The sequence below is a fragment of the Megalops cyprinoides genome, chromosome 2 (genome assembly GCF_013368585.1).
Source record: "Megalops cyprinoides isolate fMegCyp1 chromosome 2, fMegCyp1.pri, whole genome shotgun sequence".
NCBI classification, from domain to species: domain Eukaryota; kingdom Metazoa; phylum Chordata; class Actinopteri; order Elopiformes; family Megalopidae; genus Megalops; species Megalops cyprinoides.
This window is the reverse complement of record NC_050584.1, coordinates 8,707,503-8,770,313: the sequence shown is the minus strand read 5'-3', so window position 1 is coordinate 8,770,313 and position 62,811 is coordinate 8,707,503. Positions and strand designations below refer to the sequence as shown.

The window sequence follows — 62,811 nt, the reverse complement described above, 5'->3', positions numbered from 1 at the left end:
GTATTTCTCTTAAAACACTCACTGTATATCATTATTTAGTTTAATTCTACATAACAGTGTTGGACTTTGGAGCTGATGATTCTTTGTCATTTCATCAAGCTTTATAATTATGAAAGCAACAGCCAATGAGTCAATTTCTAAATCACTTTCAATTATGAATGAAAATCAATGCACTTCTTTGATATATTCTTGAAATGCTGAAGGAGAAGACTATGACTACAGGAATAAAGAATAAAGGTTGGAGTAAGGCCTTCCACAAAGGAATGAATGAATATTGCCTTACATATTACAACGCAAGATTATTCCTGTCCTAAAATTACATCAATGCATGAGGAACACTGTGGATATTTTTAGAAAGAGTGATCAGTTTTTCCAAAGACAAAATGAACTATTGCCACTGGCTGCTGTGTCTCTCAGTGCAGTGAGGCTGTGCTCTGCTCTAAGACCACAAGGCAGCAATGTCGCTCTGTTAGTGAAAGTGCAGCCACTCCCAAAGGGCTGGTATACATTGTAGAGCCTGCCCACTAACCCCAACTCCACTTCCTGATTGCCATCTGCCTCTGCCAATGGTAGACAGTAGATTCAACAAGTTCAGAAGAAGAAAAAAAATACAGCTGCCACAGTGCTCAGCTAGAGGCCTTTTTCCAACTTGGACCCGGCTCAAAAGCAGCCAATCACAAATATGCAACACTTAAAGGTACAGGCCAAAGCAAATGCAAAGAAGAAAATGAAAATAAAAGTACCTATATAAAACCTTTTGGTTTCGCTCCACAACCAGGTTACTGCCATCTTGCTTTTGTGATTGTTATCACACTTTACACACATAGTTGGGTTACTCTTTATACAATTATATCATTATTACTATCATAAGGTGCTTAAGCCATATTCTTTCAAAACTACGAAAACATATTACAGCTTATTACAGATATAAAAGCTTCTCCACAACTTCGCATGTCTTTCATTAATATCCACCAACACACAAAACAACACATTTTTCTTTCATGGGGATGTAAACAAGGGATTATGATCATAAGACAACAGGCTTGGTATTTTAGTTGTATTAACTCTCCAGATATTTTTATATATCTATTACTGAAAATACTGATACTGATTCATTTCTAATTCATTTCTGTATGTGTTGAATTTGAGTATCAAGTGCACATCAAGTCAAAAATAATCATGAAATTGCACTTTCCGGGGGCATTCTTCCCCAAAACACAAATAATTACTGGTCCTTAACCTTAGCCTTTGAAATATAGAACATATTTTTCATAGTTTGAAGAATATTTTTTTTCCTTTGAGGGCTGACGCTTTTTGTGACTAGTATTCTGATACAATTACATTCTAAATAACCAACATGGCCATTCTCTGCTGCTGTTAAAAAAAGACAAAAAAAAAACCAAACCTGGTATCTTAAATACAATGATGCCAGGACTATACTGAATATTTATGACATGGCTTATCACTTTGTTGAGGCCTGCTGTCAAATATACAGTTAAGTAGTTTCTCAGGTTTGTTTGAAGTCTATACTTCCTCTCACAAAATATACAAGTTTAACTGATATCGTCAAATTGTCAAATGTTGGATTAGATGTCAACAAGACAGATGTTAACAAAACTAAATGAAAATGTAAGGGACATAGATTCATAGATTCATACATGTTCATAATCCACCTTAAATTTGATGTTCGGTTAACCAATGAACATAGTATTTCATTGGTCATTACCATCTGGTTGGAAAGTCTCCAGAATATACCATATCACAATACATGTCACATGAATATCAGACATTCAAAAATATTTTTTGCACCATTATTGGGAACTGTACTGGAAAATGAAAATGACTAATTAACTTAGCTAAATTGCTAAATTGTATGTTGCAATTTTTTTTCTTAACTCTGTGAAGTTTATCCTTTCTAGTGTATGGCCAGGATATCTACTTCCTCTGAAATAGAGAACTGCTTCAAAAGATTGTGCTGTTCTACAGAACAGTCAAGTGCTTTTTTGTGTCATGCAGACAATCCTAAAGACTCCTGGATGGCAGCCAGAGATAGACTTTGAGACGTTTTTAGTGACATATATTAATTTTAAACATTAATCACATTCAGTTAAAATATTCAGATTAAAGATGGAACAAAATATAAGATTTGACCAAATGAGGGAAAAATATCCATCCATAACTCCTGCCATCAAGCATCAAATAGTTCTAAATGGCAAGACAGTGGCTTTAAAACAAATGTTTTTCAGTTAGGATCTTCCACAGAGAACGACCAGACTAATCTGAAATTGCCATGTAAAAACAACTAAATTGCTTAATATAAGCAAAAAAAAAAAAAAAACAGACTGGCTGGGCATGAGTGCACTAGCCCCGAAGCCTTGGGAATCAAAATGTTTGGTTAAATAAATGCAAAACTGAATGACCCAAAGGTCACATGACACTAGAGCCCAGACACATCTTCTGCTACATAGAACCATGCTCTTCATTAACCTGGGCACTGCACAGTGTTCTTAACTTTACTTTTCATAACCCTTAATATGGCATCACATGCCTAATCATACACAAGAACCATTGCAACAAAAATGAAGACACAATTAGACTACATCATAAATATCACTGGAGGAGAGTGAAAGCTGCAGAGCTGATTATAAATGCTGTATAACACTGACCTAGTGAGTGAGCTTATGGTTATTGCAATACCATACAAATGCATTCTAAGAAAAATTAGCATTTGGTTATCGCTGGATCGTTAAAAAAAAAAAAATCACAAAAACAGAACGACTTTGCTACATTTCCAATTGGCCAAAAGAATAAGAACAAACAGTTTGCCTCTTCTCATGGCTGTTAGCTTGCGTGAAAATGTGCACTTCTTTTTGTCTTGCTTGGAGAACCTCTGTGGCTCCATCAACCACAATATTGAGAAGTCACTCAACCCTTTGCTTTCACTGCACAAACCCACAGTGACTATTTCATGACTGCTGTGCAACAGCGCTTTTCCACCGCCACAAAAATCCCCAGTAGTCCTTTCAGGAACATTGGGATGGTGAACATGGAAACAAAAGCTGGCAAAGGGTTCAGGTTCGCTGGGACAATCGCACCTCCATAGACCTTGCTCAGGTAGAAAACCTCATCCATGGGAGCAAAAACACATGACATGAAATTCTCCAACAGGTATGGCCATTCATGCCATATTGCTCAGACCTTTTAGAGACAACATTCTGTCTTCTGAAGAGCTAAATTCATGAGCTTATTCCATACCTTTTCCTTAGGTAACAGGCTAGCAAAAAGTGAAGTGTACATCCAAAGGAGAACTCTGTGTATTGCCCTTGAAGACGAGATTAAAAAACAAGGGAAAAACTATAATATGAAAAAATGACCAGTACTATACTTTTTTCAGGGTTTTCTATACAGATAGAGAGGGTTAGTATTTCAATATATAATAAAAATCTATCCAAATATGCTCTGTATATGTTTTCATCTCTCACAAGAATCCTCTGAAACAACGGTGTACTGAGTAAAAACACGGCTATGGATGGCCTGTACTTTCGTACTTCAGGACTGTCCTCCTGGGTGGGGTGGACTTCAACATGGAAGCTCTAAATGCTTACTAATTACTAATTGTTGTTGGAGTTAATCCTTCCGGCTGGGAAAAGTGGTGGAGGTGGGGGCAGCTGAGGGGGTGGGGGAAGCCCTCCCATTGAGTGGAACAGGGGGAGGGAGAGGGGGGTGCCAGAGTGCGAGTGGGGGCCAGGCATGCCTTCAGCTGTCGTTGCCCCTGTCGCAACCACTAGCCCCGCTACTGCCTGATTGGTTGTTGAGTCATCAACCGGGGAGGCGGGATTGAGGCCTAGCGGGTTGACCTCGGAGATCATGGGGTTGCTGACGCGGAAGCACTTCTCCTTGTGGGCCTTGAGCATGTTGGAGAAGCGGAAGCGCTGGCCGCAGACGTCACAGGGGTAGGGCTTCTCGCCCGTGTGGGTACGGCGGTGACGCTTCATGTTGGGCCGGCTGGTGAAGCTCTTCCCACAGATCTCACAGATGTACGGCTTCTCTCCTGTATGGCGAGAACACTGCGGTGAGACAATGCCACCATATTCATGATAATCCTCTCACAGAAAATGATTTATCTCACATTAAATTGTATTTAATCATTGATAAAATGCTCTTACCCAGAGTGACTAGCATTTGTCATGGTTTAACAAAGGGCTATAATCAACATACTGTTATGCTCTAGTGTCGTAGTGAAGGGGATGACATGAAATAGGCCAAATATAGAAGTATCTATAGCAGTGGCGGCTGGTGAGCTGGAAACAGGGGAGGCTGAAATATTACCTTTAAATCTATCATTACTTTCAATCTGTTCCCCTTTGTCTTCCTTGATTAACAATAAAACAAATAATTAACAGAATAATTGACACCAATCGCGTAAATGGAGTAAATGATTATGCTCACGAAACAGCGCAGATTGTAGTTTGTGTGCTTGCGAAAGCTACAACGTGAGATTGTTTAATTAACAAGGCATGTATCGATATAAATTACCTTAAATGCTCATGACACATCGCAGCTTTTGTGAGGTCTGTGTTCTAAACGTTATTGTTCTGCACTCAACCTAACCTAAAAGTTTATTCTCAGTAATTTAAATCGATCTAACTAAATTTAGCTCTATTTTGTGATTTGAATTTTGTAACACAAGAAAGCTATAACGTGAAACATTTAAGAGAAAGCTTTGGGATTACTTGCCACTTAATTGTTCAAGTTGCCATCCTTGTTGATTAAAAAACCTCATGCTGTAGCTTTCACAATAGCGCACAAACTACAGACAATCTGCGCTGTTTTGCGAGCGTAATCATTTACTCTGTTTACACACAATTATTCTGTGAATTTGTTCTATTGTTAATCAAGGAGGATAAAGGGGAACAGGTTGAGAGTAATGATAGATGTAAAGGTAATGTTTCAGCCTCCCCTATTTCCAGCTCACCAGCCGCCACTGATCTATAGCTACAATATCAATCACAAGGTGCACCAGCATCCAAGAATCTGTGTTAGCACTAGCTAAGAGGACGGTCTGGGTCACCTTCTCTTGTAAATGGTATCAATATGGATAATTAGCGTTGTCACTCAGCAAGGAAATGGAACCCCACAAGGGTCCACACAAGGTAAATAAGGAAGGTCAACCTGTTTTCATGTTCACACAACCAAGCAATTAGTCATGGCATCTCTTCAGATGTTAATCTTTCATTTACATGTACCTTTACATATTTTATTTCTGTACAGACAGCATTATATTGTTTGCCATGGTTACAACAGAAGCAAACTTCCTCACTATAAATTGAACTGAAGATTTGCAAACGAGCAAATAAATTTACATGACACATTATCACACCTTCTGAGATAGAGGAAGGGAAGGCCAGTGGTAATAAATCTAGGAGCTACAAAATCTCAAAAAATATCAATGGCTGGAGTAAGACCAACAGAACACTACACCACAGCACCCATGAAGCAAAGCAAAGACTGTAGCCTTGAAATCAGACACATTTTTAGTTGTGCTGTTAATGCACAGGTTGACAGTAACATACATAAAATTCCAAGATCTGATTAATAGTTATAAGCCTACTGGCACCAAATAATGTCAAATATAAGGATTTAAGTACTGTTCAGTTCTTTTTCGTATGTTGTTTCTTTGAGGACAAATGTTTAATGTATAATATGTTTTGCATATATAACTATGCAGATGCTTTTAATGAAGCCAATAAGGCACTTGAGGCCTTGGTATGTCATGGATATTGGCATAACTTTGGGGTTGCAGGTACAGTACATGGTTTCACTCTGTGATCAACAACACTCATAGCTATGCCAATATTCATGACATGTCACAGGCTCTTCTGCCATATCATTTTATTGAAAGCTCAGAAGAACCCACTTCAAAGTACATGAAAACACAACATAATCGTCAAGACTAGTGGTGCCCACTTGAGACCCTACACTAGATGCTTTTCAACCAGCAGCTGACTGACACCAGGAGTAACAGGTGGTTCAATTTTCCTTCCAAACAATGGATCCAAGTAAGTAAAACACTTTGAAAGAAAGTCATATGGATCACCAGTGGACGTCTATTCTCAGGACCTTAGACGCATGTGAGTGTGTTACTCTCAGTACAAGCTATTCTTCCTTTAAACATGAATATTCCTACCGGTGTGAGTCTTCATGTGCTCATCGAAGTACTGCTTCATGTTGAAGTCCTTTCCACACCACTGGCACATGAACTGCTTGTGTCCGATGTGGATGCTCATGTGGGAACGCAGCTGGTACTTATACTGGAACCTCTCACTGCAGTTCTGCAACAAAGCCATGTAGTTGGATTACAACACACTCTCCCATCTCACACATTACTGTCTTACTGCATCTCATTTCGGTCTCTATTGTTTGCTGACAGCTGAAGACATACCAGAAGCAAATGCAGTCAGTTAGGGGGCAATTGAGATGAGTTTTTTTTTGTGCCTCACTTATAGATTTCTCAGTTTGTGGGATTTTGACTTAATTTTCCTACCCCTGCATCTCTCAAAACTGGGTGTTACAAAGGTATACACTGGAAAACCATACCGTCCTGCCCAGAGCTTGGTGGCCAATAGATTTTTTTCACAGAGTTATTAGTCATCACATTATTCATAACATTAGATCAATAATAAGCTACAGCAAAAGCAAACCATGTTGAATTTTTATCTGAAATGGTTGATTTAAAATAAAGTGTGGAGGAATTTAATTAATTAATTAAATTAAAATTAAATTAAATAATTAATTAATTGCCCAAGGCATCTGCATTGATTAGGACCAGTTAAAATCCTTTAAACTGCATTTTACGTAAAAAAACATTTGAAATACTATTACTTCATCTTTCAATACATCATACTGTTCTGGAGTCAGTATCTCAGAGGTCAGTGTGATACAACACTGATTTATAAATAAGCTAATGCTTCTACGTAAACGGCTCTGGTAATGGCTGCTGCCATTGAGAAAAAGATGGAACAGAAGGCGTGACGCTAACCGCTGCTGTGCTTTCAGCCGACATGCTGGAGAATCCACACAGCCTGCCCTGCACAGCACATCAGCATCTCCCAGGAGTCACTGGCCCATCTCTCTCCAGTCACTCACATTTACATAATCACAAGCCTCTTTCAGTGTCACCCACCAGTGTGTTATCCCATGCCACGTGCTGTTTATAGAAGGAATGTAGATTAGGGGTGTTAGATGTCTGGCTCTCACAGGGGGGGGGGGGGGGGGGGGGTGAGGGGGTGCCAGCGCGTCGGTGTCCGGGGCGACCTGGGACAGCTGGCCTGACGTGGCTTACCTCACACTTGAAGGGCTTCTCCCCGGAGTGCTGCAGTGAGTGCACCTTCAGGGACATGCTGCGCTTGAATGACTTCCCGCACGTCTCACACGTGAATGGCATGTCCTTGGTGTGGGCTGGGAACACAAACATCACTATGCGTCAGGCACTGTGGCACGGTTCCAAATCTAGGACACCAAAGGTGGGTGAAAACACTTTAAGGCCTCAATCTGTAAATTTCTTACCAGCTGTCCACCGTCAATGCATTCTCTAATTTGAAATCATAATTTGGATCATAACAGTGCAGTACAGTATACCATTAAGTTGTATTAAAATATCTACATGAGTTAGAAAATGTTTAGGCTGACTCATTTTCAAATACACGTATGGACCACCAGGATGACATGACAAATAACTTCATTCAGTAAAAATTCTGCAGGAAAAAGACTGCAGGTACTTGGCTGTAAGAAAGAGAACAACAGATGTGTCCCAGGACACAAATCCATAGATCCAAAAAAATGTATTTTTTTCTCAGCGTATAACCAGGGTCTGATATTCTCAAACAGAATCAACGGACTACTGAAAAGAGCAAAGAATGAGAAACAAAGGTGTATCTATTTTTAAGGTTGCCCAAGGCATCTGCATTGATTAGGACCAGATCTGAACACATTTGATGTTGAATTCCAAATCCGTCCAAAGAAAAGATCAACACCATGCAAGACAAATCAGCACATTTTCACACAAGACAAATGTACAGTATTTTAAGTTAATTACATCACTCCATGCAAATTAAAATCCAGGGAAAGGTGGGTAGCGGTGTATAAGGGTATTACAGCATTACAAGAGAATGACTGTACTAAGAAACATTTTATTCCCAAAAACATGAATATCCTCACATCAGAAGAGAGTACAGACAATAGATTGGTTGGTGAGAAATAAACCCATTTGTGGCCAGCGGCAATTTCCTCTGTGCACAGCGAGAATCTTTAATCACCACATTAATGCCAAACTGTGGGCTGCTGAGGCTGGAAACAGAAATGGGTTATCAAGAGTGAGACGCCCTGTGAGACAGCCCATGAGACATAGGGCTCCGTGGCAGGAATCGGAAGCAGCCAGTTATCTAAAGCACTTCTCCCCGGCTGCCCACGCGCCGCTTTGTTATTAATGCCAATCGATGACTTGTTTTGCAGATAAGAAATCAGTTACTTGTTTCGCAGGCTCGAGCTATTGGACGAGTAATGTCTAGGTGTCAAAACCTCAGGAATCTACTTTCGCATGTAGGTTTTTACTGGTGCAATTCAAGTTATTTGTTCACTGTGTGGTTGGGTTGTGGGTCCACTGTGCTGCACACTACATCACAGTCTTGCCCTCTGATGTGAGCCTCTCTGCTGGGCCTAATGCATCTCTGAGTAACTGTGTGCTAGGCTGGGACAAGTCCATCCCAGAAGACCTGACTGAACGTGGGGAAAATACAGGGGCAGTGCTAAACGGATATGTCAAAAAGGAAACAGATGATTAAGAACCAATGTGAGAAGCATGGACACAGAAAACCTTTATGTTTATGAGCCACACTTTGTGGATCTAAATTAAGAATTCTGATTTCAAAAACACAGCAAACACTTAACTTTTCCCACCGGAGCCAAAACATTAACGGAACCAACTACACAATATGTTGCAATCCAGTGACTTTTCTTCAAGAGCGCAATTCTGGCATGAACTGATTCATTATCATATCAGTTCTGGTGGTGTGAGTGAACTGCAAATAGATGTGTATTCATCCTTCTGCCAACACAGCAGAAAATACAGGAAATGATGCAGTTGAAGTATAACTCATGGTGAACTTTTCCCTCCCAGTGGGAAAATGTACAGCTATGCACATCAACTGAAAACTCAGTAAGAACTGAAAATGTTCTTGCCCATTTTTCCAAGATGCTTCACAGGTAACTTCTCAGATCTATACTTGTATAATTCAGAAGATCTTCTGCAGGATTCAAACAAAGTTCCCCAAAGATGTTGACTTTCCCTATATTAACACTTACTTTCCTACCCTATTTCTAATATGTTCAATCTTTATACCTCCAGCCAGTCCCCACTAAAGGACAGATTTTCCATTGCTCTCTGGGTATTTCATCTCTGAGCCATCTCTGTTACAGAAGAGTTTGCAAACAGCGTGTCAGAGTCAACCCTCCTTTGATTTGAAATCAAGGGGGACATATTTTTGATGAAAACAGCTATTTGAATACAAAAGAGCATATAATAACAGCATATTGGAGATGTTCCTTCAAAGGATATCATGCTAGAGGCCATGACAATATTTGTCGCGACACATAAATTAAGAATACTTAAGGAATGGAAAACGTGCGCCAAACATTTTCTGCCAAAAGGTTTGTGACAACTCCTGTTCCTATAGCAATTTTTCCCCTAGTCATTTACTGCCAGATACAGTAAAAGTTGGAAACATCAGACATTTTCTGCTGTGCAACACATCATACTGACAAGCAACTCTCACTAAGGTTAAAGGTTCAGACTAATCTCAAAGGAGGTACTTAGGTAAGAATTCTGCAGCAACTGGACAATTTCCTCTCTGCTGTCAGGGGAGATTAACCACATCAGAGGTTGACTAGACGTCCCTCCCTCAGGCCCAGCTGATGTCGGGTCACTGTGGTGTTCAGACAGAGAGCACTGTAGAATCCCTAAGGTCAGTGTCTACAGCTCAGACCTACGGACGCTCTGTAGACAACGCTCTGTAGCTCATATCTCGTGCCCTGTGCATCTGTGCAGTACTCACCAACCATGTGCTTTCTGACATGGGCCATGGTGTAGAACTTTTTCTCACATATCTCGCAAGAGAACTTCTTCTCGGCGTAGCCGTGGACTATCTTGTTGTGTTCGTGTAGAGACCACAGCTTCTTAAAGCCCTTTCCACAAGTAACACACTGAAAGAGACAGGACAGTAATCAGACTGCAGTGCACTTTGATTTTGACTCAGATTTTAAGCATCAAATGTTATGTTACACTTTTAACTAACACAACACTTTAAACCAAGACAACCAACCTAGCATACACATAGCTAATTAATACAAATCTTAGTTGACAACAATTCTTTTCATATGAATCCAAGAAAGGACCCCAGCTAATCCCAGATCAAGATGGAAAGAGATCATGTTCAATGTCCAAAATAAACTACATTTACATTTCATCATATTAGAACATCTTGAAAATAAGTGTGTTGTTTCTAATCCCAATACTAACAGCCATCACATTAATTAGGTTTCATTGTACGCCTACAAAAGTGAATGCCAACCAGTAGAAAATGGAAATCATTTTCCTACTTGCAACTAACTTGACTTGTATTATGACATAAATTCCAATTGTCCTGTCCCCATAATCCTGCCAACATGATAAATCCATGTGTGTCATTCTAACCAAAGATGATTTTAGCACATACTATTCTCTGAGGTATTGGCATTGTTGGTGTATCCCAGTTACTTTAGTGCTATGTAATATAAATAGATACAAAAGAAATGTAGCATGACTTCTTTTCAAGCTAAAGGATGACTAATTATTATCACTGTTATTGTGATGCAGTCTAGCATATCATGTAAATTTGATATGCTGAAGTACAAAGTACAATAAATTGTATAATTATTTACAATTACATCCCTGTCCCCGTTCAGCCAAAGCAAATTTATACATCTCTGTACCAATTCTCCTTTCACATGAACTCCTGCATATTTGCATGTTATTGTACTTGTTAAAATCAGAGAGGCACGTCAGTTCTATATCAGAAGGGAAGTGCCTAGCCACCTCTCGCCGCTTGGTGCAATCTGAAATCAAAATGACAGAGGAGAGCCATATGGGGAGCACTATCCTTGAGTGCTTTGTAACTTGAAGCTGTATTTTTCTGCACGACTAATTAATACCTTTTTCCTAAATAACAGTCTGAATGCTGCGAAGGGGTGAAAGGGAAAGTATTTGGCAGGATTACTATATTGAAAATGTCCAGCTGTTCCTAAAATATGGCGCATTAATGCCACAGTGGACAGATTTTAACAGGTTTTAACCAACATTTTATGGTAAACGCAACTGGATCATGTACTTGAGGTAACCAGGTTGGGTTTGGCGAGCTGTTCTTAATAAAATGTGGACCACAAGGCTGTCATACTCGTTTGGAAGAAAATCCCAGAGTTAAGAATGCAAACAGAAAAGAAACCAGTTTAAGACTGTTGTCATGCCCCCAAACAGGCAAACCAAGCAGAAAAGCACAACTGTAAAAATTCACAGCAAGATGCAGAATATATAGAATATATTTGAGGGTAACACTTCCACAGTTCTTGAGCCAAAATGAGATGATACACTGAAAATAAACTAATAATAAAGGAGTGTACATTGCTTTTTACATTTTTAACAAAGTGAAGTAAAACTTTTTCCTTTGTTTACACATCATTTTTCATCCAGTGTATCTCTGAGATCATCAAGCTCCTAGGTTGCGCAAGTAACGAAAAAGACTTCGTAAACAAAATATGAGGGCAGTCTGCAAAGACCAAGGACTGAGTGGCCGTCTGAATAAATTATTGTCTTATGATATAAATAATATGATAAGGTGGACAAGTACTGAACAAGTATGTATGCATTTCCATAAAACAATATTTGCTGTACTGTGGAGTAAAAAACCATCCGTTATTATTAAATTAAAAATCTAGTAATTACTTTTAGCAGCTCAGAATTTTACATGGCAAAATATTAACAGTAGTGACAACTTGCAGTACCAGCATTGTAGTTTTGTTCAAGCTTGAGGGTCAATGTATAGACTGTCTGGCCTCTTATCTCTCATGATACATTCTTCAAAGAAATAATTATATAAAACCAAAATTCATTAGGCTACATAAAACCAAAATTCATTAGGCTATACATATTGAACAGAGTAACCTGCCACTTACATTAATAGTTATGTGATGTCTTATAGCATGAGACCTACCTGTATGGCCTTCTCACAGTCAGTTTGATGGTGTAGCAGTAGCTCACTCTCTAAGAGGAACCGTTTGCCACATTTGTCACAGATCTGCATGCGATTGTGTGTGACGTTCATGTGCTTCTCCAGGTACCAGCGGTTGTTGAAGACACGTGGGCACTTCTTACAGGGGAAGTGCTGTTTCTCCTCCAGCTTCACCTTCTGGCCCAGGCTCTCCTGGTCTTTCTTCCTCTTCCTCCCACGGCCCTTGCTGGCCCTGGTGGTAGCGCTCAGGGTCTGCCGTGTGGAGATGGTTGCTACGGCATTTGCTGAGACCCTGGTGCCCCGGCGGGGTCTCTCCAACCTCTCCTTCCGCTCTTCTATAATGTTGTGGATGTCTTCTTCCTCCCTTTCTTCTTCACCCTCTTCACTGGTGCCTTCCTCCTCTCTCTGATCCTCCTCCTCCTCTTCTCCTACTTCTGCATCTTCATCATCATCCTCGTTGTCTTCCTCTTCTTCTTCTTCATCTTCCTCCTCTTCTTCAGTTTCCTGATCCTCTCCGTGGCAGTGATCTAGCACTGCAGTGGTCTCTGTTGAGGAGGGCTTGCCCTCCATACCCTTGGATACATTCAGAGTTTGGTTGTTGAGGTTGACTTCCACAATGATCTGCTCTTGGTTGAAGGAGGCATGGCTGTCAGAGTCCTCAGACTCCTCCACGCTGCCTTCCATCTTGCACATGCCCCGCCCACCAGCCCCTGATCCACCACCTTCGCCCTCCTCCTTCTTGAAGTATTGCTTGCTCTGGATGCTGGCATGGTGCGACTTGCCCGAGCCGTCCTCCACGCGCACAGAGTAAGGGTTGTTGCCCTCCCGGGCATAGATCTTGGCATGGCTCATGTCCACCTCCTGCTTGATTTCCCGGTAGTACTGGGAAGGGATGGGGTTGCTGCGCCCTTCCGATTTGGCCATGTCCAGGTTGAGGCTGAGGGAGCGGCTGCTAATGAGCTCTTGGCAGGAGCTGGCGATGTCACTCATCTGGAGCACGGCGGCAGCGTTCAAGACGTCCTGCACGTTGCAGGCGTTGACCAGCAGCTTGGAGGTGTAGATGAAGTTGAGGATCTGCTGCAGGCCCTGTGAGGTGAGGGCTTCCAGCGACAGGTCTACCCTCTGGAGTTGCTTGTTCTGGGTGAAAAGCGAGTGGAAGAACTGACTGTAGGCTGCCAGCACCCCTTTGTGGGCCGGAAACGTGTTCTTTTGGCGTACCAGCACAATGTCTACATCACAGAGGCTGGGCTGAAACAGACGTTGCTCATTCAGTCTGTCCATCAAACAAGTGAAGTGAAGCGCAACATCTTCCACCAATGAGAACTCCGTGGAAGGGTAGTCAGTTGTCTTTTCCACTATCAGCTGCAGGGAAAGAAAATGGAAAACAGTTATAAACAGTTTCAGAAACAGCTGGAGAAGACATACAGTAGCACTCATGGTCATGACTAGCTTCAGAAAAAGCTGGAAAAGACTTACAGTAATGCTCATTGCCATAAACAGGTTCATAAACTGGAAAATACATACAGCAATGGTTATTATCATAAACACTTTCAGAAACATCTGTAAAAGACATGTAGTGATGGTCATGGTCATAAACCATTTCAGATATAGCTAAAAAGACAAGATAAATTAATGTGCATTCTCATAAACAGTTTTAGAAACAGACGGAAAAGACATACAGCACTGCAAGCCCTGACATTAAAATATGTTTGATATTCATAAAGATACAGTGGTCTTGGTCATTTGGAATAATGCTTAAGCAAGCCTGTAACATAAATGGGTAATACTATAATAGCTGTTTTATGTTTTGTAAGGTAGAGTTACGACAATACCGCTTGAGCCAGAACTCAAATTTTTGGTTGCAGGCAAATAAAAGCCACAATAAAAAAGCAAAACAGAGAACAAAATCCTGTGTGGAGAAAAAAATGCTGCACACATTTACAGATGTCTCAGTTCAGAATATAACCATGTTAGTTTATGCTACTGCTTAAATAATGGAGCAAGCCTCAGTTAAATATCTAAAATAACTGAAAATAAGCTAAACGTAATAAACAATTCAATGTAAAGTTATTTTGCCTTTTCTATACATAGTACATTTCAGCAGTTTCCAACTGACACTGCCTAATTGTTTTAGTTAGTTCTTAACTGCCAAGATGAATGCTCAGTATTGATGAATATATCGTTTCATTTTGTGTGCTGTTTGCCTTTTGACCTTGTGTGTGTAGTGAACCCAGGACATTTGCCGCTTCTTTGGACAGCTTTTAATGATGAAAGTTGCTTAATATCCAGGATGTAACCTGTAATCATGTGCTTGTCAATGCCAGAGGACAAGATTATGTAATATATAAAATGTGTAAGCACTAAAATAAAACAAAAAAGAGTAAAAAATATATGGAGCAATGTGGAATCACAGCAGCACGCTTAATTTGGTAAAAGGGACAACAAAGGCCTATTACACTTTGTCAACTAGATTTAAACACAAAGTACCAAGTACCAAACACCACTCAACATCACTCAAGCAGCATAACCACACAGACACCAGTTCAAAGGCCATGGACTAAACCATACGCGAACAACAAACAAATAAATGTAATTTGTTCGGACACCAAAGGTTTCAACGCATTTTAGTAAAGGGGACTGCAAAGTTTCAAATTTGAAGCTGTGTAGATAAAGAACAGTAAGAGATCTGGAATTTTCCTGACCATGCACCAACGTAACATGCAGAGAACATTAAATATAAATTAAACCAGCATGCCACTTTTAGCCTTAAAGCAATATGTTTTCATATAGCCAACACACAGTTTTCATCCAAACTGGATCCTTGTAGGCACATAACAACAATGGCTCTTTGACATTAATATTTGAACAGTGAATTGATATTCAGCTCCATCTCCACCTGTTAGCTCTCTCAAACCCATACCTGTCTCCAAGGATTGTATTGGTATGCAGAGAACAAAACACATCCTCAGAACTAATACTGTAAGGACAAATAGGGTGAACACATTAAGATTAAGATCTGATGGTGAGGATAAGACCCCATCCACAGTTTAAGGTAGGCACTGAATTGGATGAAAAATTTATGTTCAGTCTGCAGGAACAGTATGCCAGTCTTTCCACCTAATGTACAATAATGCAAATATCCCAGAAAATAACACCTGTAACAAAATACAGACCTAATTGTACTTCTACAATCAGTAATTGGCAACAGCCAAACAAGAAGACGATCACTAATAATCAGGGGTGGAGCCGATGGCTCATTGCAGAGGGGACGAGGACCTGTAGTGGGCCCTTATACAGCCTAATATAGGCTGTATGGAGATGCAAGACAGATCTAAGGGGAAACTTACGGAGACGGAAGGGCAGAACGGAGACAAATGCGGATTACAATGAGGTGTGTTATTTCAGCACATCTCATTGCATGAGACCATTTTTAAATACCGCGGCTCCATCAGCAGTGATGGCGATGGGAAATAAAACAAGACGGTCGGCAATCGTCTAGTTCCTATACTTTGGGTATATATATATATATATATATATATATATATATATATATATATATATATATATATATATTATGTCTCTGCTCATTCAAAATAAATATCACGCCGAGAAACTTAGCTAGGGGTGGGTCGAAACCATTACGCCCTCAGTCTGACTTTTTTGCCGCAATCAACACACAAACAGACTTTATTCAAAATATTCAACTAAACAACAAAAATGCATGTTCAGTCAGGCAGATTGCGACCAAGGTGGGCCCCTTGGTAACTGGAAGAACCGTGGGCCCAGGGCAGCTGCACCCTCTTCCCCTCTTTGCTCCACTACAGCTAATACTCTTCCAGGTCAACACAGAGTTGCTGTTGCAGTTAGACATCTGGACTTTGAGGGGTTAATCCATAATACATCCCGATTTTTTTGTTTGCAATAACAGCCAGCAATGAGGTTTTCTGACAGCTTCTGCCAAACTATAGACAGTGGGGCACATTTTCACTTCCATCCTGTTAAGTCAAACGATTTCTTTTAACTGACGCCTCTTTACGTTCTTCTTAAAAATACTGATGTCTGTGTGCATTGGCATAAGCACTACCCTCTCTGAAATCAATAACAAAGACCTGCAGGAAAATTGATTGTTAACTAGAATTAACCTTGACTAAGATTTCCAATAACCTTGTCATCTAATGTCAGAATTATCTAAGGATTTATGCTTTGGTAGACTGGAACCAGTACAGTTCAGGGGCAAAGCTGTGCACTTCCAAACACTTCCATTGCACTCCATATAAGTAGCTGGTATGTAAATTCATGAAAACTGTTATTCTTTCTAAGATCCATTCTTTACAATAATCTACCCCAAAAATGTAAACAATTACTAGTCATGCAGGCTTTCAGCCAGCAATGTACAAGGAATTCTGTATTATTCAACTTTGTACAGATGTGTGTTTGTTGCAGATATTGTTAGTAATATTTGCCTTATAAAATTCTAATTCAAGTGCTTCAAAAAGATTAGAAATGCATACCAAAGCAGTATCAAACATCACCTGATTATTTAGCAACATCTAAATAATAACAGCTGCTTAACTAATAAGCTTGAACTGTTACTTTTGCTGAGAACTGTAACTAGTCAGAGCAGTGAATTCAAACCCATGACTGAGACAGGCCCACAGAAATTAGGAAAAATATATTTTATGCATTGACAGCTGTAATAAAATGAACATATTTGAAAAATATTTACACTTAAATAAACTTAAAATTATAACAAAATCACTAAGGGTCAGCAGTTTTTGTTATTTGTTGCTCTGAATAAGTACACATGCTTAGGGGTGCATTGCAGCCCTAGATGGACCTCAGTGCAACCCCAGTTATCTCCTTATATCCCGATGTCTACATAGTACTTATGACTTTTTGTGCTCCTGTGTGGATTGCAATTGCTCCCCTCTGTATTTTCTCCTGGCGCCGAGCCTGCTGACAATCCACTTGGCATAGGGCATGTCTTTACTACTTGGTCTGATGAGAAGTTTGTTCAATCATATAAAATCTATTTTTGTGTCAGACTCATATCCCTCTATACTGTGCATCACTAACAATAGTCCTTGTGTGTTAAATTAACAAAAAGGCTTGACTTCATGTATTGATATCCATGCTGAATTCAGCCTGTATTTAAATGTGTTTAAATGTAAATCACACCAAAATACAGCTCTCCTCCTAAAGAGCTGACACTATGAAGGAAAAATACCAAAAACTGGGCACATAGTTTAAGCACATAATTATTAAAAAGACACTTCTGCTCAAATGATCCCTTTTTCAGGCTGTGACTCATTTGCAGCTGTGAACACCGCCTCATGGCAAAATGGCCACATGAAACCTCAACAATGAAAGTGAGATAATCAAAAGAAATGCCAGTGGCCTCATGCATGTAGCCTGATCATGCATTTTGTTATGTATCGACCCCTATGTTAATCTCAGATTCCTTCTTCCCACTCCCTGCCCAGAATATCCATTACAACCAGACAGGAAAACACAAGCTCCTTTCATCTATAAAAACTAAAGTACACTCAAAGTGCATTTGAGAACCAGTTAAATTTAGTGTTCTAGATTAATCAATCCCTTTTCAAAGATACTTAAGTTTATCATTTCATTGACAATGCACCATTTTTAATAAAACTTCAATGAATTCCAGATGTAAGCACAGAAATATGTTTCCACCACTTATACTGTAGCTCAATTTTCCAGGGCATGTACAGTTTTGCATGTAGGAATTTGAAGGATCATGGTGTGTCAGTGTGTTATGTAAAACAGAGCATAGAAGTCCTGAAAGCATACGTTATAATGCTAAGGACTGCATGACCATCACAGGAATGTCCAGCACACTCTACAAAGGCCACTCACAAACACTCCACGACAGCTGCTGTCAGACCAAACACTTAAAGACTGAGAAGACTAAAGACCAAGAAGGGGAGATGCAAAAATGTGTGCTGAAGAACGAGAGCACCTGCTCGATACATCACAGTGAAGTGCACTCTAACCTCACTGAATCAATAACTTGAAGTTTATGAACATTAACATCTCAACTGGGGTATTTCTGAGCCAGAGTCTGTGTATAGCTTTGTGTTGCATTTTCTGGCTTTTCATAACATTAAAGAACAAGACGATATTATACCTTGACTCCCCTGAAAGTGAAAGGTTATAACTGCCGAGTAACCAAGGAAACTAAGCAAAGCATGCATAATATTTTGAAATTTTAAAGGCAAATCTGAAATATTACCATTTCCCCATCTGCATGTAAATGTTAAAATTAGTGCTTATTTGGACTCATTGATTCTTTCATGAAAACTCCACCTCTACCCTCACTCTCAATCAGGAGGCCCTGCTAGCATTAATAAGCACATAATCACATAATCACGTGGAAAACAAGCACAACAAGGGATCTGCTCACACAGCTAACATACAGTACATTGAAAAAAGGCTCAATCAAAATGCAATTGTCTTGAAAGACTGAAGTTCTTTACTATTTTTGATTCCATTAAACCAGTAAGCACAGCCAAAGGTCTGCATTATTTTTGCTTGTACGGTTTTTGGCAAATTCACCTCGGTGAACTGTTTTACAAAAACTAGAAGCCATTTCACAACCAAGAGAAGAAAAGCTCACTACTTTCTTCTTTCATATTTTTCATCATCACCATCATCACTATCACTATCGTCTAAAGCTCGACTCGACCCTACTGAAGTAGGCCAAAAAATTTCTCAATGCCATGCAACATATTCCCTCAGACCACGGTAACATGTAAATGACTGGAACTGGGACAAGTGTTTCTGTATGTACTTAAAAGATTCTTCTGTTCTGCAGATGAGCAACTGTCTTCCTTTAGGCAAGTATTCAGTTCTCAAAAGGATATTTCTACACTGCGGTTATTCAGTCAAAAATATTGGCTAGCTACCTCTGTAATGTAGCAAGGACTATGCTCAATCTTCTGATGTTTCCCTGATTTCCACAACCGAAGTGATGCGTTACCAATTCATACTAATTCATACTAAGCCAATCTAAGAAGTGAATGTCTTCAAAAGGTAAAACTAACATTTCTCTTCATTCTACTTTCCCAAAATAATGTTCACACTCAGATAAGACACAGCTAAAATGTCACTTGTTGCGGATATAAGATACATAGCTTTGGTGCATAGCAGGTGAATGCTTTATGTACACAGATCAAGGACGCATTTATTTGCAATCACTATGTATTAAAATCACAAGTATTACATCAAGATGGCTCTCAGCTTACTGTAGCCACTGTTCATTGATAAAGAGTCAATGACAATCCCTTTTTCCAGTAACTTGTCAGCTTGCTGATCTGATATAGCTAGTCATAAAATGCTGATATATATCATATCATTTCATGGATACGTAGGTAGCTAGTTAGGCTGTGAATTGCATCATTAACTGTTTGTAAAGCACTAATCAAACAACAACAAAAGAAATATTATTCATAATAAAATAGCTATTACTTGGCTATGAGTTAAACATTAGTTAAATCCTATCTCTAGGAGTACCAAATAAGGTAGCTAACCACCAATCAACAGGTTTAAAATGACATGTAGCCAAGTTAAAAACAAAAAACAAAATCAAAACAAACACACATGCCTGGAAAGCTAACAAGGCACAAACTGAACTGCCTAGAACTACCAACTGAGCTACCTAGCTAGACACTGTATATAATTAGTTACATACGGTTGTTGACTAGGTAACTAGCTAGATGACATCACCATGACAAGCTGTACACACAGCTGTAAGATTGCTGGTTCAAACGCAAGAGATACATAGAAAAAGGTTATATTCAGATATTCAGAGAACATCAAGCACATTTATGGTCACAATCCAACTAGACTATTAATGCCAGAACCAAAATGATGGGATACAAAATACTTGAGAGACCTAAATCCAGTTTTGGCAAAGAAAGCATGACGAAGGACCAAATTTTACTGTAACATGTTTTACCAGTTACTATCACCAATTAATATTAAGGACAATGTGCTAGAAACAGTCATAGAGTTTGCATTATATTAATGCCTCAGATCAAATACTACGGTGTTTGCAAGAATTCACACCAATGTAACTAACTTGGAATAATTACCTAATTATTTCAACTAAAGTGACAAAAATGTAGCAAGAAACCTCTTTTGATTGACTGGCAGCCCTGCTTTATATATGATTGTAAAGGAGTCAGACATTTAATTATGCAAATCTAAAGTTAAGCATATATCTGAAATATTGTCATGTTCTGGAATGTGTAATTTTTCTGGTTTCAAGCATGTAATGGCATAAGCAAGTACTGGGCTGATCTTACAGTAGCTTGTAATTTGCAATAATGGAAGCACAAGCCTCTGAGCTCAGAAAAAAACAGACAGATAAAAAGAGCGTATGTGTGTTTGTGTGTTGTACAATATCCAAAGGGATAACAATTAAGGCCTACAGCTGGCTGACAAATTACTGCCCAGTCCAGAAGATACATGTATTTTTGTCTGAAACTTCAAAGATCTGCAGGGGCAGTTCATTCAGCTTTAAATATACTAAAATTGTCTGATGTTGGCCTTTTGGCTTATTGTATTCAATTCAATATTGTATTTTATTTATTTATTTTATTTTGCCTTTTTACTAGTTACACAGCATGTTGTTTATTTCATGCCAAAATGATGTTCAGATAACAGATGTAAATGGGGCTTGAAGAATTTGAAAATCAAGCCAAACTACCTTGAGGGTAGAAATAAATGCACACTATATTTGGAGAGAAACCAGAGAGATTTATGTACTTATCTATCTGCTTAGCTATATACTGTATGTCAACTTACCAGTTGAGAGCTGCAGTTTCATACCTTTTTGAGGAATAACCTGCATGTTAGGTGCTTCAAGAATTCACTGTAATTTTTTTTTCTCTGAAACCATTCATTGACACTACAATATGCATTTACACACAATCAGCAATCAACTTCTGCATTAGGACTTTGCTAAGATATTGAAGCCAACTATTTGGTAGCAGCAAATACCCACCTAGGTAATTAAGTGGCTGGGTCAAAACTTCCGTGTGGCCAAACACTAGCCTTGGGCAATGTACTCAACCCAAACTGCCTCAGTAAATATCCAGCTGTATAAATGGATTGTATTTTAAAATTGTAAGCTATGTAAGTTGTTCTGGATAAGAATGCCTTAATTTGCTATAATTTCAATTTAACATACTTGGCTATGATTCCCTTTTTTCCACACAAGGAAAAAATCATTTAATACAGGCAAACTGGATTGGTTGACAGGTATCTACAGCAAGCTATTCTGGTCTACAAGGTGCTGCAACTGCCTGTTCTAATAATGTCAATGTGACCAACTACTGCAATGTCACATTATCTCCATCAACGCTTCTGTGAAAATGAGGATGACAACAGCAGCAGCATACAGCAACTTTTTTTTTCAAACAGCACTAAATGTCACCTTGCATATACATGGATTATGTTTTGACTAAACAGGAGCTGTTTTGCTAAAAAATGTAAACATTTACTCTTAATAGCAATGCACAGAGCAAATTCATGTCATTAGCGATTAATGATTTCAATTCAGAAAATACAGAAAAGGGGAAGCAAAATAAGTTACATTTTTACACAAACACTGATCAAATATATTTTTTCTTTGAAATCATTATATCAGAAGGCACTGCAATTAAACTACCAAGTAATAAATATAGGATCTTGAAAATAGTGCATCTAACTCGTGAGGTAAAACTGAGCAACATATATTTTAGAAGTACATTTATGGCATTTTGAATTTTCAAAGACAATTCTTATAATCCTCTTATTCAGGCAAACCTGTAACAATTCTTTATAAGTAAGTAGGATTTGGAGTATAAGCTCACTGGATAAAGGTAAAATAAAATATTTGTGCATTAATGTATGTATTTGACATACAATTTAACAACATGAATGACATTACTACATATAAAATGTAGGTAATGTCAATACAGCCAATCCTTTCACCCCTGGTACTTGCACTTACAAAATTTCAGTAACCTTCATCTCAATATTGGGCCATTTTTGCTCTATGGCTGCAACCCCCACTTGTACCTTTCCTTACTCCGACTTAGTATGGGAACAACAGCACATGTACAGGTGCTAGCACTATTCAGAGATAATGAGAAAGGGAATGCAAGTGCAGGCTGTTGTGGGGCACTTGTCCAACCAATCACCCTTCCTTACAACTACAGGCCAATCACATGTCCTGCAGATTATCCTGTTTTCGGTGGCCTCTAATCCACTATTTCACTGCATTACAACAAATGCTATACCGACTAACCGTCACATTGTTAACCTTGTCGAGTGTGGTATGCACGAGCAGCGGCCAAGTTCTCTGAGCCAAAGTGTAAAATAGCAGAGCAGCACTGGGAGAACAGAGGGGCAGCGATCGCGCTTTTTCTGAGCTTCCCATTCACTTGAGAAAGTGACTTTGTTCCCATCCATGCCAAACTGGTCGGAACCTGCATGGGTTTATTTATTCTATAAAGTCACTAGGATCCCATTTACTGCTTTTCAGAGTGCGTCCAGATCCACACTCCAGCGATGGTTCCCTCTCTTTCAATCCGTCTGCTCAGGGTTGCCAGGATAATAAAGACAGCCGGAGGCCAGAGAGAGGGAAGCACGGCCGTAAAATTCCTGCCTCTTCGATGATTTCTTCATCAGAAATTCCTGGCTGGGCCGTGCATTTGCGTACATTTCTTGTTTATTTGCGCAGGGGCTCCGCAGAGGAGCTCGGTTTTAACCACAAGCCGAGGCTTCACACGCGGCCCATACCAAACACTGCCGCGTCAGCGCTGCAGGCATGCAAAACGATTTCATGTGCCGTGAAAGGAGCCCCCAGAGGAGCCGTGTAGAAAAGGACTTCAAAGTTCTGCCCGTCCATAGGGCCCACCAGGTCGGCTTGGGCAAAACAGCACTTTCTGAAGGGCTGATCAAGGTGGAGACTCATTGACACTGTTATGAAGGAAGGGGGGGGGGGGGGGGGGGGGAAGAAGGAAGTGCCTGCACAGTCTCAATCCGACTTTATTCCATGGTGACTGGAATGATTGATAAAGGAATGCTATTCAGGCAATCTTCTCCTCTCAGCCTCCGACTGGTGTGTCCAATCGACTTGGTACGGAGTTAATAAGAACACTGTGAAAGTCATGCTTCTGAATCATTCATGTAAAAATCAGTCAAGATGGCTGCTGTGGATTGGGCTTGATAATGCTCCTCACGGGCCAAGGCAAATATTTCTTTCTCAGCAAGGATGATGACCAAGGGACCATTAAAAGATTTTATGCAACGCCAATTTAAACTGTGATCTTTTAGACGACGAACAACCTCCTTCACTTCAAAAGAATGCTTTCCAACAAAATTAAACTCATCTCTCCCTTATTTGACTGTGGACTCAGAAAATTCTAAGTTACATAGTTCAGTTAATTGACCCAGAATAGTTAATGTACAAAAGATTGCTTACACTGCTAGGAAATAAAAAGTATAGAGTCTGAATCTGTCCTTCACACTTTCTGTTAAATAAGCCATAAGTACTGAATAAACATGTAGTGAAATGTCATTAAGCCCTGTGTAACCATTATGTAAATACACAGCTGAAGGATTTGATTTGGGTTTTGGGATAGAAAAAGGATTAGAGCTTGGAGTGCAGTTACAGTCTGGGTTATAGTTAGGTTCATGGCTAGGGTAATTATGTAACTTACAAAGCTGTGCTCCATACTGGATACTTACTGGAATCACATAGAGATACGTTCTATTTAATGTGTAACAAACTACTAAGTACTACGTAATTACAGTAGTAGACTGCCCACTTAATATTGTGGTGCCAGCCTGTATTTCCTTTTTTATTTTCTCCCTATTTTACACCCAGTTTTTTTTCTAATTATACTATTTTAAGCTTGTCTCACCACAACAACCTCTGCAACAATACCTCAGCAAGATACTTCCGCATGATGCTCTGAGGAGGGCAGATAAACTAGCTAGCTTCTTTCATTTTCTGTCAGCTAGCTCAATTGTGAACAAAATAACTGCACAAAAATCATATTGAGATTGGTCTCTATCTATGATCCAGGGTTTCCGTTAGCCGGTAATTACCAGTTTTTAGCCTGGTAAAATACAAAACATAGAAGAGGTAAGAAAAAAATCACTGCGGAAACCCTGCTATGAGCCTATATCATGTTGTGATGATGAGGCTAACTATGGACAGACACACCACTGTTCTCCTGTTACACTACCTCTACACTACCAAAAGACATCTCCACAAACTTTTCAGTGTACAAAAATGCCAAATTACACACCTTGCAAGAACACATCTGCCATTCACAGAACTGATATTGGCTTGACTTACTCTTTATTTTTGTAATTGTAGCGATTTCTACAGGCAAGAAATGAACAAAAACGAATTCTCCGTATATAAATGTAAGCAATCAACAATAAGGTTTCCATCACAAAGAGAACAGCAAAGAAGAGATCCATATGGGACATGCTAATTCAAACGGGTTCATGACAAACAGCAAAGCTACGTGATGTGCATCAAGATGTTTGAGATTACTAAGGCCTTGATAAATTTTCGATGCAAATAGATGGTCCCTAGCTAGATGGGGCTCTTTTCAGCTGAGAGAAGGCATGTCAAAGTAAACACAAATTTGAATCTCATAGACACAAGACAGACTTCTTTGGGAACTGGAATCAGACATGAAAAGTTCAGCATCAATACCAAGTGAATACTGAGGTGACAGAGCAGCATACAGACATTTGATTTTTAGAGCCACTGGGAGAAGGCATTTTGAATGGATAATTACTTTAGTCCAGTCAGTGAATGTCGACCAGACAAGGCACAGCAGCTCAACAAAGTTTCAGACTTCTTTTTCTGCATTGCTAATTGTACTCAAATTGAGAGGGTACAGGGTGGGTACTCTATTGTTAAATAAAACCCCTGTTACATTGCCAAGGAATATGCATTTAAGAGATCATCACCCCACCATTCAAGATGCCTTCAATTCAGAGTAAAAGGATGCCACCAAAAACCTCCATACATGAAAGGCTCCACAACACATTTTTGAGCCAGCTTTAATAGTACTAAAGAGATAGTGTAAAACTGTCAATAACCTGGCTTTCCTGTAGTGTAAATGGAGCAGAAAACTGTAGAGGTGATGTATGAAGGCATACCAGTGGACTTAGCCAAGAGGAGTCCTAAAAAAATATTTTGTATGTGTAATTACAATGTTTTGTCTGAGCCTCTCAAACACACCTAAATCTAATGCTATGTAGTGTTTCTTTAAAATGTGTAGAAAAAGTATAAAAGCAGGTGTGTTGTCAAAGAATTTACTCTCTGCTAGCTATGATGTGAATTCCAGTAAAAATGTCCAAATAGTTACTTTGACTTGTGCAAATGAGGTCTAAGCCAAGGCACTGGGTAACTGGACAAAGTTTTTTTTTCATATCACTATGGACGTATGAATCAAATTTAGTGGGATTACTCAGAGGGAATAAAACTGCATTCCCCTCGATCCATCATTAAATAATACATACGTTTGTCCATGAAGTCAGTTCTTTTTCTCTGTGTCTTTGCTTAACTTCATATTACAGGGATGTTTGGATGTTCTAGTGGCGTCCCATGAAAAAGCCACTTCAGCACGCTGAGGGAAAGTCTGCTCAACAGCAGACAGCACACAGGGTCTGGACACACAACCATCTTCTGTGAGTGACACCTGCCACAACCAGATCGGACACTGTGTCACCTAGGATCTTGATCAAGGTGACAGGGAAAGGCCCACGTTCTGGCCGTAGACATAACTCTCCAGCGCTGATCCACAGAGACAGAGCTGGAGTTTTACTATTAGGAACTGGGTGCCAGTGCATGATATGGCCAAAGCCATTATGTGGACTTAAATTGGGTGAAAAGCTGATCATCCACAGTCAAAAACACTGCCCAGACATAAAACCAACTACATAAAACTAATTACGTAAAAAGCAATTTCATATGCAAAGCTTGCATTTACCTAAAACGCATTTTTGATACAGTTCATGTGATCTTCAGCACACCTTCATTTAACAGGCCTGATCTCATGACACAGCATGTTTCTCGACTGCACTCTGATTGCCCTTCGGTCTCAGTTCCTACCCTCATATACAGACAGGGTGGATATAATTGCTATCCTCATGTCTTTCCACGCTCGCTTCAAATGAAAAAGCCATGTTCATCAGAGTTTAATCAAAATAACATTCACAAGATGTGAAAGCAATCATGGCCATAGTGCATTCGGGGTATAAATTCCTCTGCTTCACTAATGTCGAGACACAGCCTGTAATGACCCACTCCTTCGGCAGACTTGAGAGTAAGAATTAAGCTTCAGTGTTGTGCATTAGTGCTGGTATCAGGCAGTGTTGTATGATCAGTTTTGTATGGACAGCTTCTTTACTCTACATTAGAAATGCCCTTATAGAGTTTCACTTAATTTCTAAGGGTTAAATACCTATCTAATAAATAAGCACTATAAACACTACAATGGACAGCATAGATTTTAATCCATCCATTTTTACTTCCAGGGTCTGTCACACCTATTCCATTGTGAACCTCTTGATTACAAATCTAAAATGTCTTAAAGTATTATTTTATAGTGACAGAAGATCCTTGACACATTGTCAGCTATGGTACAATAAAACAAAATTAATCAAAGACACTACACAGGCAAAACAGTCAGGCAAAATTTCTCATTGAAAAACGTGTCTTTAAAGGTACAACAGTAGGTGAGATGGTGTTTCTGTTAGATATAGTCTGTCAGCTTTAACTTACATTTACTGGCCTCCTCAACCCTGTAGCTAAACAGCTGTGGTATAACTAAGGATCTCTGAGCTAGGGAGAGAAACCCTGTTCTGTGGTTCACTACCTCTGTAGCACAGGGTCTTTGGGGTGAGATAAGACTCAGAGAAATGAGCTTTAAGCTAAGTGAAGTCCTAAAGGGATAGAGGTATATCAAGTAATGGGACACAGGCACATCATTTTCCTGTGTTTATTACCCATGGTATCTCCCTGCATGGCTCTAAAATAGCTTTAATGGACTTGAATGTTTCCCAATTAAAATGCAGCGTTGGCTGTTCTGTGAGAAAATCTAACCCAGGGAAAATGTTTTGACATATGTACCAAGCATATATAAATTAGCACCATAAACTGGTCTTTGCCTACTAAACAAATTATTCAGGGAATAATTTCATCAGTAAATAGATATTATTAAATTATACTTTGAGTTAAACTACTGACTACATTTCAGAGACAGGCCTGGGTCCTCTTTAAAGCACAACAGATGTTATCATTTTAATTAAGCACAACAAATGTTATCGTTTTAATTAATGATATTATAAAATAGAACATTGCTATCTGTTTGCTGGCTCATATGCAGGGCAGCTTAATAGTCTAATATGGCACAATACATCATACATACACTAGAGCCCGACCAATGTAGGATTTTTAAGACTGATACCGATTTCAATATTTGAGGATTTAAAAATCCGATAATGATACATCGGCTGATTTTTTTTTTCTCCAGAAACAAATAACATAAACAAATATTTTCCCTAACATTTGTTATGTGTAGCTATTTAAGAGTCCTCGCCAAGATAACATGACATAATGCAGTTTAAAAATAAACTTGTTTTATTGTCATAAGTAGTACTTTGAACAAAAGTACAACAAAATATATTAAAGTTTTTATAAATAAGAGTCAAATGTATAAAAATACAAAAAAGTTTAAAAAAATATCATGCCATCTTAAACTATGCAGTAAACTGATAGTGACCTAGAGTAAACACTGCTGTTGAATGCATGTAATACAACATGGCTGTCTTCAACAAGGACTTGTGACTTTGGGATTTCACACTACACGTTTGAAAGAGAAGCTAGATAACTTTGGCTACCAAACTATGTTAGATACTTGTTCAGCTCACGTTTATTTACGTGTCCCCTCTGGTTTAACCCTTTCGCACGTAACTTATTTTTTATGCTATGTAGCGCGCGTGTCACATGGTTTGTTATGTTTTCATTTGCGTCATTGAGCTTCTCATAGTTTTCAGTTAGCATTTGCTATATTTTTAGAGTGAAATCGCTGTTTCCTCAAAGCTAAAATTAGCTAGAATTTCTCCAATCTAGTGTTCTAATCACACCAGTTTTAGCATACATGCTAAACAGCTAATCACACTGGTGTGGCCGTATTCGCAAAAGGGTTAATAATTTCCATTTGGCAAGGGTTAGGGTTAGAATTAGGCACGCCGATGTATTGGTTGGGCTGTAACATACACGAATGTATACATACAAATAGATCTCAGCAGAAAAAGAACATAAATGAAGCAGGTACAGAGTAGCCAAATTAAAATCTAATAAAAACAGGCTGTCAAGAAATAATCATTAAGATGAACATGATCACAAAGATTTCAGACTGAATGTGGTTTAACAATAATCTTTAAATCACATTTTTTATGTTGCACTGAAAATGTGGACTTTCATGCACTCTGGCAAGGATAATTCCATTACACAGCTTTCTTACAACAAAGGAAGAAAATCTTCATTTTACTTTTAAAGACACCTGAATGCATTTTACCCACAAGATTGTGAATGTGGCATAATATTTCACAAACACTTTTGCTCTCTTCCTCCCCGGACACTGAATAAGCATAACCTGCCTCTTTGATGCCTTCCTCCTTTATGTTTAACAATAGAATGAAGCAGTACTGGCACTGCTCTGACAAAACCTAGCTTCTCGGCTCAAGTTATCACTCTGCAGCAACAACTCCCCATGCGTCCCACCTACAGAACCATCCCTCTCGCCAAGGTTGAACAGGGTAGGCTCTTGTCAGAAGGAAAAAGACACAGAGAGAGGAAAACAATGCCTGGGGAGGGGGGAGGAGCATACAGCAGGTCAATCTCAAAGAACCCGCCCCCCCCACCCCCCAACCTCGCCTCCCTCCCTCCTTCTCTCCATTTCATCACCATGTACCCCCAGCATTGACCTTCAGGAGAGGAGAGTACGACAAAGATATGCAGCATTTAATCCCTGTGCCAATGTGACTGTGAAAGAGGAGTTCTAAAAAGGTTCTGCACACTTAAATCCATAAATGCACGTGTGAATGTTCTTAGAAAACCTGCCAACTTTACTATGGTACTACACATACGAGTTGTTGAAGACAAAGGTCCATAACTATATGTATTCACATGCAGTGGAAGCCAACAAACCATTACACATTATAGGGTACAGTATGCACATTTTCACGACAGCAAGAAACCCAGCCCTTTAGCTACAGCAGACAGGGATGCAAGGTTGTCCAGAAACAATGTAGTGGCAATGACTACAACTTGATGGTTAATGGAAATGTAAGATACCTACCTGTATAAGCAAGAGAAGCCTTTCCTGCACTGTTAACTTACAACATGCCCTGATTCATCTTGTTGTGGGTATGCTACACTGTCAAGAGAACCACAACAGGTAATGATCACACCTTGTGACACTGCTAACACAACCTTATGGAGCAGTTCTCTCACAATACTGTGACAGGATGTTCTACAGCCACAAATAAGGGGACTTAACAAGTCAAAGTCTAAATGCTGACTGAAAGGAGCCATTTGGGTGGCTGCTGTTGCAATGTCAACATTTCAAAACAAACAATGCAATGCAAATTATAATTGCATTAAAGGTTTGTTGGAAATACACCATGCATAGATTAAAAAAAAACAACTATCTACTAAAAACTTGATGTATGTGCCCAAGATAAATGTACCAAATGCACCTTTATTAAGCTACTTTCCAATCAGAGAGATATTATCAACTGAGATCAGAAAGAAACCTCTCCTTCCCTCTCTCACATCAGAGTCACACCCTCTCTCAGCAGCTAAGGGAATTATTTTTCCTGAAAAGTGACAGATCAGCTTGACTACTGAGTGAAATGTGCCAACTCCAGAGACTAATGCCAACAGGTCTGAAACTGCTGAAGTTGTGAGACAACAATACCACGCCATTAAACACTTCAGATACCAAATTCAGTGTAACTTAAATTCAGTGACACTTAATATCATCTCTGCCATGACGAGCAAACTGTGATAATAAGAGTGGTGTGATATTAGCATGGTTTCAGTGTTAGCCAGTACTGTGGTGCTGCCACACAAACAAACAAACAATATTATTATAACCATGATTGCGCATACAGTTTACAGTATATACTGAAAAGTATATACAATGCTAATTTATATTCATCATAAAGTTAATAAAAAGAGATCACTAAAAATGACTATTTTGTCTATGCTGCTTGTAATTTAAAAAGGCAGAATACACAATAACAAAAGCAAAATATACCCTTGATAAAATGCAGGTGGTTTGAAAAATCTAGGTAATTTTGGTAAAAAGCTATTGAGATTTAACAACAGCATATATCGGCATACATCAGCAACAACATATCACTTGCTGATGGCAGTGTAGACATTTGATCCTGATACCTGAGAAGTCAGGCCTCATAATCAAAACTGAACATTAGCAGAAGTTTGGTTATATTCTAAAAATGAGTGAACTGTTGACTGATTTGAGTTGAATGGACATGTAGGCATTTTCAAAGCCATTACAACAAGCTTACTAAACAGTGTTAGTTTTGCAACACTGCAATTAATTGTGATTGGATTTGTACAGGTGCATATGGTAAGGATAGATCAATTATTTTAAAATTATACATATAAAGCAAAAATCAAAAAATGGCAACTCTGAAAGTAACAACAAAGGGGGCCAGGCTATGTCAGAGGAAAAATGGCTGAAAAAAGCTTGGCCAGATTTCAGAGCAGAATTCACACTTACATAGGTGTAATGTGAGAGAAGTGAGAGGAAATGGGAGGCAATAATCCAATTCCATATATGTGAATCACAGTTGGGAGCATGAGGAAGTTTTAAATTTTGCAAAAAAAAAAAAAAATCATAATTTTAAACATTTAATATGTAATTGTACCTCTCACAACTCTGAAGAGCAATTTGCAGTATCTCCTTAGTGTTTGATGAAGGAGTGATAATGCCCTTGTGCTATAGTATGTGCTTCCAAAGGAAATATTGAACTCTGGGTCACTCACCTGTCCCAAAGATTAAGAAAACCAGGGTGGCACACCTTGAGTTAAGCGGAAAGGTACTCTCTGCCCAGCAAAGAAAGCACAGGGGACTCTTCAATGGCACGGACTGCGAGATAAAATTCACAGAAATTAATATTTAATAATTGCCTTGTCTTTCCTATTGAGGGAATTATAAATCCCTGTAAAGGAAACTGATGTATGCAGTCTTTTTATTTATATCCTCTTTTATATGTGGCATTTATTATCCTAAGAGGGCATTTCATGAGAAGAAATTAAAGGTAGCTTTATGAGGAGAATAAATTAAAGGCACCACCCTACTTTACAGTTATTGAGAAAAGGAGACAAAGGAGTATCAGTTTTTTCTTCATTGAAGCTAAATTTGAATGGCTCAGTCTGTGAATCCTGGGTATTGAGCAGATCAAGAGGAGAAGGATGCATTTTTTGTCCATTTGTGCATGGAGCTATGTAATTGGACAACGTGCATTCTTCACACATTTATATTTATACAACCAGACAATGCCCTCCATATGGAGGGGGGGACACATTTTCCTTTATCAGTTTAAATACATTCGTATAGTTTCTTGAATTTAACTTCAAAGTATTAAGAGAAAAAGATAATCACTTGCCTAAAAACATACAGATTTCAGCTGATGTGCATGGCTAAAATAGTATGGCACCATCCTACCATTCATTCACCATTCATTTCTCACTTAAGGCCATCATGCCTTATTTTGTATTATAAAATTACACAAAAGATTACACATTATACATAATCAGGTCTGTCGTGATAAGTGAACGAAATATTTTCTCAAATAGTTCAGACAGGAATTATTGTGCATTTGAAACATGTAATGTAGCATTAAGTGGTAGGCTGTTCTCTTGCAGCAGCTAGCTGAATTTCAGTTTCAGTTTCAACCATAGCCACATATAGCAGAAATACGCCTGAAGGATTTAATGGTGCCATGAAATGATTCTACCCATTTCCAAAACCACGCAAATCTTATCCACTTTCACACAACAGTGTAAGTAAACAGACAGAGGACAGATAGTGGTTGACTGCATAAAGTTCCACAATCAAAATTAAACTACATTTAAATTGTAAACAACATATATATCTACCTGCAACCTGTGCTCATTAACCAAGGCAAGATTTTTTAGCGCAATGCAAACCAATCAGAACAATTCCAATTCCAATCCCACAATTCCCCAATCAGGATTAGTTACACTGCATGTATAATGCAATTTTTTATATGTATATATATATACAATATAATATATATATATATTAAATCAACTCCCATTTGCCTCAGTTTCCATGTGAAGATGATCAAAGATCAAATAAAAAATGTTCTCTACTTCATTGAAAAATAAATCACTTACTCTACATAACAAGAATTTTACTTACAGTTGTTCTCATAAAGTGTCAGTTTCAAAAAAGACCATTACTTTGTGGTAAGTTAAAGGGAAAGCTACTGAGCTAATTTCCATGGGAACAGAATAGAACAAAGATGAATATCACTCTGACATGTAAACTCTACCCAACACAATCTTTTGTCTGCATCACTTCAAGCGTAGCCAGCCTGAAATGGCATCCGCATTTTGTTTATAAGGAACTGAAATGAGAAACTCTGTCTGCTTTTTCCAGGTTTTGAGTCAGAACAGTGAATTTCCATATGATAGTTTTGGTTTGAAGTAAAGCCAATCCATGTTCAATGTTGGGGTAAATATTCACACATTTGCTTTCATTTGTTGGGTCAAAGTGAAGTTAGGCCTGACACTTGTAAACAAACAGCCCCACAAAATGAGGGAGGCCAGTTCCTTGAGCTGTGGATTAATCCTCACAATTTTCTTAGCACATATTCACAGTTAGCCATTCCTTTTTCAGTACTCCTATTTGACTTACATGCAAAACAAAATAAACTGCACTACTGCTTCACATAAAAATCACACAGAACACAATATGACAGAAGTTGCAGCAAAGTGAAATATAAATTATCACTAATTTACTTAAGCTTTCCATAGTAAATGAGGGACAGAAATCCTGCTTTTGAAACAAGACTATATCTTGTGTGTCTATATATAATCCGTTTCAATATATTTATGCCTGTAATGATTTACAAGATCTTGTTTAACTACTTTCGGATCAATAACATAAATGCCAATTTCCAGCATTTCCAGCAACTCAGGTTACAGGTACATGAAAAAGTAAATCAATAATTCATTTTTTAATACATATATTGTCATACTGTATACATTTTTACATCACTGATTGTGCATTATGAAGAACAAAAGGATGCATTTGATGGATCATGCTAAAGTCAAGATAAAAAATTGATATCCCTGAAGTCAACTCTGCATCATGGTAAGGGTCAATTAATGCAAGTTTTTTAAAAATTATTTAATGTCTGTGTGATACCTTTAACATTGTAAATGGTTCATGTCCATCTTGGCACATGCATACGCTGTGATATTGCATTACAGCTGAACCCGGTAGCTCAGATTACCCTGCAAAGCTCTTTCCAAACTTCCCAAACAACTGCAGCATTAAAAAACCTACATTTCAAAACCATTTACATGCCATGTATGTCGTGCCATTTCAAAAACAAGTAACAGAGCAATTGTCCTGGCTAGGGCTGGGGGTAAAAACTGATTCAATTACAAATCGCAATTCTTGATTATGGCAATTCTTAGATCGCCTCGCTGATCAAAAATCGATTTTTTAATTAAAAATAAAAAATAGGGATTTTTGGTAATTACATGTTGGAAAAGCGTTGGCATAACAATTGAAATTTACCGAGGGCTTCCTTATAGTTCTGCATGCTATATCCGTGCACTCTGACCCTTACGGACAGGGAGAAATAAACATGGCCAAACTCACAAGTCCGCACACACAAGGTATATACAGGCGGCAGTGTAGCATAGTGGTTAAGGAGCAGGACTCGTAACCAAAAGGTTGCCGGTTCAGTCCCCGCTGGGACACTGCTGCTGTACCCTTGGGCAAGGTACTTAACCCACAATTGCCTCAGTAAATATCCAGCTGTATAAATGGATAACATTGTAAAGAACTGTAACCTATGTAAGTCGCTTTGGATAAAAGCGTCTGCTAAATGAGTAAATGTAAATGTATATGCAGCGCCATCTCATTTTAAATCCAAAGCGTGGAATCACTTTGGATTCTACAGAGTTGACGGGAAGCTTGATCTTAAAGCGGCTGTATGGAAAATCTCAGTCTGCCCTGGAAAAGTAAAATGTTGCAACAATGCAACCAATATTCGCGCGCGTCTCGCTCGACACCACCCAGTGCTGAACTCGAATGAAGCTAACCTGCGGCTAAATCGAGCCAGCAAACGCTGGTGGATGGACACTCTAAACAAACTTCCCAGCACATTTCATTTGCAAGGACCTTCGTCCGTATAGTGTTGTAGAAAATATGATATGAAAATATGACATGATACACATTTTGAAACCGCGCTATAGCATACCATCACGGCGTGTCCCCCCCCACCCCCCCCACCCCCCACCTCCCGAAACAGAGCTGCCCGAAATCTACAATGAAATTAAGTTGGAAGTTAAGGAATCACTTCAAGGTGACTTCAATTTCAAAAGTTCATGTACATCAACAGTGGTGATAAGACTAGGTACAATTTTTTCAGAGGAAAATTGCTTTATTCTGTGCAGCCTTGCATATGTTTGGAACAGTGCACAAGTACATTTGTTCAGTAAAACTCATTAAAAGCACTTTACTTCTCAGAGATGCAGTCTTTGATTTAATTATTTGCCTGCATTTTATTAAATATATTTTCAGCAGAAAGAAAAAAAAAATCGCCACAAAAATCGTAACATAGAATCTCAACACTTGAATTGAATTGGGAGGTCACTGCTGATCAAGGGCGTTACAGCCCCAGTCCCTGCAATGACTTTAAGATTTAGGGTGATTGTATGTGAAACAATTTCTTCTGAAATGACCCTCTCAATTTTATGACACTGGCACATACAGTATATTTCACATGTAAAAAGGCACTGCTCAGGCCAGATTTAAAAATTGTAACATTCAGGGTAATCAACTGACCCAGTGACAAGTGTACTTAAATGTTACAATGACTTAAAATGGGTTTTACATGTGTTGTTTTAAATGAGATCATAGTCCACATTCCACACATTACTGTAAATATGTAATACTGTACTAATAATAATGCAACAATGCATATATATTTCTTTGTATTTTCTTTTGTATTTTTGTATTTTTTAACTTATTGCACATTGCCACTTTGCCTTTCTACCTCTGTCTTAATGCTGCTGTGACATGTGAATTTCCCCGCTGTGGGATCAATAAAGTTCTATCTTATCTTATCTTATCTTAACATACGTGGCATATAAATTATGTAAAACAACCTTTTAACTCCAAAACTCCACAATAAAAATATAGAAAACACTATCATTGTTAAGTATTTCAGGAGACTCAGACACACCAGACAAGTACAAAACAAAAAACGAATTTGTACAATTATGATAAAATGAACAATTATTTCTATAGCAGTTTAGCCTACCATTTGCTTCACCTGCTTTCTCACAGTTTTGTTGGCTTTCATGTCTCGCTGACATTATGAATTTATACGACCTTGTGGCACCTCTGAGTCACTGCTCACACTCGTGACAAAATGATTATTAAAGGATGAATTGACCATACGTAATTGTGTTGAGCTTAAGGTGTACCATCAGCAAATTAGTCATCTAACCATACTGTATAGTTGGAGAAAATGACCAGTGCTTAAATCAAAAGCAACCACTTTCTCATGAGGGAAAAAAAAAGGGAAGAGGCTCTCCATTATGGCTTCCGCACTGCAGTCCTCGTAGTACACGACCACCAGGGATGTGCTATTTAAGGTTTAATTAGTGACACAGTGCTCCAGCAGATGTCATCCTGTGAACTTTGTAGAGGACACATAACATTATGTATTTAATTTCATCCAGTTCTGGTTTATGGCAGCAAATTACAAGACAATAAAACCTATTACTATCAATCTGTGGCCTGTCACGACAGAGGCAACCTTCCATGGGGAAAATAAATCTGCATGCAGTTTCTCCAAGTCAATTCTATAATGATTTCCAAGGTGCTGCGTGCTGGTATTCTCAGGACTTTGGCACAGTTGGTCATGATCTGAAGGAAGCATATGACAGGCACACCAGTTCTACCAGATATATTCCTATGTCACTGTAAAGGAACAGGCTCCCTACAAACACCTGGTGAGAAACATGACCAGCCTTACTCCGGAGATCACTGTAGGGCCAGAATTGCTGGTGATGCTCCAAGAGGTCAGAGTGACCAGCCGCACTGAACAGGTTCCAGGAAGTGTCTGCTTGGGTGGATGGCGGGGGAGCGTGTGCATATGTGCTGAGTCAGTAGTCCTAATCCCCAGGGAGCCTGCAGGGTTGGCATTTCCTCTGCGCACTTCACATAAACCCAATTGCCCACTTAATTTCATATGCTAACCAAGACCTTTAGAAAATCCAAATATATTCTAACAAATGTGAGAACATATAAATGCAGATGTATAGCATGCATACTGGAACCCTGGTCTGAAACCAGCAGGTCAACAAAGTCACAAAAAAAATTAGCACATTATTAAGTTGTTAACAGCAGTCAAAATGTAGACAGAATCAAGGATAAGCTGTGAAGCGCCTAACTCATTCATCATTTCTCATCACAAAGAGGAATGAGGAGAGAGGGTGTGGAAGATGCCAAATCACTTAGCAATCTTGTTGAGTGACTCTAGGACTAAGGCAATCAATGTGGAACTGTTCAAGGGTTTTTGAACTTGCAGATCATCTTATTCAACACTGCTTTGCTGCACAGAAATCTGACCCTGAGAAGACACTGTTGTAAGACACAAGGAACACCAGCCTTCAGTGTCAAATGCTACTGTTGTGTAGCAGCTAAAAAAATTCTGAAACAAAACAGCACATTGAATGCATATGGCCACCAAGTATGTGATTCAAACTAACAACCTGTGTACAACAATTTCACTGTTGTCCTCATGTGTTGAGTTCACATGAAATGGCAGACCTTGGATTTAACAACCTTCTGCTAAAACAGAGGGGGAAAATCCTTGCATATGGTGTAAATCGTCTTTTCTTAAGTCTCCATTAATGCACCCAAATTCTGCTATCAGCTCCTAGTTCAAAAACAGAGGCAGACTGTATTTTAGAAAGCATTTTGGAGATTTCAACACCGCTCATGCAAAGGTGTCATCTGATGTGTACAATCATTAAGCACTTAAGACAATCCACATTTCACACCTCAAGTGCTGTGCTGAATTTGATAACACTCCCCAAGCCATCAAAATCAATAAACCTAAACCTCTAGCACAGACATAAAATTCACTTACTTTAACTTATTACCTAAAATTCAGCCCACAACAAATGCTTGTATAGAATTTTAATATCTAAATTTGAACAGCAACAGGCTTAAATTGCTGCCATTGCCAGCCTAAACTTGTGTAAGTTTTGTTCCTATGGGATACAACACTTCTTTCAGGGAGGTAAAAGTTGAGTGACAGTCCCATCCATCACAACCAGTAAACACTGATCTACTGCAATGTCCTCAATGAAACAGGTTAGCTCTTGTTTTCCATGTCAAGTGAATGCATCTTCTATATGCTGTAAAAGTGCATTTTATGTTTGGGTGTGCAAGCTTATTCAATCAAATCGGGATGTTCATCTAATAACCAGCATTTCCACTTCTTAAAAATCTATTGATATGGTTTATATTGTATTTAACAATTTAAAAAGCTTTGTAATGTGTTTTGCAGCCTACTTGAGTAAGCTTGGATGTCTATGAAGCCAGATAAGGATTAAAGTCCAGTGCTTCCAGTACATTTCACTAAACCTTTACAGAGCATCAAAAATACTGTATCTTCTTTCTATAGGACGATGAAGGAATTTTTTTTGAAGAAAGGCCAAATGAGACAACAACTCTGGCCCTCAGGTCCCTCAATGGCTTATATCAAACGACCCCACTCCACCATGATTTTCCACCACACCCCTCCAGCATTGTAGGGAATCTCAAGGCACACAAAGATTTTAATCAAGGCCCTGTTGCACCACTAAAAGTGGTTGGATTGAACCCAAAGGAACTGGAGATGTAAAGTGAAAGGAACCTTAAAAGGAGACTCAGACAGATTCATTCAAGGACATGAGCTTTTAACTTTCCCAGAGGGTTGAACCACTCATTTTCAGCAACCGACTGCCTCTGGAAGTGCCTGTATCAAACTAACTGAAATAATGACAATGGAAATTAACAGAAATTATATGAGATGTTACCACATTTCTGTAAATTTCACAGACAGTTTGAAGACTTATTGGAAGTCAACTACAACCAACAAAAACAATAAGCTGGTGAGCAGCGGTGCACTTGGCTTTAACGAACACATAGGATCCAAATGCTTTCTTTCTGCTTAGGTAGATCCAGAAGCTGCACCTAACGATATTATGAACATTAATATATAAATATTAAACTGAATTACACTCTGACTTACACAAACCACACATGGAAGTTACAGATGAAGACCTGAATAAGTATAAATAATTCATCAAACAGAATTTAATTAATACTCTTCTTTCCATTTAACAAGAGCTTAAATGATCACACACCTGGTGGCTATGACCTTTATGACATTGGGGTACATAAACAAGACCTCACTTCAGAGATGTAGAGAAACAGTGTTAAAGCTGAAACTAAATGGCGTGTGTGGACCACCACCGCCACTCTGTCCACTGGTAGGAGTGATGGATGTTTTCAGTGGCAGTGTTTTTGTCTTCCTTTCAGCATAAAAGGGGCACGATAACTTGATTTTACCAGTAGAGGCTGAGCGTGAATCAGAGGGGTGAGGGTCTGCAGTCTCTTCCTGCACTTGTTTGTACTTCTCACTATTCTTTTAGTGAATGGTCTTGTTTGCCAGAAACCCTTTTCCAAGTAATTTTATATACAATACTTTACATTTTACATATATTCATTCGTATAGCTTCACATATTTTTAAGGGCATCGGGCAAAGTACCTTTCTGAAACAATGCTCACCTCAGAATTCAGATCTGCAAATTGCAAATTTCAGATTGCTGTCCTAACTGCAGATGTGCCGATTCATTTATTTTGAAGGAATTCAGTCAGCACTCTAGCCATAAATGATTTTTATCCATATTCTACACAATTTTTCTCTTTTTGAAAAAGTAATATAGGGTTAACCTTATCTCAAAGAGTTGAGGCAGAGGAGTTTTGTGACAAAACTATTTCTAATTAGTTTTCAATTTCAATTTGACCTTGGAAATTTTCTGCTATTCATACAGATGCTGTCTGTAAGCTGGACAGGTCACCAGTTGAGCTAACCAAATAAGATTTACCAGCCTTCATTTTCAGGCAGGCCCCTGCTATCTGGCATAACTTCTCAGAGATGTTTTATCCATGATGAGCACTTATCACATGGCTCTGTGAGGGATGGAAATAAAGAGGTACAAAGCTCAAAAAAAGTTTGTAACAGGGGTATGATTTATCCAAAGATGAAACTCATGCAGGTAAAGATCAAAAGACCTCAGAACATCAATATCAGCTCTGAAAACGCTATACATTCAACTTCAACAACATATTCAACAATATTTGGCTTCAATATTGTCTTTGTTCTAAATCCAGTAGCTTTAAATAGGAACGTATTAACATCTTTGCGACCTTCAAACTGCAACATATATCAAAAACTTTAAAAAGTTCAAATTTAAATTCATAAATATAGCCAAAGCAGCAGAAATGTACCTGTTTTTGAATTTTACAAATTCACACAATACTACTGGACATTGCAGGATGGTGACTGTCACATCAGAACACCATCCTTGTTAGTAATCCATTTACAGGATAATGCTTGCTAAACAGATATCTTTCAAATAAAGTGTTCATTTGAGTCACATTTTATGTGTTCAAACATGGTTTTTTAATGTAAAAGACGTGGTACTTGGAATACAAAGACATTTCAAGCTTAGTGACAGAAGTTTATTTTATACTTCTGCACAGTATATGTGCTATTTATATATTGCAAATTACAGTATGTCACTTTCACATATAGCATTAAGGGGTATCCTATTTTGGTAAGCAGACACCCACTCAAATGCATATGTACCCTGGACATTCAGAATTAAATGCAAAGCTTACTGTGCATGCCGAAACAGGCTTCTCAGTTCACTGTCATTATCAAGAAAATTACTACAAGATTTCAGCAGCTGAAATACAAATCATAAACATGAATGCAATGGAAGCATTGTCTTACACCAGGCATGGGAGTTGCAGAGACATTTCAAGAGATTGAGATACAACTCAGATATTATCATCTTATTAAACTGAAAATGACAGCAGCCGGCAGTCATGATTAAGTAAAAGGTCTTTACCAATTTGCCAGAACAATTCACTCAGGTTAAATGGTTAAAGAGTCAAAACTGTCTGTATTGTAAAATCGATTAAATAGCTAAATATCCACGGACTGAATGCCAATTATGACTTTTTAATAAAAATAGGCTTGTGTCAGTCTAACGTAAGAACACAAAATTGTGCTCCTAGCTAGAATGAATTTGTGCTGCTTCAAAACAGATGTCAATTAAAAAATCCAAAAAATATAATCGCTAGCTATGTAACATTACAACTGTTAGCTAGCAAAGAGCAGTTTTGCTTTCCTCATTCAGAAAATACAAACATATCTAGATAAAAAGAAGTCATGACAGCTATTCAATAATCAGACATTTAGCCAATTATTCACCTTTGCTTAATTACGTACAGGGGAAAATGTTGAACTTGGGACAGTATCATTATCAATGCATGAGTTACAGCTGAATGTTCTTAGAAATATGAATTTACATCAGATAATTTGTATGCGATATTACCAAAGAAAGCACCTCAGTCTAAGCAACCATATAAGTGCCAACTGTCAAATTCACTTAGGGCTTGTATCAAATACATACATATGGATTTGAGAAAACTGCATGGAGAGCTGCCTGCCAACCCAGCAACATTACCTTTGTGAATTTACTCTCACACATCGGCTCCGCTGGTCAGATACATAATCTACACCAAAAAATCTTGTATGGTGAAAATTCATAAACTTGAAATACTTATTGAATTATAGGGACTAGGATGCCTTTGACTCTTGTGCAAGTATATGGATACAGATATATTTTTTGAGAGGTGGGGGATACATTTTTAGATGGAAGTACCAATATAATACAATACAGAAACAACTGCCACTGACATGATGTATTATTGTATTTTTCACAAACTTCTTTTTATTAAAAGATGCACTAATTCAGTGTAAAAATGAAAGTGCAATGTGAAAAATGCTACATTCATGCCATACTTGGGTCATTTGGTTTATTTAAAGGACATCTAAAGACTGATTACATGAGGCCAGTCACATCCTGGAAAGCAGATTCTGATTAACCCAATACTTCTTAGGGAATTACTGCACAAACATATCGTGTTGATGGCAATGCGAACTGAAAGGACAGCAAGAATCCTGATAGCCTTTCATTTCCCTTTATACCAGTGACATATCTTAACAATAAGTACAACAAAGGGGCAAGGAGCAGCACAATAACAGATGCACAGGTTTACAAGTCAGAAAGGACAACCCTGTGGTGTGTGTAGCAGAACCTCTGGCCCTACATCAGGACATTTGGGCGTTCCAAGATGAAGAACTGGCCTGAAACCATGGCCATGTCTGCTAGCTTGCTGCTTAGAGCCTGAATGACTGCACTTGTCAGCAGAACCGAAGTGACCCCTCAACACTGCAAGACAGCAAAGCTTCAAAGTCAAGGGTGGGCCTGCTGCCCTGAATATGCGGCTATGAACAAACCAAGCCTGCTGCAGCGGCACGCCAATGTCGGCACAGTCAAGTGGGCCAGAGAATTATTGCTTCCATTTCATAAAATTACATTATGTGATTACAGCAGCCGTTTTTGAGAAATTTGTACTGCAACATGTCATTTGGAGTTATTTAAGGTTCCTTGTTTCTGCAAACATATGAAAATGCAAAGTAGGTGGTTGTAGGTTTCGCAATTCCATGGGAAGAGGTAGATTTCTGCATTGTTCTGCACCTTAAATCATCCACAGCTCGAACTGCAGGTTTGTCCCTTCATCTTCCAAGTTACTGTCCATCACTGTGCAAACCAGTTTCAACAAAACACACAAAATGTGTATATTGTTATAATATTGCAGGGAAATTGTGCATTGAACAGCTCTTTGTAGCTTAAACTTCATCAACACTGAGGCATAACTGTTCTATGTAGTGATCAAACAGCATGACTTGCTGATGCAAAGATGTCACTGCAGTTAAAAGCCCTGTAGGACATCAGGATATGTACCAATAATCAGAGAAAGTAATTTTAATCTTATCAAGACCACATCTGTCTTACCAGTGCTCAAAAGAGTGTATATAGCACAGACGAACACTGTCAGCGAAGAAAAAAAAAAATTTAGCTTATAATTATTCACTTAAAGTGTTAAATAAACAACTAAAATGAACATTTTTTATTTTCACATTTCTTTGACATTGCTTGCGAAGTTTATTGTATCACATTTTGAAAGGCACACAAGAAAAACACCTTTTTCACACAGTGCTCCCTTAAAGCTATGTTCAGTAATTTTAAATACACAGCATATTTGCCAAACCAAGCTAGGCTTGGTCTGACAACTAGTTATCAATCATCCGTAGTGGAAATGGCATTTTAAAAATTCTAGGTATCAGTGAGAAGGAAAGCACAAAGAAAAAATATAAATCGTGCTCTTGATGATGAGACATATAATGCATTTCTCTATGCTTATCAAGGCTTTCATTATGATTCAATGCATACAGTGAGGAAAAGAGCAAAGTAGTGAAAATGAATTTCCAGAAAGTATATTTTCACCCACTGGAAGCTAAACTGCGGCCACCAAGCTGATTCCATTTATGACCTGACCCAGATATTAACCCAAGCCTCCAGATGTGAAAGGGCTATAGGATTATTCCGCTGCGCCACCCAGCTTCAAATGCTGTTTAATGAAATATCCCTGAATGACCCCTGTGCCTGCACGCCTACCATTCCCATCTCTCCACCCTGAACAGGCAGAGGACCTGGCTCTTAAAATGGCCTCATTAAAAAGAAAAACATTTTATTAAAATCTTTTTTTTTTCCTCAAAGAGTACATTTACTTCAGCCCTCGATGAGTTTCAGGTTTCCTCATGGAAGGATCAATAATGAAAGATAATATAGCAGCATATTTTCTGAGGCATATGCATGGAATAACAGTTCCTTTGATGTGGCAGACATTCTTACACTTTTAATTGTGTTTTTACCAAACATGGTGTATCCTGACAATAATTCTAAATTAGGACCTTTCAGAATTATGCTTAGGGGTTGTTTAGAAAGATGAGCTGTGTGTGTTGGGGGGGGGGGGGGGGTAGTTGTTGACTTGTTCATTTGTGCAGACTACTTCTCCTTCACATATGGAAAGCTATGTAATTTGTGTTGCAATCCTTACTTGAAACAAAGAAAAAAGAAACACAAGCAGAAAAAAAACATTTTGAGGTTTTATCTCTATCACATGTTGAAGAAGCCAACATGCTGTCTGATTTCGACTACTGTACCTCCCTCCTTGCTTGTCTTCCTGTCTGTGCGATCAAATGCCTGCAGCTAATCCACGATTTAACTGCACGACTTGTCTTCAACCTCCCTAAACATAGATAAGTCTGGCCCCTCCTCACCTCACTGGCTTCCTGTTATCGTTTCCATCGCTTACATCAAAACCTTGGTATTGGCATACAGGACAGCCTCCACATACCTGCAGTCTGTCTCAAACTATATGTACTAGCCAGATCGCTACACTTTGCATCCTTGGGGTAACTGATTGTCCCATTCCGACAGATTCGCTCCTCTCAGACAATGCCTGTCTGTACTGGTTCCCAAGAGTTGGAATGAACTTCCCACAGGGGTCATGACAGCAGAATCACTGGTCATCTTCAAACAGAGACTGAAGACCCACCTCTTCAGACTGCATTGTTCCACGTCAATCCCATTACACTTGCTACTTGTATTACTTGCTGCTTATTTACTTGTAGTATCACAATGGGTTATGGATACTGTGATCTAATGACTATGATACTGTATATCGTAGTGTATACACTTGACTTCTTTTAGTCTTCTAGGCTAAAAGGGTTAGCACAAGTTAACTTGTGGTAGTGCTTGAATGGTGTTGTGCTCACACTCACTGGTCTTGGAGTGTTGTTAGCCTGGTCTGACAGTGTTGCTCATTTCACTTGGATGGATACACTTCTCTTTTTTGTGCTGGAAGTCATTCTGCATAACATCTGCTAAATGAATGTAATGCAATGTAATTTAATGAAACTGCAGCCCAAAGAATACATGGAGACACACTAGATCAAAGGTCACACACACACACACACACAGACACAGACACAGACACACATACACACACACACACGCACACACACGCACACACTGATCACCAGGCCTAATTATACAGCCAGCACATTGTACATTGTGATGTGAGGGAAGGATTAAGAATGAACCAGGAAAGATGTTTTATAAAGCCATGAATTATATCAGCTTTGCAGACTGAGATTAGCCACGAGTCAAATTTTTGCCTGAAATTCTAGCAGAAGTTTCAAAGAGAGTTCTAAAGTAAGCCATGACCTGCCAGTCTCTCAAAGTCCCTAGTGGACAGTGTATTATGTCAAACAGACAACATTTCAGAGTAACTTTGCACCATGACATGCAGAAATGGGTTATTTTGTCAACATGTAAATGAGTCCTGTAGGTCTGTGCAGAGAAGATAAATCTGAGTCACATTCCCCCATAAACTAAGGTTAGGCAAACAGCCATTTAGGTTTTAAATTCATTGAAAAGTACATTTAAATACAGTCCCCCAGCAACTATCTGACAGACATTCTGTTCTGCAAATTCAATCCACATTAAACTAGACATTAATATAAACATACTCCTTTAATTTGAAATTTAAAAGTTATTCATAACCACTGGCTAAGAATAAGGTCAGGTGAGGCTTCAGACCTCAGATGCCTGTCCAGCAATGCAGAGTTCACAGACTGATGAAAAAGATTGATTAAAAGAGTCTGGTCACTCAGACTGGTAGAGCATAATCCATACAGCTCCAAGGCACGCTGCCCTGTTGAAAACTGGTCATTGCTGAATCAAAGCCAACACGCAATCATTCTCATCCATGCAAAAAGCCCAGAGGCCAGACTGAACTCAACAATGAGCAAGCTGGAAGAGAGTCTAACCTCACCACAGTGGACAAACTGGAATCACTGGAGTCCCTCTGAGGACTCTTTGACTTTGAGATATGGGGCAAAGCTGATATTAACATGTTGTTTGCTAAACTCTGTCTACATGTCAGCTTGTGTGGCAGAAAAAGAAAAAAAAATTTCTCTTCCACCCATTGTGTTGATTTTCTTTCAGCAGTAGACAGTTCAGTTCATTAACATTCCTGCACAAACAAAGAGGCCTAAAACTTATCAAAGGTGACGAGGTTAAATTTGATTTACACATCCCAGGGAACTTTTTCTGAAACATTCCTCATAGAATATTCCTCCTATTTAGACATGCATTTTGGAAACCTGACAGTGGACACAGAATTGAGGGTACATACTTCAGTCATCAACCCTGTTTAAAACTCATTTAAGAGGGGGCTGATGGAATTAAATACGGTGTAGGCTAATTACATCTACCATGTGTCTTTCATCTAAAAGCCCTCACATATTTTAAAAATCAGTCATAACCTGTCACTTATTATCTATCCATAACAGCACTGGGTTGGATGTTAAGTCACATTCAGCAAGTATAAAAGTTTTTATACAGTTAAGAATAATCTTATATAAATGCCAACCACTTTATTTGGCATCTCTTAAGGCATGGCCAATATTGTGATTTCAGCTAATGGTGGCACATTTTGGAGTATATTTTAATATTATTTTAATACTATAGTAATACAGACATCAGACTGTTTCATAAATTCAGCCTGGATGAAAAGTCATATTATTGTAGTTTACTACAGCCAGTGGTGTTCTTGAAACATGTGGAAGAAGTCTAACAAAACCTAAAACCTGCAAAATAATAACAATGCTCTTTACAAGGCAGTACAACGCAGTATTTGTTGGTATGACATCTAAATAGTGATAAGAATCAGCGTCATTCCACAAATCACAAAGGTACCAACAGTACAGGCCAATCCGCAAATGCCAGAAAACAGGACAAAATGTGAAACATCTCAGAATAGTTCGGCAAAAAACTTTTTTTCCAAAGCTGTAACTTGAACAATTAATGCCAATATGTTAAAGCAAGTCACGTCACAAATGCTGCGAGGTCACGTCATAGATGTTTAGACGACGACTAAATTATGTGACAGGCAGTACATTAGTTATATTAATGTTATCTAGTCATTTCAGTTAACTGTAGATATGATGTTTTCATCCAGCAATGTTCTTTCCAGCGGCTTGCCAGAATGCGCGTAGCAACATTTGTTTTTGCTCCCAAAACTTGCCAACTAAAATGTTTCAAAGCCAGAAGCTACTTGAAAAGAACCGCAAGGAGCACAATCAGTTTCACTTGCGCACTAACGTCCAAAAAAAGCACCAGTCACGACCTGGTCCTTGCGGATGCATCTTGATATGATGGAATTTAACTCTTTGTTTGCAAAAAGGCAGCTGTTGTTACCATTGCATTCTGTTATTCAGTCCAATATTTTCTACTTTTCTGCTAACGCTCCATGTAAGTTCGAACTTTACTATTCAATAAAGCCATAAACGCACCACACACACAACATTACGCAAAGACACCACCTAAAACCACATCCATGCTTTAGCATCCTTAGACAAATTACAGGTAAGTTTCACCCGCCTAGCTAACTAGCCCAAATTTGCAAGAGATCAAAAGGGAAAAGAAAATAAACGGAGAATTGCAACGCTCTACTGTACCATTTTGATCCAAGATTTTCTGGGGCAAAGGAGTGCTGGTTCCCCTCCTTTCGCATCGGACTTTTGTTCGCCATGAAAGTGTTTGATGCCGTATTTTCACATTTCCCCTATTTTTGTTGTTGTTATTTTTATTATTATTGCTTCATATCAGTCTATTTTCGCCATGTTAGCATACAGAAAGACAAAAATGCAGAGACTGCCTTTGCAGAAGGAACTGGTGATTGGAGCTCGGGGATCATATGGGCGTTTTGTCTGGATTTTTTAAAGCGACAGGGACGCTATATTCCTCCAGATTTATAAGCGAGTAACTACATTTTTCTTTTTTCGATGTTTTTTTTTTTCCATTTCCTCTAACCTGAAGCTGAAACCACATGCGTGTGCACGCTGAGCATCATTACGCGTCTATAAGTTCGAGCATTCCAGAACACGCTTCGTTGCTCTCGGCTCTCATTACGCCCAAGACGTGTACAAGGTCAGCGAGTCCACACTGAAGTGAACCTGTCAGATTACATGCTGATGAAATACCGAAACATTATTAAAATAATTAAAACAATAGTCTACGTGCAAATCTTCTTAATTTGTTCAAAGACACGGATGAAAAAACCTGGATTTATACTGGTGTGTGTATATATATATATATAAAATATTATTACACAGCAATGTCCATATGTGAGTAAATGTAATAAATTTCAGACAAGTTAGAAAAACAGAATTTCTCTATCGGCCTTTCTTATTCAGGATGTGCTCTTTTCTGTATTATGATAGAATTTATTTTTGTCTGATCACAACAGCCTCATAATTTCATGAACAAAAATGACACAAATACTATAAAAATGGCAACATGAATGATGTTTCACTTTTCCATGATTAACTTTATATATGTAGTCAGCAGCTGATTGGTTATTGTTCTGTACTTCTACATCCACATACGTATTGTGAACCTATCTGGTAAACAAAATAAGCCAATGAGTGGCTCATTTGGCTAAAGTGCTTATTCTGGGAGCAGGCTGAACCCTACAGTCCAATGCTTGTGGGAACAAAAGCAAGGCAAATGTACCCATGCTTAGCATGCCTATTTTTCATTCTACAAATTCCACAGTGCCCTACAGTGAAGTTGCTGCTAATTTAAAGGTACTTTTCCACTGACGCCATGCTAGCAATTCACGGTTGCCTGATGAGTCACGGGACACCAAAAGCAATATTATGAGGGGACCCTGGCCAACCTATCCACTCCTATCGCTAGCAGAATGAAGCCAAGTGTTCCCCCGACTGTGGGATTCCGGTCATTGTCAGCAGATGACAGCCAGTTTGGAACCTAAGTTTTAGGTCTCTGACTGCACTCAAGATGTGCACCTTGCTGACTAGTAGTGTCATTGGCAATTCTAGTAGTGTCATTCTTTCATCTGGGGAACATCCATTACTAATTTATGTTTCCTACCCAGTCATGTAGTCGATCCAAATTTTCAGTTTTTAACTGACTGAAATTATAATGACGACCTTTGACCCGATAAATACACACAGGCTTTTTATTAATGCGGGTAGGACATAATCCATGTTAACTGGCCATTTTAAGAACTGTCCTTGATTTCATAAATACTTTAATAACCAACACATTTTCAAGCATCTATGGAAATAAGGGCTGGGCTATCGATATCTGAATCATCCCAATGTCAACACTCATTTATATTTCAGCTGAACTTTCTGCAGGGACCTGTTATTTGTAATTGGTGGACTGTGGCAGGAATTACATCAAAACTTTGATTGACACGCTCATCACAGATTCTACACACTGAAATTTTTTGTCATCTGAACGGTGTTTTCACTTCAGAGTTAACACTGATCTCATTCCAATCCAGCCTGTATTCCCCTCTGTGTTTCATTAAGAAGACAGAGTAGGCAGGAGTGGTTCAGGCTTTCAGAATTTGTGATTAAATGACAGCTCAGAAATTTTGCAGCCAAGTTGCTTGATGTCTGCTTCAGAGCTCGCTTGAATTTTCTCATGTTAAGATTGAATCTTTGAGTTCCTGGTTGACTGTATGTGATTGTGTGCCACTTTGACATTATGAGGTCCACTGCAGGTGCCTGGATTGCCTGCTCGACTTCTTGAACCTACTGTTGTTGATGCGCAAAGGTGATGTGGGGATCCATGTTTTTTTTTTTGTCATTTTGATAATGTAGCATGAGGTGGGTGCAGAGGGGAGTGTGTTCTGTAAGATAATGAGGACCCCCCCCTTCCTCTCCATTTAACTCCATCCAAATTGGGCCATTCAAAGGTTCTGACATCTGACAAGTGTTGGCACGAGTAGCAAGCACACACACAACTGAGAAGATTAAGAAGAGAGCAAACGCACACAATGAGGAAAACACCATGTATTAACTATACCTGTATATATTATACCTGGCGTGAATGCAGAGTTAATGTCCTTGTGTATCTGACATGTATCGGAAATAATTTTGTCCATGACAGCGCTGTCAGCAGATCTCACAACAAAAACCAACATATTGTTAAAGGAACTGGACTCGTCAACAGAAATGAGCAGAGTAAAGTCCTGGGTGCGGAACTGCTCTGGCCTTTTCCACTACCGTGCCATAGGATTCCTAGGTGCTTCCCATTTTCATTCAGTTACATTCAAACCTGTCAAATAATGACTGCTTTTTTGCCGGAAATTTTAAAGGAACAGGAACTCACCTATAAAGCAGGTTACTTTAATTTCTGGTTACGTAGTACTCATATTTTATAAAATTTGAATGTTGCATAATTAAAAATTAACATTGTTTTATATTAGCACTTACCAATTTCTATTTCTGAATTTCTGTTTAGCTCAAAAATCTAAAGGCCATTTCACAAACCATCATTACAGTAGAGAGATTAGTAAGCTCACCCACCCATGTCAGCTGTGTTTGAGATGTTGCTTTACATAATGGAGTGAGGAAATGAGAATAAATAAATACAATGTCTTAAGTCATTCAGCTGTGGAAAAGCCTCCAGTTTCAGTAGCTGAGCAGCATTGCAAATGTTTGCTAGATATTATAGTACCTTTCTAGCAGAGAAATGGGCAGAACTTTAAAATCAATTTCCAGAGTCCACGTTCAGACAATTCCCTAGAGGAAAAAAGGTTTTGAAAATCTCTGCACAGCACTTGGTTATATGAAGATATTTTCAAGGAGGGAGCAAAAAATTCAATTAGTTCAGAATGTTATCAATAATTTAATTTTGCTTTTTCTCCTTGTTCGTGTAGAAAGGGCTTTTGGGAGAGGAATTAGGAGTCATTCATTATTCTCTTTCATTCAATTGCATTACCTTTAATCTAGAAAATGAATATTGGTCCTCTTAATTAAAAGGAAAGAATATATTTCTGTTCAGTTTTGTAGACTATTATTACAGAAGAAAGCCCTGGTTCTATTAATAAAATATCCTTAAATTGTTTGAACAGTTTCAGACTAAGAACAAATATATCCTCACAGTGTAATGATCAATTTCTTATTAACCTGTGGTATTAACATTACATTAACTTTAAATTTCAAAATACCTTGAAAACTGACAGCTGTATCCTGAATATCTGAGCATAGACGGTGTAAATTTATGACATTTACCAGTACAAAGGCAACTGAATTGTCCAAAGGGAAGTGGGACCAAACAAAACCAGTTCAAATGCTGGACTTTCTTGATGTATTAACATTCTGCATATTACTATACAATACCACTATTTTATAATTGTATTATAATATGGAATTACTGAATACGGTGTCAATTATATAAATAAATAGAAGGTTACAGATGATTATGTAGCATGTAGTGAAGCTGTACGTAGAACTTCCTTCATATGTCTATGTGAGTGTTTTTATATTGTGTGCATGTCTAGTCTAGTATTATATAATTCTACTTTATATTAAACAGACAGCTGTAAATGATAGAATTTATCAAAAAATTAAGTATTCATAACATGGTCAGGCCTAAACAGGACACAAAAAGTATTGTTGAGCTGTACTTTTATTTCTTTTTGTAGAACTTGGTTGCAAGTTGCAGTTGTGTAGCTTTAACTTGCCGTTTGCTGCTGATATAATAGAGCTACCCTGTGATCTTGCACGAGAGCCATTAATTTGTGTACTTTACTCTCTGCTCATCTAGGTCTCCTTCCTTTGAATTCGCAATGCATAATACAAGCTCCTATCCAGGGGAGTTAAGTGTTTCCTTTCCCCATCTGCCTTCCTGTATTGTGCCAACGCAATTTCATACAGGTACAATAACTGAGTTGGACAAAGCTTTAAACCCATGCACTTTCCAAAGGCAGGACTTCAAAAATTGTAAAAACGTTTATTCATTTTCCAACTTGAGAGCACTGTACAGCGGCTCCTGAAAACAATGCCACCAAGATGCAGACATCCTTTGAGAAATTCTTACATTCATTAATGAAAAACCAATGAAGCAATGGAAATACAAGCAGCAATTAAAGGAAAAATTTGTCTGATGTTAACAAAACAAAAATTAATTCCCTTCAGTAACCATCAGACCCCTCTCTACTTTGTTGAAGCTGTTTAAGGCTCTCATTGAGAATCCATAGGATGCATGATGCACGTTGGCTGTGGTGACAGGGATGAGCTTATCTTTTTATGCTAATCTTTACAATGGAATTAACCACCAACAACTGATGTCATCATATTAATGATGTGGTATTTAATCATTTAGTTTCTCCTTTACCATACATTCATCCATTTCAGTGTTTAAAAAGTCAAAATTACATCATCTGAAGGACGAAAATAAAAAGCATTTGTTGAAAATACACAAATATATACGTACATAAAAGTATTTACAAAATTATTACTCTGCCTTCTCAAAGTGTAAGCAGTTCATCTTACAAAATGTTTAATATTGTGACATCTTCAAGGTGTTGCAATACAAGAATTTTCACCATTATATTGACAAATGTTGTTGCACAGGCAACATCAGTACACTGAAACACTGGGTCCCTCCCCCCAGACACTCCTCAGCTGTATCTGCTGCTTCGACTGTGACTTCGGTGTCTGGAGTAACTGCGGTCGCTCACGCTGTAAGATCGGTACGACCTAAAGCAAACGGGAAAGAAAAAGGCTTAAAACAGGCGTTTTAAAAACACACATCTCTGAGATGCTTTGCAGACTTAACAAATTAATAGTATTGTGTAAAGACCCAGATTTATGCTTGCGCACATGTAAACTAATTGTATAATTAAAAGTAACTCCTAACCTGAAGCTTTCTGCATAGTTTATTCATATAAACAGAAGAAATGTTTTGTGAATTCCTGAATTTGCCCAGTCTTCTTACCAACTGGTGACAAAAATGCTCAGGCAGATGTTCCTGAGTAAAGCTCTGCGCTGAAATACGTTATAAAAACTATGCTATTCTCTGTGTACCTGGATCCGCGGTCAGAGCTCCTGTAACTTTTGCTTCGCCTCCGCCTGCTGCTCCTGCTCCAGCTACGGCTAGTGTAGCTGTCATACGTGTACGACCTGCATTAACAGCCAGAAGTTACATTTAGACCTTAAAAACAGTAGCTGGATTTCCACCAGTCGTTTAAAATAAGCAGTTATTTCCTATGTGTCCTTTGTGTTAAGTGTCACAGATGTACATACCTGGACCTTCTGCGGCGATCATAGGATCGGCTTCTGGAATGACTTCTACTGTATGTCCGGCTGACGGTATAGACACAATTTCAACCAAAACAGTTAGCGTTTTAAATTACTCTCCTAATTCAGGTTCATTTTTTTCTGTGCAGTCATTCTGATTTTGTACTAATGTACAAATTTGGGTGTCATTCATATTACCATAAAGTGGACTACTTGTGTAAGTATGTTAGATATGAATTGAAATCTGTTGCCCTCCACTTAAGCTCAAGCAAAAAACATTCAAACAAGTATATACTTAGGTTCAAGGTCAATTACCATTTTAACTATTTTTAACTCTGTTTTCAGTACAGTAGGACAGGTTATTCTGTGCATACCTGAAACAATTACACTAATAAAATCGCAACCAGAGACCAAAAGATTACCCAACACGTGCCTCACAAATAAGCAGGATTAAAAATTCCTTTTAACTCATGCTGAACACCAAAATCAAAGCTTACCGTGGGTAATAGTAAAACAGGGTTAAAATAACCACTCAAAATTGTTTAGGTGGAATTGGGAGCTTGCAACAGAGTGTGTGTGTTTTTGTAGGGTGGTGATTTTTCTTCCCGTTTGTGCATGTTATTGTCGTGTTCACCTGTGACTGCGGTAGCTGCGGTAGGTGCTACTGCGAGTGCGAGAGCGCCCCCTGCTGTATCTCCTCCGACTGCGACTCCTGCTGTAGCTCCTGCATACACAGAGCACACAAAGCAAACATTAGCACTGAAATCACACAATCATTTAAATCCCGCATGCGTTGTTGTGGCGTTTGTCTTCAGGTGTTTCTACCATTATGATTTTAAGCCCTCTGACCAAAGTTATGAATTTATCTTGAATGCAATACATACGAGTTCAATGAATACAAACATTCCATCAGAGTTTCCCCTGTCTATCTCCACACATCCCTTAAAAAAAGTTGCTACAGAGACCCCATAGTATGGTCATTATGTAAAGGTAAATTCTCTACAATTTTTGTGCAGTGTATGAGTCTGACCAGCAGGGGCAGTATGCAGCATTGTCTGTGTGTAAAAGGTGACAATCAAGGAACCGGTGCAGAGTGTTATGCATCCAGAGCCTCGGATAAACAATGCTACAGACACAGATAAATCTAGCGATGATTCTGCATGCGTCTATGAACTAAAATCACAGCGCATTTACTGCAGAGGCTTAAACCAAAGCAGCGTCTTGGATCTTATCACAAGTGTTACTGGGATGGCAGTGTAGCATAGTGGTTAAGGAGCAGGCCTTGTAACTGAAAGGTTGCTGGTTCGATCCCCGCTGGGACACTGCTGCTGTACCCTTGGGCAAGGTACTTAACCCACAGTTGCCTCAGTAAATATCCGGCTGTATAAATGGATAACATTGTAAAGAACTATAACCTATGTAAGTCGCTTTGGATAAAAGCGTCTGCCAAATGAATAAATGTAAATGTGTTACCTCATATAAACTCATATTTGAAAAGACAGACCGGTAACAAGATTGTGCACTGACAGTTACTGTTCAATGTTCCACTTTCAACTGAATGCATTTCAAAGACGGAAAAACAAAAGGCCTTGAACACAGACAGTTGTGAGCTTTAAACTAAGTTCCACTGGTGACATAATCACCACAGTTTATGATTCCAACATGTTAGTCTCTTTAAATATCCTTGCTTGCCTATTTGTGACAGATTTATTCATAATAAATTTCTTTGTAACAGAAACAGACTGCGTTCCATTTGTAGCAGAAATGTATTAATATCCAGTATAAACCAGTAGTGTTCAGGTTTTTCACTTAAAAAATACTCAAAAACAGAATATGTTTCCTGGAATATTTTCAGAGTTTATTTTACAACATGCATTTAGGACACTGTCATTGTGGTGTGTTTTATATTTTGAATTCCTGTATTTTGTAGTTTGTATTATATTTTAAATGTGCATTTGTCCATAATTCCAAATATACAGACATAATCTGGGTATGAATGTAACAAAAGCTACACACAAAAACATTTGCACAATGTATGATCAGCACACAAAATGAACCAGTGTAATGCTGGATTCCACTCAATTTCAATTATGACCCCTGAGTCTCGGTCTCAGTGTTCACAGAGCTGACCGGCCTGAGACATCCCTATGTGTTTTTTATCGTTTCAAAAAATATCACATACCCCTTGACCCCTTGCCCACAGAGACATACTCACCATGGCCCTCAGAAAACTAGTCCTATTAAACTCCCCCCCCCCCCCCCCCCCAAAAAAAAAATCCAATATAATTAAAAATCACTGTTGTCAGTACCAGCCACCCAATATTTTATTTGGCAAAGACTGACAAAGCAACTGTGATGCTCACCTGTAGGAGGAACTGGAACTCCTGGATCTGGAACGGCTGTAGGAGTGTGATCTGCTTCTGGACCTGGACCTGGCGCTCGAGGCAGAATGGGACTTGCTCCTTGACCTGCTGCGGCTGAGTGACTTGCCTTTGTCTCCAGCTGACGGAGACCTGTCCTCGCTGGAGCTTTCCTGGTTCCTGGGTCTCTGATTCAGCCTGGCTGTCTTTCGGACCTCATCAAACAGGGAACCCGGCCTGACTCTGCTTTTGCTTTTGATCTCAATCCTGAGGCCTTGGACTTTGCTCTCACCCTGCTCCTGAGGTTCAGTATTTTTTGTACTCACAGAGTTTACATTCACCGCCTGCAGACCAGCGATACCACTCAGGGGTTTCCATCTGGGGTCAATGGTGACTCCTGGAGCTTTGCTTGTGGCTGCTTCTTCACCTGATCTACAATTAGGCATCAAAGTGGGAGCTGTCGCAGCTGGCTGCTTTTCAGTAAGTGGTGACGGCAAAGAATTTCCATTTTTTACTGGACCCTCCTTGGGATCCATACTTGAGGGTGTATTTTGTGATGGTTCAGGCATCACGTGAGGAACTGCTGGTTCATTTGTTGTTTCAGGGAAGTCATGTTCAGGAGTGCATATCTCCATACAATCATCTGGTGGTTCCAGTTGGTCTGGAATCTTTGGTAACTCCGCCATGCTGTCAGTTTTACTAAGGGTAACCTGTGTGTGTTCAGCTGGAGCTGGATTTGCAACAGCAGTTTGCTTTGACTTCTGCCCCTTTCTGGTGGTTTCCATGATGTCTTCCACACAGTGAGACACCACCTGTAACGTGCTACTGCCTTTGGGTGATTTGTGATTTTTTCCTGTTTTGACCTCATTTTCCATACCTTGGGATTTAGGAGTCCTTCCTCTGACTACTTTTAAAGGACTTTCATTTACTGCCCCCACTTGTTTGAGGTTAACCTGTTTCTCCTGGACAGAAGCTTCCTCTTCCTCCTCCTCCTCACCAAATTCAAGAGGTGGCTGCCAGTGGAATGTTCCTTTGGGTTTTTGCTGTTTTTTCTTGGACTTTTTCATTTTGGACTTGGATTTTGATCGGTGGAGGCCTGCTTTTGAGGAGCTTTTCTTCTTGTGCTTGTGTTTCCGTTTTGCTTTCTTCTTTGATTTGTGTCTTTCACATTCTGCACCTTTATCAGCACTTAACTCAAACCCAGGCACACTCTTGGAAGTCGTCTTCGGATCCATGTCTGAATTTACAGAGGACGCATCACGTGTGATTTTGCTCGTTTTGCTGTGCAGTGACGCACGGCCTTCGCTTTCCGACTCAGAGCTGGCCTCACCTTCCTCTTTGCCGGACGAGTGTTTTGAGTCGGCTGCAGCAGGCTTTTTCACTACTCCCTCAAAATCGCTATCCGAGTCCCATCTACTAAAAGGTGTTGACTTTTTATCTCCACCTTTTTCATCAGTCTTAACTTCAGGCTTATGGTTCTCAATGGACCGGTTACTCAAGCTGGTCTTTTTTCTGGACTTATCACTGTCGCTGTCCCATCCAGATTTACTGTTATGTTCCGACGACAACACCTTGCTTGGTTTATCATACTTTACATCAGAGGCTTGAAGGCTGGCAGTTTCGGATAGGGAGCCAAATTTACCTTTTACCACTTTAGAGTCGGTATTATTCTGTCTGTGTCTGTCAATTGGGCTGCTTTCACTGTCAGTGGCACCCTCTGAACAGGATGGTGGGGTGCGCTTTTGCTTTCTAACTTTATGTACTTTACTGGCCTTCAAATATTTGTCAACAACTTCAGCATCTGGACTTCTCCTGTGCACGCTACGGTATTTTTTCCCTTTCTTTTCACCCGAGTTGTGTTTCTTCTTGATGTCTCGTCCCCGGTGTGAATCGTAGGAGTCTGACCTGCTGTAGGATGAAGAGCGGCTACGGTACTTGGCTGAGGACCGTGACCTGGAGCGGCTGTATGACCTGCTGTAGGACCTGCTTCTGGAGGACCTGCTGCGGGACGGTCTCGATCGTTTTCGGCTCTTATGACTGTACTGCTCGGAGTCCTCGCTCTCGCTGTCAGTGTCGCGACGGCTGTGCCGCGAGGATGCGCGTTCGCTCTCCAAAACCCTGCTGACAGCATGGCTTATCTGAGGGAGAGGAGATGGTATGGTCTTTGCTTTGATTTCCTGGATACGGACGTAGGAGGGTTTCCAAGGCTTCTGCCCAGGTTTCCACCTGGATGGCGGGGGGCTGTCACTCAAAGGTAACACCGGGACATTCTCTGCTGCCGCTGGTACCAGCTTACTTTCACCTTTAACTGCCATCTGAACTGAGGCTTCTAGTTTTGGTTTGACGCTCTCGCTTAACTTTGTTTGTCTAGGGGATCTTGATATGTTTCTTTTACGGGACCTTGACCGAGACCTGGACCGTGACCTCGACCTTGACCTTGACCGTGATCGCGACCGTGACCGTGACAGACTCCTGGAGCCGGAAGAGGACCTTGATCTTCCTCGTGACCTCGATCGACTCAGAGAATAGGACCGGCTTTTAGTTCGAGTGTAGGAGCGGGAGTCTCTAGAGGAGTGGGAGGAATGGCGCTCTTTGTCTGACCCTGACCATTCTCTCCTGGAGGAACGTCTGGAGGTTGAGGAGGAACGAGACCTTCCCTCACGGTGGCTGGACAGCTTTGATCTTCTGTCAGACGAGACAGACATCTCACCCTCAGAGAGAGGAGACTCTTTGAGTTTACTCTTAGGTACTTTACGCCGCTTTGAATGCTTCTGTTTTTTGGACTTCTTCTTGTGCTTGGCCTTCTTCTTCTCTTTCTTGTGTCGGCGGTGCTGGCTGGATCTCCTGGAGCTGTGGCCAGAGGAGTACTCCTGTGACCAGGACCTGGACCGCGGAGAGACACTTCTGTTGTCCCATCTGCTTGAATAATGGTCATTCAATCTGTTAAGTCAAAATGTTTACACCCTCAGTGGGATGAACATCACCTACCAAAATAGACTCTAAGATAATTAATAATACAATAACTAATTTAAAAGTGAATGTTGAAAATTATTGTTTTGTATTTTTTGAGAGGACAGTCACATTTAAAACTAAGCCAAGTCTCTGGAACTACAAATACAAACACAACATCTGCAAATCTAATTTTGTCTCCTTCTGAGAATTCTATGTTCAGTAACAGTGTGGCATAGAATACCAATACATTTTTTACATTATCCAGGATAATGTACTTTATTCAATATAAATACTAGATTTCAGTGGCAGGACAGTACTTGAGCCTTAAGGAAAAATATATATTATTGTAAAATACTTTACATTACAAAAAACCTAACGTAATAACTGAAATTTTAATTTCCTGCTGCGTGGTGACAAGGCATCTATAGGAACAAATGGGGAGAAAAAAATCCAGCCTTTTTTTTTAGCTGACGTTCATGAGCCAAAATGGTGGCTTACTTGTCTCCTTTACTCCATTTCTCCACACTGGGTGGATGATAGGTCTTGGTTTTCTGCATCTCCTCTTTCCAGTGAGGTGGAGTTTCACTGCTCCCTCTGTCTTCCTCAGACTCTGAATGGGACTTCGAGCGAGGAGGAGTGTGATACCTCTGCAGTGGGAATTGACAAGGCTGTGGCACACTGACAAACACACCGACCCTTCTCACAGTTTGGGTTGCCTTTATTCTCTATAACTTTCTCCACATGGCTCGCAAATAGCATTACCTTAATTCCAGGAAGTGCACATCAAAGGTTTGCTTTTTGTGGGAGGAAAAATAGTCTAACAATTCAAAACGAGAGACAGGTAGTTATACTGAAGAAAGAAAGAAGCAAAGACAGAGGAAAAAGAGGGAGAGAAAGAACATTTGCAGGGATTTTAGTTCATGTTTTTTGTGTACTCTGAAAAGCCTAAATTCTTCTCGACCAACAGAATCTGTGGTGCGCTTTTTTCTTCACAGGGTATTAGTTTGTAGATGTTGTAGTGGGTAGATAAATCAATGAGATCCTTATCGAAACTTCATATTAATTAGACACTGTAATGTTGGCAACGATGTGACATTATCTCAGAAACCAAACCTTGTTTTGTCAAGAGATGGGACGTACCATTGTTCCACGGCCTTTGATTTTCCGTCCAGATTTTGTGACTGCTGGCTTGAGGTCATTTGGAACGGACGAGGACTCTTGCTGGGTTCTGAATGAACACAAATGCTATTTTTATTTAGTGGTTTGAAGAGGCACCACAGCACTGTTGGGAATATCACTGTGGATTACTGTCACGAAACCAGAGACTTGATATAGATTCCATTTTAAACTTGTTCACTAAAAGTTAGAGCAGGACATCTAAAAAAAAAAAAAAACAAAACAAAAATTATGTTAGGCAAGATTTCCATATTAGGAAGTAAATATCCTTTAAAATAAATTATTTCAACTCCTTGATGCTATCCATAAACTAGAATCACCTGGAGTGTAAGTTGAGTGAGCTAATTGATTCTGAACTCTAATCCTTTTTCAGTAATCTAAAGTGAAACTGACATGGAATGAAAAGTGCGCCTCACGATGTTTGTAAACAATCAAACAATAAACCACCGCAAATTTATAGATATTACTAACGTCTCAGGATTCTCCTCCTGAGCTGGCATGTCCCGTCGGAGTAGGAAACGATTCTCCGGTACAGGCGGGATCTCTTCTGGCCGAACTACAGGCTTTTCTCGCTTCATGTTCTGGTCCTTGTCTTTGTCCTCATCAGCAGTCTCTTCCTCAGGACAGCTATAAATAGAGACATTCAGGTTTCTGAAGTACAGTACAGAATAATTTTACATGACAGTCAAGCAAAACACAGAATTTGAAAATGCGCCGACATGGTTGCAGAGTCCTAAGTATTTCTGAATATGTGAGGTGATAAGGCCTTGCAAAGGTTTTTTCTGTAGGCTACTAGTACATTTATTTCAGTAGCAGCAAACTGAGCATGCTTTGAAGTGAAACTGTGGTTATCAAAAAAGTCAAAATATTTCAATTTACAACATTTTAATATTCTGTGATCAATTAAATTGCTGACCTGAAAGTATCTGACTGACAAAATATCTGACTAAGGATGTCTGTATGGACCAGAAATTTCTTAAATCGCAGAAGGACCCAAAGACCAATATACTCTCATTCTGTGGATTTACAAACCTTGTGGGATGAAATCGCCTTATGCTGTAGCATACAGGCGGCTCAGGAAATTTACCTTCTTTGACTAGATGGCGGCCTTCTGTTCCTACTCTCCTTCTTCTTGACCTCTTTCCTTCTCTTCTTTGAGCGCTTGCTCTTGGTCATTCTCTTCCGTTTGCGACGCCTGTACCTTTCCTCTGATTCACTGTCCGACTCTGAGGTAGAAGAGGAGCAGGTAGAGGAGTCCGAAGAGCTAAGGGAAGAGTCAGCTGAATGTGATGTTCTTCTCCTCTTGGCTCCAAGCACTATAAGAGGAAAAGCAAAAAAGCACAGTTAATCACCACAGGCTCTGAATTCCATACAATGGGGATGATTTATCTTTTCAATGGCACTGTAAAACACTCAATATCTCCCATAGGTTCAGAGTATTTTGCAATGAAAGCAGAAACATTGATGTACCTTTTCCTCTTGCCTTCAGACATGAGTGAGGTGGACCAGTACAAATATTAATAATTAAGGGAAAGAGATTCATCAAAGTGATGTATTAATTAAGGCTCACATATTTTTCTCTCAGCCTTATTCACCTAAAACCAATAAATCACAAAAGAAGTCGATATTAAACTAAAAGACCTACATCTAAAATAATGATGTGCATCAGCTGCATGCGACCACTGCACCCAGCCTCACATCAGATGTGTTTGTTTCAGACGTGTCATGTTTGTAACATAGGAATGATTATTTTACCACTTTTTAATGAATAAACACTGAATGCATTCAGCCCTATTTACAAACGCTGCAAACTGCTATACAGTAGGGGGCTCTTTAAAAGCAGCACAAACAGACCAGCACATCAAGTTCAATAAAGTTTTCTATTAGCCAGCAGTAACCTGCAGATTAATACTTACACAGCCATAGCGGAGGCCCATGTCACATAATCACATAATAGTAATGAGAACAGAAATCCCAATGCATTCCACTTTGAGCCAATCAAGGTCTTACCAGCAACAGGTCAGTGTACTGACTGGAAGCTTCCAACAAATGGATTCAACTCTATACACTGTGCTGCCACAAGCTAAACCTGGAATTGCTGAAACCACTATCCACTGGGAGTGTTAATCCTATCCCTAAATACAATAGTGCTATGCTCCTTTATAGCAGCTCTTTGAGGCCAGTGACACAAACAGCGGAACTAGGCCAGACAAGTATCCCTGAAACTGACTGACTAAAAGTAAAGCCTTGATCAAACCAATAGAGAAATGGTGAAGATTTCATCCATTTTTTTATTCAGAGTAATGGTGGTTGAAAATGTACATTCAATGAAAATGTTCTATGGAAAAAATCAACCATGTTCGTTTCAAATGGATGCTGTGTGGACAGCCCATAAAAATAAATGAAAGAAGACACTGATATGACATGGGCTAACAACACACAACAATCAAATGATTTTTATCAAATGTATTTATGAACCTAACTAATTTATATTAATTACTGTAATACTACACATGAAACTGCAATATAGGGCAGCATTACTGCCAACGTAAAACAGGCAGGAACAGTGTTGTAGATCTGCCAGTTCTGACATACAGATTCTGACAAGTAGAATATTTTATAATTTTAGCATTCCACTTGAAACACGCTGTTCCAATGTGTCACTGAAACATGTTCATGCACCCAGTATAACAGAGGGTAGCTTTAAAAATATCATGTATAGTATGTATAGTATGATAGCAAGAACCTTCTACAACAATGTCATGTTCTGGCATCATTGCTTGAAGTTCGTTTCTCTAATGTACAAGAGATGACCAGGTGCTTGATTTCAGTAACAACACAAAAACATAACAGCGATACCACTATCAAAAACACGATTTGCAAATATGAAGGGCTAGATATGGGGCTTTAAATAATAAATACTGGCTCATTGGGAAACCATGATAAATACTGGGTAGTTTTCTATTCCAAGCTAGGGAGAAATCTGGTGGTTAGCTGAGGACAGCTTATGGATAGCTGAGCTGAGCTGGCTAACCACATGCAGTGAACTGCCCCCCTTTTTAAGAGCATCTAAAATGTGGTAATACGCAACAATGCAGTAAATACCCTTGCAACTATATTACATGAAAAAACTATTTCTAAAGCTTTTTTCAATGGTCCCTGGTCCCCCTGTTAACTTGGGTGCAAGGGTAGCAAGTAATCACTGCAATGCATTCAGATTAGCTTGTGTTTTTTTGTAACTGTAAAGTGAAGTGGTTTTCTCCAC

General features: G+C 39.1%; 2 protein-coding genes across 6 annotated transcripts in view; both read right to left on the bottom strand.

The window, feature by feature from the left end:
* Positions 1-3,463: 3,463 nt before the first annotated feature.
* On the bottom strand, positions 3,464-47,686 carry zbtb47b (zinc finger and BTB domain containing 47b). 2 transcript variants are annotated; one of them, XM_036522030.1, is made up of 7 exons: positions 47,455-47,686; positions 31,444-31,546; positions 12,300-13,679; positions 10,110-10,257; positions 7,343-7,458; positions 6,188-6,332; positions 3,464-4,051 (listed from the first exon to the last, which is right to left on the bottom strand). In XM_036522030.1, the coding sequence occupies exons 3-7, from the start codon at positions 13,596-13,598 to the stop codon at positions 3,612-3,614; spliced, it is 2,148 nt and encodes a 715-aa protein (XP_036377923.1). In that variant the 5' UTR covers positions 13,599-13,679; positions 31,444-31,546; positions 47,455-47,686; the 3' UTR covers positions 3,464-3,611. The 2 variants fall into 2 exon arrangements, with proteins under 2 accessions (XP_036377923.1, XP_036377922.1); XM_036522029.1 differs by lacking the exon at positions 31,444-31,546.
* Positions 47,687-52,260: 4,574 nt separating this feature from the next.
* Positions 52,261-62,811, bottom strand: part of nktr (natural killer cell triggering receptor) — a 25,617-nt gene continuing 15,066 nt past the window's right edge. For 2 of the 4 annotated variants that reach the window (XM_036516439.1, XM_036516431.1), the window contains 9 exons: positions 60,634-60,862; positions 60,018-60,173; positions 59,511-59,598; positions 58,869-59,017; positions 55,422-58,358; positions 53,693-53,782; positions 53,065-53,124; positions 52,846-52,941; positions 52,261-52,518 (listed from right to left, as the gene is read on the bottom strand). In XM_036516439.1, coding sequence (XP_036372332.1) covers positions 52,440-52,518; positions 52,846-52,941; positions 53,065-53,124; positions 53,693-53,782; positions 55,422-58,358; positions 58,869-59,017; positions 59,511-59,598; positions 60,018-60,173; positions 60,634-60,862 — 3,884 coding nt within the window. In that variant the 3' untranslated portion in view covers positions 52,261-52,439. The remainder of the gene's footprint in view (positions 52,519-52,845; positions 52,942-53,064; positions 53,125-53,692; positions 53,783-55,421; positions 58,359-58,868; positions 59,018-59,510; positions 59,599-60,017; positions 60,174-60,633; positions 60,863-62,811) is intronic. The other 2 variants (XM_036516447.1, XM_036516457.1) reach the window with 2 other exon arrangements.

Coding starts and splice junctions, on each gene's coding strand:
- zbtb47b (XM_036522029.1), bottom strand. Junction 7,459..10,109: donor TGTCAGAAAGCACATGGTTG/GTGAGTACTGCA, acceptor TTGTGTTCCCAG/CCCACACCAAGGACATGCCA. Junction 4,052..6,187: donor GCACATGAAGACTCACACCG/GTAGGAATATTC, acceptor CTCGCCATACAG/GAGAGAAGCCGTACATCTGT.